Consider the following 72,089-nt stretch of genomic DNA (forward strand, 5'->3'; position numbering starts at 1 on the left):
AATGGCGTGAACCCGGGAGGTGGAGCTTGCAGTGAGCCGAGATGGCGCCACTGCACTCCAGCCTGGGCGACAGAACCAGACTCTGTCTCAAAAAACAAAACAAAACAAAACAAAACTTATATTTTGTGACTTGCTAACTTCAGTTTGTGGTTCTAGTAGCTCTTTTATAGATTCCTTAGGATTTCCTACATCAACTATCGTATCTTCTATGAGTAAAGAGAATTTTACTTCTTTTCAATCTTTTTGCCTTTTATTTCTTCTTATTGGTGTATTAAAATGTCTAGGACCTTCAGTATAATGTTGAATAGAAGCGGTGAGAGCAGACAGCCTTGCTTTGTTCCTGATCTTAAAGGGAAAATGTTCATTCTTTGACCATTATCATATTAGCTGTAGTTTTTCACAGATGTTCTTTAACAGATTGAAAAAGTCCCTTCTATTCATAGCTTGCTGAGAGTTTTAATCATGAGTGTGTGTTGAATTTTGTTTTTTTTCTGAATCTATTGAAATAATCATATTGTTTTCCTCCTTTATTCTGTTAGTATAGTGAGTTGCATTCTTTGATTTTTGTTATTGTTGTTGTTAAATCTATTCTGGATTACTGGGATAAACTCCACTTAATCACAGTGTATCATCCTTTTATATATTACTGGATTTAATTTGCCAATTAAAAAAATCATTCTTGTGTCTAGAGTTATGAGGGATATTGACCAGCAGGGTTTTTTTTTTCTTGTAATTTCTGCCTAATTTTCATTTTAGGGTAATGCTGGCATCATAAAATCAGTTGCAGCCAGGCATGGTGGCTCACACCTGTAACCCCAGCACTTTGGGAGGCCAGGGTTGGAGGAACCCTGGAGCCCAACTGTTTGAGACCAGCCTGGGCAACATAGGGAGATCCCATCTCAACAAAAAAATAGAGAAAATTTGCTGGGTGTGGTGGCGAATGCCTGTAGTCCCAGCTACTTGGGAAGCTGAAGTGAGAGGAAAACAAGCCCAGGAGGTCAAGACTACAGTGAGATGCGATCATGCTACTGCACTGCAGCCTGGGTGACAGAGTGAGACTCTGACTCAAAAACATAAAAAATAAAAATACATAACATAAAATGAATTGAAAATGTTCCCTTGTCCTTAATCCTCTGAAAAACTTTGTGTAGGATTGGTATTATTTCTTCCATTAAATATTTGGTAAAATTCACCAGTGAAGTCATCTGGCTCTGAAACTTTCTTTGCTTAAAATTTATAAATCATAAATTCATTTTATTTAATAGCTATAGTGCTATTCAAATTTTCTATTTTTTTGAGTCAGTTAAAGGAATTTTAAAATTCCTGTCTTTACAGGAATTTTTCCACTTCATGTAGGCATTAATTCACATGAGATTTTCTTTCATGGATTTTTATATCCATAAGATCTGTCATGATATCCCCTCTTTTATTTCTCATATTAATAATTTGAGTTTCCTTTCTTTTTATTCTTGCCAGGTTTATCAGTTGTTTTAATATTTTCAAAGAGGCAACTTTTAGCATTGTGAGTTTTCTCTACTTGTCTGTTTTGCTACAAATAATTATCTTTTAAAGAGATTAAAATATGAGGAATAAATTTAATGTTTCTTTCTCAAAGATTTCCCATTCCAGGTACTCTTCATTCCTTTGCACAGATCCACATTTTCATAATTTTTCTTCTGCCTAGAGAGCTTTCTTATAGTGCACATTTACTTGCAATGAATTTTGTCAGCTTTCATTGATCTGAAAAGTTACTTTAACTTCATTTTTAAATTTTTAAATTTATTTTTTAATAAACCTACATCACTCAACAGTACTCTTATCCAAGTACTAACTAGGCCCAACCATGCTTAGCTTCCAGGATTGGACATGACTTCATTTTTGAAAGACATTTTCACTGGTAGATAATTACTGGTTGAATATTTTTTCTTTTAGCACTTTAAAGATACCATTTGATTGTTTTCTGGTCTGCATAACTTCTCATGAGAAAATTGTTACTTTTTAAAAAATCTTTGTTCCTTTGGCTGCTTTTCTCTTCCACTGGTTTTCAACAATTTGAAACTGATTTCCTTTTATGGAGCTTTCTGTATACTGCTTCTACTTTGGGGTCTGTTGACTTTTTTGGATCTCTGGATTGACAGTTTTTATCAAATTTAGAAAGTACTTGACCATCTTTCAAATATTTTTGCTCACCTATCTTTTGCTAGGATTTCATTTGCATATACATTAGACCACTTGATATTGCCCCTTGGCTCAATTCACTTATATTTGGTCTTTTTTCTGTATACTTCATTTTGTATAGTTTCTATTGTTCTTACCCAAGTTCACTGATTGTTTCCTCTGCAATGTTTAATGGGCTTTTAATCCCATCCGGTTATTTTTCATTTAATAAATTATATTTTTATCTCTAAAAATTTTATTAACATATTTTATGTCTTCCATTTCTCTCCTCCTTATGTTCACATTTTCCTTTAATTCATTAGTGTATTTTTTAAATTTATAGTAGCTGTTTTAATGTTTTTGCTCTCCAATTCCATCACTTCTGTCATTTCTTGTCCCATTTCTATTGACTAATTTTTATCCTAGTTATGGATCATATTTTCTGCTTCTTTGCAGGCAGCGCCATTTTTTGTTAGATGCTGGACATTGTGAACTTTACATTGTGAAGTACTGAATTTTATTTTATTTTATTTTATTTATTTTTTTATTTTATTTTTATTTTTTTTTTTTTTGAGACGGAGTCTCGCTCTGTCCCCCAGGCTGGAGTGCAGTGGCGCGATCTCCGCTCACTGCAAGCTCCGCCTCCCGGGTTCACGCCATTCTCCTGCCTCAGCCTCCCGCGTAGCTGGGACTACAGGCGCCCGCCACCATGCCCGGCTAATTTTTTGTATTTTTTAGTAGAGACGGGGTTTCACTGTGTTAGCCAGGATGGTCTCGATCTCCTGACCTCGTGATCCGCCCGCCTCGGCCTCCCAAAGTGCTGGGATTACAGGCGTGAGCCACCGCGCCCGGCCGAAGTACTGAATTTTTGTATCCTTTTAAAGAGTTTTGATTTTTGTTCTGATGTTCACTTTAATCCACCTGAGGATCAGTTTGAACCATTTGAGGCTTTGTATTAAGCTTGTTATGGTGGGTCCAGAGAAGACTTTACTTGGCTGTTTGTCCACACTCCTAAGGCCTGACTCTTCTGAGGGCTGTACCTAATGCCCTGTCTATGATAAGACCTCTCCAATCCAACTGGTGGGAACACAAATTATTCTTTGTATGAATGCTGGTAATTATTTTGCTCATTCCTTTCCGGTGTCTATTTCCAAAATTCCTTTCAGTCGCGTGCAAATCAGTACTTAGTCAAATATTTTACGAAACCCCTCTACAGTTCTCCAGAAGTCTGTCTCTACTCAATGCCCTACCCTCTAGTTCTCTGTCTCACAATTCTAGCAGCCTAATCTCCCTGAACTGTGATTTCTGTCTTCATGAGTTTTTTGTAATATTCCTTTAAAGTTATTATAGTATTCCTATGGAGTGTGGAACTTTATTCTGGAAGGTAATTAAGTGACTTTTGGATCAACTTCATCTTTTCAAGGTTTGATTTTACGTGTTTTAAGGTAAGTAGAGGTAGCCTTTACTATAGAACTAGTTTAGTTCTACTATTAAGCTGAAACCCTCTGGGATCTCTACTCAATGGCCCATTTATTCAATGAGGTCTCTCTACTTTCTCTGATGGGCACTAAAATGATCCCCAGGCTTTTGGGAGTTCTAAAAATTTTCTACATTACAGCACCTCTGTAAATGTTCATTCCACAGCATCTGTTCTTTGCCCAGCCTCATGGAGTTTCACCCTTCAGGCACACAGATTTGAATTTAGTCTCAAAGACTCAAGGGAGGAAACCCTATGCAAATTTCTGGAGCTCTTTTTCTAGCTCCTTTCTCTCCTATTTACTGTCCCACAAATTTTAGCTGCTTCGGAACCCCTGAACTTCAATTACTATCATCCCATCTTAATGAGACCTTCCTACACTGTGGTTAGAAATTGTCCCCAGACAGAAAGCCAGTGCAGTTAACATGCTCATCTAGATTATTTCCCTTCACTCAAAGATCACAGTCCTGTGCTGCCTGTTGTCCATTTGTTTAATTCCACCCTCTCCACCCTGTTTCTTGTTGTCTACAGTAGCAGGGAGGGGAGTCCCAGAGTAGTTACTTCTTTAAGCATGAAAGCAAAAGTCTAGCTTTGACTTAATAATCAAACTGATTCTTTGTAGCAGTCCCTGAAATTCTTGAACTTACAGAGTCAGTGATTGAAAATGGTTGATTGAAAGTTCCTTTGCTTTTGAACATGAAAGAAAGCTCATGAGGATGGAGGCAGAAAGATGCTATATTAATGCTGTCAAGCCCATAGTTCATGGCAATAGTCTTTCTAATGAAAATCATGCCAGGGGGTATTATTATAAGGCCATAATATCAATTTATTTATCTATTTGTTAACTGACAAATTAACATATTTAATTTCCCTTTTTCCACAGTGCATCATAAGGGGTCCTATTGGGGAAGAGAAGAATCATTGAGTTTCAGCCAAGCTTTATCTCCTTATTGAATCATAAAAAATAATACAGCTGGCCTGGCGCAGTGGCTTATGCCTATAATCCCAGCACTTTGGGAGGCCGAAGCAGGTGGATCACTCGAGGTCAGGAGTTTGAGACCAGCCTGGCCCACATGGTGAAATGTTGTTTCTACTAAAAATACAAAAATTACCCAGGTGTGATGGCGGGCACCTGTAATCCCAGCTACTTGAGGGGCTGAAGCAGGAGAATTGCTTGAACCCAGGAGGTGGAGGTTGCAGTGAGCCGAGATCGTGCCACTGCACTCCAGCCAGAGCAACAGAACGAGACTCCGTCTCAAATAATAATAATAATAATATAGCTCATAAAATCAATGCCTGGAGAGATTTTCTTGTTTGCTGCTGTGAAAGTGACAACAAATAATATACCCATTATTAATAAATGGTTTTCAATTATTTATTGATTTAACAAACTATTTTTTAATGCCTACAATGTGCCAGGCACTATAGTAGGCACTGGACATACAAATATAAAGAAGAAACAGCATCTGATGTCAGGGAGCTTATGACACAGTGAACAGTCCGGCTCCTTGTCTTAGTCCACCTGTGCTGCTATCACAATATAACACAGACTGGGTAATTTATAAAGAGCTGAACTTATTGCCCACAGTTCTGGTGGCTGGGAAGTCCAAGATCAAGGTTCTGTGTCTGGTGAGGGCATTTTCCTCATAGATGGCACCATCTAGGTGTCATCACATGTCAGAAAGGTTGGAAGGGCAAAAGGGGGATGAACACTATGTCCTTTCACATGGTGGAAAAAGTGAGAAGAGTGAATCCATTTTCTCAAGTCTTCTTCTAAAGGCCCTATCCCATCCATTAGGGTTCTGCCCTCATGACTTAATCACTTCTTACAGGACTCCATCTTTTAGTATCACATTGCTGATTAAGTTTCAACATAAGAATTTTAAGGGGCCCATTTAGACCATAATACTTCTGAACATTTCATTATGATACATTATATAACTGCAAAAATAAGAATGTAGATAGGGCATTATGGGAACACAGAGAAGAAATATCTAATGCAGTTTAGAGGAGAGAAATTTATAAAGTCAAACACAGCAGAAAATGCCAGAGGAATAACTAAGAAATGTCTATTAGATTTGACAATATGAAGATTATTGTTAATTATATCAGAGTAGTACTATGGGAGCAGATGGCATAGTTAAGAAGTGAAAAAAGTAGAGACAATGCATGAAGACATCCTTCTTGAAATGTGGATTAGAAATGGAAGAAGAGGCCGGGCGCGGTGGCTCAAGCCTGTAATCCTAGCACTTTGGGAGGCCGAGGCAGGCAGATCACTTGAGGTCAGGAGTTCGAGACCAGCCTGGCCAACATGGTGAATCTTGTCTCTACTAAAAATATAAAAATTAGCCAGGCGTGGTGATGTGTGCCTGTTATCCCAGCTACTCAGAGGCTGAGGCAGGAGAATCACTTGAACCTAGGAGGCGGAGGTTGCAGTGAGCCGAGATTGTGCCACTGCACTTCACTCCAGCCTGGGCGACAAAGACTCCATCTAAAAAATAAATAAATAAATAAAAGAAGAAGAAGAAGAAATGGAAGAAACCCCGTTAAAGGTGGTGAAGAAATATAGTGTGGGATTAATATCTGAAGCCCTAGTGCTTGCATTTGGAAACTGCTCTAATGTTTCTTAGTGTGATCTTGATCCAGTTACTTAAACCTCTCTGTCACTTGGTTTTCTTTTCTTTTTCTTTTTAGATGGAGTCTCGGTTTGTTGCCAGGCTGGAGTGCCATGGCGTGATCTCAGCTCACTGCAACCTCCACATCCCAGGTTCAAGCGATTCTCCTGCCTCAGCCTCCCTCTGAGTAGCTGGGACTAAGGTGCGCACCACCACGCCCAGCTAATTTTTGTATTTTTAGTAGAGACAGGGTTTCACTAGGTTGGCCAGGATGGTCTCGATCTCTTGACCTCATGATCCACCTGCCTCCGCCTCCCAAAGTGCTGGGATTACAGGTGTGAGCCACCGTGCCTGGCTGTCACTTGGTTTTCTTAATCTGTAAATTGGGATGATACTAATAATGCTCATAAAATTTTATTAGGATTAAATTAGTTAATACATGTAAAAAGAAGTCTAGTACATAGAAAATTCTGAATAATTGCAACCATTGCCATTATTATTAAGTAGGAGAATTGAAAGTTGAGGGAGAACATATCTATCAATCTAGTTTTTAGTAATCAAGAAAGCAAAGTCATCTACTGACAGTACCTGTTAATGGGCTTAATTTGGACTGGGAATACCAATTAAAAGACAGAGATTGTCAGACCAGATTAAAAAGCAAGTCTCAACTATATGCTTTCTATAAGAAACCCATAGACATAGATTAAAAGTAGAAGGATAGCTAGGCATGGTGGCTCACGCCTGTAATACCAGCACTTTGGGAGGCCGAGGTGGGCAGATCACGAGGTCAAGAGATTGAGACCATCCTGGCCAACATGGTGAAACCTCGTCTCTGCTAAAAATACAAAAATTAGCTGGGTGTGGTGGTGCATGCTGTAGTCCCAGCTACTTGGGAGGCTGAGGCAGGAGAATCCCTTGAACCCGGGAGGCAGAGGTTGCAGTGAGCCAAGATCGTGCAATTGCACTCCAGCCTGGCGACAGAGCGAGGCTCCATCTCAAACAAACAAACAAAAAAAAGTAGAAGGATAGAAAAAAATATACCCTGCAAACAACAATGAAAAGAATGCTATAATATCAATATTAATATCAAACACAGTAGACTTCGAAACAAGGAATAGTATCAAGAATAAATAGGTACATTACATAATAATAGAGGGATTAATTTTCCAAGAAGACAGAAATCCAAAATGTGGATGCATCTAAAAATAGAGTTTCAAATACGTGAAACAAAAACTAATAGAACTGTTGGCCAGGCATGGTGGCTCACACCTGAAATACCAGCACTTTGGGAAGCCAAGGCAGGCGGATCACTTGAGCTCAGGAGTTCAAGACCAGTCTGGGCAACAAAGAGAGACCCCCATCTCTATAAAAAATACAAAAATTAGCTGGGCATGGTGGTGCATACCTACGATCCCAGCTACTTGGGAGGCTGAGGTGGGAGGATAGCTTGAGCTTGGGAGGCAGAGGTTGTTGCAGTGAGCTGAGATCCTACCACTGCACGCTAGTCTGGGTGACAGAGCCAGATCCTGTCTTCAAAGAAACAAACAAACAGATAAACAAAACAAACAAAAACAAACCTAACAGAACTGGAAGGAGAAATGGACAAATCCACAATTGAAGTTGGAGACTTGAGGAGACAGAAAATCAATAAAAATAGAAAAGATCTGAACAACTTTATCAATCAATTTGACCTAGTTGACATTTATAAAAAACTTCACTCAACAACAGCATAATGCACATTCCTTTCAAATACACATAAAACGTTCACGAAGATAGATCAAAATCTTAGCAATGAGACACTTAAACTACAGTCATCTGTCAGCATCCAAAGGAGATTGGTTCCAGGAACCTGAGAGGAAACCAAAATCTGAGTAGTGTTTGTGTCTAACCTATGCCCATCCTCCTATATACTTCAAATGAGAGTTCATAATACCTACTACAATGTGAATGCTATGTAAATAGTTGTTATACTGCATTGGTTTTTATTTGTATTACTTTTTATTGTTGTATTGTAATTTGTAATTTTAATTTTTTTGAGACGATGTATGGCTCTGTTGCCCAGGCTAGAGTACAGGGGCACAATCTCAGCTCATTGCAGCCTCAACCTCCCAGGCTCAAGCAATCCTCCCACCCCAGCCTCCTGAGTAGCTGGGATTACGGGTGCATGCCACCATCCTTGGCTAGTTGTTTTTCTGGTTGTTGTTGGTTTTTTTTTTTTGCTTTTTTTAGAGATGAGGTCTCACTACATTGCCCAGGCTGGTCTTGAACTCCTGGGCTCAAGTAATCCTCCTGCCTTGGCCTGCTAAAGTCCTGGGATAACAGGCATGAGCCACCATACCTGCCCTTTTTATTTCTTAAAATATTTTTTGTCTGTGGTTGGTTGAATCCTCAAATATGGAACCAGTGGATGCAGAGGTCAGACTGCAAATCAAAGAATAAAAATCATATGAAGTATGTTCTCAAGCCATAACAATCTCAATAACAGAAAGAGATGTTATGGCAAATCTCCAAATATTTGGAAATTAAATGACACATTTTAACATCACTGTATCACTTTCTATTGCTGCTGTAATGGAATTATCATGATTTTAGTGGCTTAAAAAAACACAAATTTATTATCTTACAGTTCTGTAGGTAAGAAGTCTAACATGGGTGTCACTAGGTTAAAATGAAGGTACAGGGGCTGGGCACGGTGGCTCACCCCTGTAATCCTAGCCCTTTGGGAGGCCGAGGTAGGCAAATCACTTAAGATTAGGAGTTTGAGACCAGCCTGGCCAACATGGAAAAACCCTGTCTCTACTAAAAATACAAAAATTAGTGGGGCACGTTGGCACACACCTGTAATCCCAGCTACTCGGGAAGCTGAGGCATGAGAATTGCTTGAACCCCAGAGATGGAGGTTGCAGTGAGCCGAGATCGCGCCACTGCACTCCAGCCTGGGCGACAGACTGAGATACTGTATCAAAATAAATAAATTAAATTAAATTAAATTAAAGTATAGGAAGGGCTGCATTCCTGTCTGGAGGATATAGGGGAGAGTCATTTTCTTTGCCTTTTTCAGCTCCCAGAGGCCACCCACATTCCTTAGTTCGTAGGTTCTTTTCCTACATCTTCAAAGCTCACAATGGTGGATCCCATAACTCTGATTTTGCTTTTGTAATCACATCTCTAACTCTCACTTCCACTTTAAAGAATCGTGTAATTACTGGAAACACCTGGGTAATCCAAGATACTCTTACTATTTTAGGGTCAGATGATGAGCAACTTTAATTCTATCTGCAACCTTAATTCCCCTCTTTGCCACATAACATATTCACAGGTTCCAGGAATTGGGGTGTAGATATCTTGTGGCCAGGGCAGGGGGAGGGCATTAATCTGCTTTCTAGAATAACCCAACCATCAGAGTGAAAGTCTCAAGAGAAATTAAATTATATATAGTATATTTAATATATTAAATTATATATTTATTAATAAATATATCAGCAAATACATCTATTAATAAATATATCAATAAATACATCTATTAATAAATATATCAATAAATACATCTATTAATAAATATATCAATAGATATCTAGTAATAAATATTATATCACTATACCTATTAATAAATATTTTATTAATAAATATATTCATTGACAGATATATTAATAAATATGTCTTTTAAATGTTGAATTATATTTATAATATATAAATATGTATTTATATTTCTATATAATTTAATATATGTATGTATATATTAAATTATATATAATATATGTATGTATATATTAAATTATATATATAATATATGTATGTATATATTAAATTATATATATAACATATGTATGTATATATTAAATTATATATATAATATATGTATGTATATATTAAATTTAATATATGTATGTATATATTAAATTATATATATTTTGTCACCCAGGCTGGAGTTCAGTGGCACACTCTCAGCTCACTGCAACCTCTGTTTCCTGGGTTCAAGCAATTCTCCTGCCTCAGCCTCCCGAGTATCTGGGGCTACAGGCCTGTGCCACTATGCCTGGCTAATTTTTGTATTTTTAGTAGAGATGGGGTTTGACCATGTTGGCTAGGCTGGTCTTGAACTCCGGAACTCAGGTGATCTGCCCACCTCAGCCTCCCAAAGTGCTGGGATTACAGGCGTGAGCCACCACACCTGACTAAATATATATATATTTTTAACTGAATGAAAATGAAAATATGCCATGTTGAAATTTATGGATGCACCTAAAACAGTGCTTAGAAATATATAGCATTAAGTACTTATAATAGGAAAGAATAAAGATCTCAAGTCAGTCATCTAATTTTCCATGTTAAGAAACTGGAGAAAGAAGAGCAAATTAAACCCAAAGCAAGCAGGAAGTAAGAAATAATAAACAGCAGAAATCCATGAAATTGAGAATTAAAAAATAGTGGAGAAAATCAACAAAACCAAAGTGGACTCTTAGAAAAATAATTAAAATTGATAAATCTCTAACTTGACTGACCAAGAAACTGAGAATTCTTGATAAATCTCTAACTTGACTGACCAAGAAACTGAGAATACTTAATAACCAATATCAAGAATAAAAGAGGGAAGATCTCTACAGACCCACAGACACTAAAGGATAATAAGGGTATGCTATGAACAACTCTAATTAGGACCAGAAGTAGACTGAGGAAAGTTTGTAATAGTGATAAAGGAGAATAAGAGAGGAAGCTGAAGGCAGAGGGTTATAGGGACTGATAGTCCTGAGAATGAAGTTAGTAACTATGAATTTGTATTGATGCACAAAATTCAGGTGGCTTAGAAAATTGTTCCAGAAGTTCACTTTAAGGTTGGTGTTTTGTGATGATGCAGTGGAAATATAAGGATATATGAAAATGAAATGTGCTGGTAAGAGTTTAGATACTCAATGCGGAGTCTGAACCTGGTTGTGAGCAGCGTGGGAGTATGAGGCAGCTAGAAGTCAGGGAGAGGGAGAGACACCAAGAGAGGATTGGTGGATGGACTGGGGAGGGAGGCTGCGCTTGGAAGTTCAAGGAAATGGAAGTTTGTACAAAAGCCAAAAAAAAAAAAAAAAAGTGAAAATGAAGTCATAAGAATAATACCTTTAGCCATTTATTTTGCACCTACTATGTTTCAGTCATTATTCTATACATGGGATATAATGGTAAGCAAAACAGGCAGATCTCGACTAGTTCAGGAACTTACATCTTTAGTACTGATAATTAAGTAATTATAATACTCAATAATACATGATAGGAAGTACTTAGAAAGGGGTATAGGAGAATCGTAAGGTTTTGTTTTAGAGATAAGGTCTTGCTCTGTCACCCAGGCTGGAATGCAATGGTCATGATCGTAGCTCACTGTGGCCTCAAACTCCTAAGCTCAAGTGATCCTTCCATCTAAGCCTTGCAGGTAGTTGGGACTACAGATGCGCGCCACCATGCCTAGCTGATTTTATTTTTTTAAAAATTTTTGGTAGAGATTTGGGGTGGGGGGTCTCACCATGTTGCCCAGGCTGGTCTTAAACTCCTGGCCTCAAGTGATCCTCTTGCCTTGGCCTCCCAAAGTGCTGGGATTACAGTGTAAGCTACTGTGCCTGGCCTAACAACAGCTGGATTTTAATTAAAATCTTTTCCAAGTAGGAATGAGTAACCAATAGGAAAAAACACTCAAATAAGTGGTACCGAATGCTGTAATTCTCAGTATACACTAGTATTAATACTTACAAACTTCCCATCCGACTACAGCTCTCCAATCTCAACATCACAAATCTGTAAGAATCCTCAGCCAAATTATTTCACCAGGGCAAAGCAATTTCTTTATTAAAGAGGCTTTTAAAATTCTCTACACTGACTGATTTCTCAAGAAGATGCGAAAGTATAGTCATTCAGGCCCATCTCAAATAGACAAATATCTCTAGAATTTCCAGTTTCATATGACTAGTGGCATCTAGTTTTTAAAAATCAACATACTGCAGACTGACTCATTGAGACTGTTACCATTCTGAACTGAAACTTTTTAGTAATTAAAAAATTGCTATTCACTTTGGGAGGCCGAGGTGGGCAGATCACCTGAGGTTAGGGGTTCGAGACCAGCCTGACCAACATGGAGAAACCCCGTCTCTACTAAAAATACAAAGTTAGCTGGGCTTGGTGGTACATGCCTGTAATCCCAGCTACTTGGGAGGCTGAGGCAGGAGAATCGCTTGAACTTGGGAGGCGGAGGTTGAGGTGAGCTGAGATTGCACCATTGCACTCCAGCCTAGGCAACAAGAGTGAAAATCCATCTCAAAAAAAAAAAAAATTGCTGTTATACATCCTATTACCAATCATCTCAAACATACACTTCCATCTGATATAATTAGGTAAGCTTCGTGCCATGGTTATTTCAAAATACAATTTCTAAAGGCAAAATAAAATACAGTTGGCCCACCATTTGTGGGTTCTGCACCTGTGGATTCAACCAACTGAGGATAGAAAATATTCAAGAAAGAAAATGTCTGTACTCCACATGTACAGACTTTTTTCCTTGTCATTATTCCCTAAACGATGTAGTATAACAACTATTTACATAGCATTTACAATGTATTAGGTATTATAAGTAATCTACAGAAGATTTAAAGTATACAGAAGGTTGGGAGGCTGAGGTGGGTGGATCACCTGAAGTCAGGAGTTTGAGACCAGCCTGGCCAATGTGGTGAAACACCATCTCTACTAAAAACACAAAAATTAGCCAGGCATGGTGGTGAGCACCTGTAATCCCAGCTACTCGGGAGGCTGAGGCAGAAGAATCACTTGAACCCAGGAGGCGGAGGTTACAGTGAGGCAAGATCACGCCACTGCACTCCAGCCTGGGCAACAAGAGTGAAACTCGGATGTGCATAGGGTATATGCAAATACTACACCATTTTATATAACAGACTTGAGCATTCATGGATTTTGGTATCCATGAGGAACCCTGGAACAAATCCCCCATGAATACTGAGGAACGACTTTACGTATTTATGACTAAACAACATTTTCGGTTTCTTTACTTGCCTTCCCTTTTTAACTCTTGAGAGTGTAAATTTTTAGTAGAAACTGGTGGAAAGATCTGAGAAGCTGAACATTGGACTTAAATTTCTTCTTTGACAAACATATGTAAAATTTCTTGGGACACTTTTAGTTAACAACTTAGGGAAAAATGGCCTGTGAACTGTATCTTCTCCCCTTTTCCACCCAAGAGTCATAGGATTTTGAAATATTCTTGTTTTCTACAACTCAGAAGAAAATCTCCCATGGTTTCCTTCTTTTTAATGTTGAAGGACACCTAAATTTTGAATTACGCTGGCAGCTTTAAATGTATGCTGGCCAACCTGGTAAATTTTATTGAGCTGCTAGTGCCTCTCTGTGGCCAGTGACTACAATTACAGCTCAGTTTATTGCCAGTGAGAAGCATTTGAAAGATTGCTTCAGATGTACAAATAGTGGCTTTGGAAGCTGCAGAGGCCAGGCGTGGTGGCATTCACCTGTAATCCCAGCTACTCAAGAGGCCGAAGCAGGAGGATCACTTGAGCCCAGGAGTTCTAGACAGCCTGGACAACATAGTGAGACCTCCATCTCTATTAAGAAAAAAAAAAAAAAAAGCTGCAAAGAACCTAGGGGAATGAGATTAGAACTGACCCAAAGCTGTGGGGACCTGGGCTACACCGGGGAGGGTAGATAGCTAAGCAGGGACTGGATTCTGATTGAAAGGAGAAAGGGGTGTGCATGCTGGGTAGATATCAAACATGATAACTACACATATTGTAATTGTTTCTGTGTTGCCTCCCACACTGGAATATGAGCTCCATGATGGCAAAGACATCTTGCCAGGCACTCAACAACAAAGGTTGTTGAATGATTGAGCAATAAAGGAATAAACGGGATTCATTCATAGAAATTACACATTAGTTGATAGCTGCTATTCTATTACCCTTATTAGAGGCTTAAAATGGAAAATGCTTTGAGTAAATTTTCTTTTTTTTTTGAGATGGAGTCTTGCTCTGTCGCCCAAACTGGAGTGCAGTAGTGCGACCTCGGCTCACTGCAACCTCTACCGCCTGGCTCAAGCGATTCTCCTGCCTCAGCCTTCCGAGTAGCTGGGATTACAGACACGCACAACCACACCTGGCTATTTTTTGTATTTTTAGTAGAGATGGGGTTTCACCATGTTGGCCAGGCTGGTCTCAAACTTCTGACCTCGTGTGATCCACTTGCCTGGGCCTCCCAAAGTGCTGGGATTACAGACATGAGCCACACCACACCCGGCTGCTTTGAGTAAATTTTATTTAACAATGCTCCATATGCCCAGGAGTATTTCTCAAACCTCATTTTCAATACACAGTATTTTATAGGCTTAGCTCCATTCATTCCTTTGTTTCAGTTAACACATATTAATTGAGCACTACATTCCAGGAACTGGAGATACAAAAATGTGACAGACACAGTTCTAGCCCATATCAGACAAAATCCCTGCTTTGCTGGCAAACCCCCAATTTCAGCTCCCTCCACTGTGGCAGCTGCAGGAATCGTGTTTTGTTTTGTTTTTCTTCAGGTTCGTTTATCTCTCCTGTTGTACTCCTGTTTTTCTACACTTTAGCTCCTAATACTCAACTTATTCTTTTTTGAAAGGATGCATATTATAGTATATTAACAAAAGTTCCTTGAAATTTCTTGTACTTGTAGAAAAGTGATATAGAAACAGTGCATCTGTAAGTACTAGAATTTCTCTAAGTAGTTATAAAAGTGTTTTTGAATTCTCCTTTTGTCTCTGAGGAAAAATCTAATTAGAATAAGAATGTATTTTCTGTAACAGTTGCTAAAAGGAACCAATGTTCAATGGAGGATTAAAAATGCCTTGGGGATACAAGATAATTCTACGTGGAGAAATGAAGCTGAGAAAATACTTAAATGACTACGTGAAAGACATGCATAGATAATACTGGCAAAACTGGAAATAGTTTCTTCGAGCTTTTGAGTTCCTTATTCTTTTACTACTTGTTCAGCCCTACTCTCTGTTTGCCTCCATAACTTAATATAACCAGTGGATTTATAATTATGACGGGCTGTAAAAATACACACACTTCATTAGGCTAAAGTAGGGTTTCTTGACCTTGGCAACATTGACATTTTGGGCTGGGGCACTTCTTGTGGGGCACTGTCTTGTGCATTTTCAAATGTTTAAATGCATCTCTAGCCTCTTCCCACTAAATGCCAGTAGGCAAAATATCACCAGATATTACCAAATGTTCCCTGAGGAGCATAATTACCCCTGGTTAAGAACTAGTAAACTAAATCAACCATCTTTAGTTAAGTTCCTGAGCAAGTTTATTTCAACTCCTACCACTCAGTTGAAACCGTTCAAATCAAAATTTCCAATTACTGTCTTGTAGCTAAACCAGTAGATACTTAAGACACATAAAGACCAGTCCATACTTAACTTCACCTCTCCAAAACATTTCATGATTCCCTTTTTCTTAAAATGTTCTCTTCTCTCCTTGACATTAACTTCCCCAATTTTCCTCTAATTTTTTTGTGTATCTCTTTGCAGCTCCTGTTCCTCTACCCATCTCTTAACAGTCATTGTTCTCAAGTGCTCTGTCCTAGGCCCTCTGACCCTCTCACTTTATACACTCTCCCTGGGTGATCTCCTCTACCCCTATGGAAGCCATTTCTCTCTGTGCATTGATGATGTCTTTGTCCTTTTCTCAAGCCCAGATCTCTCTCCTAAGCTGCTTGTTCATAAAACCAATTGCCTACTAGATATTTATACTTGAGAATACCTCAGGCACTTCAAAATCAAAATGTACAAAACCAAGAAAGTACAATCAAAAAATGTTTTCTTCCTCCTGTGTTTTCTATTCCAGTGCAAGTCATCACCATTTACCAGTTGACTAAACCAAAACTGCAGGATTCATTTTTTATTCCTCCCCATCTCTAACTTTCTGACTTTTCGTAACCATTGTTCCCCAAGTCTTGTTAACTCTACCTTCCAAGTCAGTGCTTTACAAACTTTACCATGAATACGAATCACAAGGAGGGCTTGTGAAAGAAAAGGTTCTTCTTGGATTCAGTCCCAGAAATTCTGATTTAATGGGGGTGGGGGATGGCAGAATTGTATTTCTAACAAGCTTCTAACTGCTGCTGTTGCCCTGAAGACTGCATTTTATGTCACACTGTCCTAAAAGACTTCTCATTGTTCCTATAGTAAAGTCCCAAGCATGACTTTCAAGGTTGTATAGAATCTTATTTACCTCTTTACATTCATCTCTCACCACTCCTCTGTCTTGCAATTTATATTCCAGCCTCACTTACTTTTAGTTCTTTCATCTCACCCCTGGTACTTGTCTGCCCTGAAATCTGAAAACCTATCACTTTGCTTGTCTGATTCCTCTTCCTCCTTCAATGTTTAGGTCATTTTTTAATTCTAATAGTCTAGAAATTCAGGTAGATGAGTTTTTTTTTAGAAAAAAATTTTACTTTTCTAAAATTAAACTTAATTGTTTGGTTACTATTCTACTGGGTAATATAAACCACATCTCAATGTGAGTAATCTTAATAAATTCCATCTCCCCCACATCTTGCCTTGAGATGATCTATGAAGTTTCAAGATGCTAGGCAGTGGGATCTCAGTTATCACCATCCAAATATGCTGGCATCCACCATCTATCCATAGTCTCTTACTCACTTGGCCTTCAAGTGTTGCTGCATCCTTTTTGTTCCACCAGCGAAGTCCTTTAACGTAGGGTGACCAACCATCCTAGTTTGTCTATGAATGAAGGGCTTCCCAGGATGCAGGAAATTCAATGTTTAAATCAGGAAAGTCTTGTTCAGCTTGTAAGAAACATTTGAAGACTCTGTGTAGTGCTGGCATTGAGGAAACTGTATAAGCCTATTTCAGGCTTTCTGTCTAGATACTCCGTGAAGCCCTCTCTACTCTATGCCTCCTGGTCCATATTAGACATAAGTGAGCTTCACAAAGCTTGTTACCTTCTTGGGTTTCACTGAGGAAGGGAGAAATATGTTTCCTTTGGTCTTGGATTCCTCAAAACTACTTGAGATGCTATCATTATGAATATATTGGGCTGCAAATAATAGACTACCCTGCTATAGTAAATTATTATATAAGTTAGGTGTTTGTTTTCTCCAATACAAAATCTAGAGACAGGCAATGCAGGATTAAGAAGCCAACCCAAGACTATCTTTCTGCTCTGCTGTCCTTAGTGTGTGATTTTTATTTCATAGTTGCAATACAACTGCTGTAATTCCAAGGTTATGAATGCAAGTATTTCTTTTTTTATTTCTATAGTAGAGAAAGGTAAGGCAGAAGAGTTTGGAATGTTTGAGCAACATACAGTACCTCCCACAAGAACATTAGTGATGTCTAACTCTATTGCTTTTCCTATAATTCTCTTTCACTAATACTTATCAGTCAAGTGATGACTCTGATGGCTTATGTATTTATGTTTTACGTTTTTTTGTTAAAAAAACAAAGAACAGGTGGTTTGGGATTTGGAAAATCAAAATCCAAAAACTAACAGCTAATATCCTATCAGAATCTTCCCCTCTCCTTTTTATTTAGAGACAAGGTCTCACTCTGTTTCCCAGGCTGGAGTGTAGTTGGTGCAATCGTGGCTCACTGTAACCTCAAACTCCTGGGCTCGAGCAATCCTCCTACCCCAGCCTCCTGAATCACTAGGATTACAGATTTGAGCCATCATGCCTGGCCACAATCTCCCTTGATATATAGGATGCCTCATGGTACATAGAAATATTAAGGGCAAATACCCACAGGTTAAAATATCAAAATATTGTCCCACCACAATTCATGCAACAAAGTTTTTAAAAAAGTTTTTTGCAGGGACAAGTTTTCACTATGTTGCCCAGGCTTGTCTCAAACTCCTGGGCTCAAGCAATCCTCCTGCCTCAGCCTCCCAAAGTGCTGTGATTATATGTGTTAGCCACCATGCCTGGCCAACAACAAATGTTTATTGAGTGACCACAGTATGTTGGGCACAGTGCTAGGCCCTGAAGACACAATAGCATACCGGATATCAAAGCATCTAATAGAGCTCAAAAACATGGAAACAAATAAATATTAGGAGTATGATAAAAAGTATGAAGAAATCTAGATCACTTTAGAAAGTATGCTGAGGGCAATCTCTTTGAGGAAGTGATATTCAAGGTAATGTCCGAAGAATATTGAGATTGAACTAGCTACATAAGAGGAGGCCCATAAGAGCAACAGAATGGAGGCCTGTAAGCCTGGAGCATAGTGATGAAAGGGAAGAGTGGTATGAGATGAAGGAGGAGAGCAGGCAACATCTTGATTACGTGGGGAATTCCTAGGTCATGGTAAGGAAACTGAGTTTTGTTTTCACTTGTTTTTTCTAATCTCTCTGGTTACTGTTTGGAGAATAGATTGCAGTAGGTGGTGGGGCCAACTGGAGGCAGGGAGATAAGTTGGAAGGCTATTGCAGTAGCCCAGGAAAAACCTGAGAGTGGATTGGACTAGAGTGGTGGTGGAAATGGAGAGTTGATGGATTCAAGGTCTATTTTGAAAGTAGAATTGACTGCATGTGGGGACATGGTAATAGGATCAGATGTAAGGAATAAGAGAAAATAAAAGATGTTGACTGGGTCTTAACTTCAGCAAATAGATGAATGATGTGACTGTTTACTTAGATGGGAAAAACCAGGGGAGAAGCAGCTTTTGGAGGAAATTTGAAGGATCCATTTTAAGCATATTGTATTTGAGATGTCTACTTGACACCTAAGTGAAAATGGTAAGTGAGCAATTGCTTATACACATGTGGTACTCAGGAGACAGATTAGAGGTGAAAGATAATAAATTTAAAAGTTGTTAATACACAGAGGATATTTCAAGTCATGGGACTGGATGAGATCACCCAGGAAGATAATTTTACTGGAGAGACCTAAGTCTGGCATCCAACTAACCTTTAAAAGTTAAGAATGGGTAAAAGACCCAGAAAAGAAATGGAAAAGAATTACCCAATGAAGGAGGAGAAAAGAAGAAGACTGCAATGAGCTGGAAGCGAATAGAGGAGCATGTGCCATGAAAGAGAGAGTGGTCAGGCTGAGTCAAACCTGCTGAAATGTTAAGAAAATGAAAGATAAAGAAGTATGTCTTGATCCGACTTATCTTCTCCTGGAATGGCTGGGTTAGTTGCTACTCCTATGTGGTTCCATAGTTCCATGTACATGTTCTATAGTATCACCCACCATACTTTATTGTAACTGTTTTAATTACCTGTGGCACTCATTAGATTGGAAGCTCCATGAAGACAGAAGCCATGTCTGATTGAATTACATTTGTAGTACAGTGTCTGGCATATAGTAGAACCTGAATATATATTTTTTCAATGGTAAATGAATGAGTGAAGGATGAATGAACCAGAGATATACAAAGGCCATTGACAATCCTCCATTCCAAATGAAAAATAAGAATTATCTGACTCCTTGATTCTAGCTATTTCATCAAAATTCAACAATTGAGGTCTCTACATGGTTATATGATCATACTGGGATTCATGATATTGGTCTTTTTTTTGTTTTTCCTTGCAGATGGGGTCTTGCTTTATCATCCAGGCTGGAGTACAGTGGCATGAACATAGCTCACTGTAGTTTTGAACTTCTAGGCTCAAGTGATCCTCCCACATAGCTGGGACTATAGGTGCATGCCACTATGCCTACTTAATTTATTTTCTAAAATGTATTGCAGGGCCAGGCACAGCGGCTCACTCCTGTAATTCCAGCACTTTGGGAGGCTGAGGCAGGCGGATCACTTGAGCCCAGGAGTTCAAGACCAGTCTGGGCAACACAGTGAAACCCCATCTCTACAAATACAAACAAATTAGCCAGGCATGTTGGTGTGTATCTGTAGTGCTAGCTACTCAGGAGGATGAGGGGGGAGGATCACTTGAGCACAGGAGGTCGAGGCTGCAGTGAGCCAAGATTGTGCCACTGCACTCCAGCCTGGGCAACAGAGTGAGACTCTGTCTCAAAACAAAAAATATTGTAGAGACAGGATCTTGCTATGTTGCCCAGGATGGTCTTGAACTCCTGGCTTCAAGCGATCCTCCTGCCTCAGCCTCTCAAAGTGCTGAGATTACAAGTATGAGCCACCATGCCCAGCCTAGGACATTGGTCTTAATTCACAAACATAGTGCAAGAACAGGGGGAGAAAGGAAGAGTCATTCCAAAAAACTAGGTCTCATATACATTATAAGTAGTCCATAAACTCAACTTTATAACCACTACAAAATGGGTGAGGTTGTTCTTTCCCTCCTACAGAATTAAAGCTGCATTTTACCTCTGTGCAACAATTTTTCCCCATTCGATATTGTGCTGTGTGTTCATTGTTAGCTTGATTTCACCTGTATAATTATTCCTGTTTTTTACTGGGGGAAGAGGAGCTACATGAATTTGCACCCTATCATGCCTCAGTCCTCACCATTCAGGAATATGTTTTGAGTTATGCACTCACTGAAGTGTCCCCATATTTTTGCAGCTCTTCTCTATGGAGGAACTGGAGTTCTAGTTTTTTTTTTTTTTTTTTGTGGCAGTCCCTGTCAAGTTTATACAGACCAATCATAGTTGACTCTAAGACTGACCTAAATTCTTAAGGGCGTAGAATCTATCCCAGAATTGGCCTGAATCTCTTTCAATGCTTCGACTGTTATGGGCTACTTGTTTTCTCACAACATACTTAAGTATGTTTCTTATGGCTGCTGTAACAAACGATCACAAACTTGGTAGCTTAATACAACACACATTTATTCTCTTTTAGTTCTGGAGGTCAGGAATCAAAATTAGTTTCACTAGGCTAAAATCAGCATATCTGCAGGGCTGAACCCTGTCCAGAGGCTCTAGGGGCTTCTTGTCTTTTCCAGCTCTGGTGGCTGTAAGCATTCCTTGGCTTATGGCTACATTGCTTCATAATCTGTCTCTATGGTCACACTGCCTTCTCCTCTTCTGGGTGTGAAGCATCTCTTTCTGCCTCTCTCTTATAAGGATACTTGTGATTGCAGTTAGGGCCCACCCAGATAATCTCCCCATCTCAAGATCCTTAACTTAAATCAAAAAGACCTGTTTCCCAAATAAGGTAACATCTACAGGCTCCGGAATCTAGGAGCTGATATCTTTAGGGGCCGTTATCAGCCTATCACAATTTACATCTATATTTACCCACTCTGTGCTCAAAAGTATGCCAACCTACTTATTGTAACCCATGAAAACTTGCACTACCTTCTTAAATGTCAACGTAAGCTAAATGTAAAAACTTATTTTAACTTCGAAAATTATTTTGGCTGAGTGTGGTGGCTTACACCTGTAATCCCAGCACTTTGGGAAGCTGAGGCTGGAGGATTGCTTGAGCCCAGGAGTTCAAGACCAGCCTGGGCAACACAGCAAGACACGCAAGATATCGTCTCTACAAAAAAAATTAAAAAATTAACCAGGTGTGGTGGCACACACCTGCAGTCCCAGCTACTCGGGAGGCTGAGGTGGGAGGATTGCTGGAGCCCAGGAGGTTGAGGTTGCAGTGAGCTGTGATTGTGGCACTGCACTCCAGCCTGGGCAGCAGAGTGAGATCCTGTCTCACAAAAAAATTATTTTGTTTTACAATAAAAAAATTTTTAATTGCTTTGATTTAGTGATAAATGCAAAGTAATGCATTTAGTTTCTAAGATGACCAAGCTGTTAAATAATCAAACACACACAATTTGAAAAGTTGTTGAAAGGATTGGCTGTATCGAAAAGAAGAAAGGAGAAGGGTTAAAGGAAGAACACACAGCTTTCTTCATATGTTTATAGGGAATAGGGGTTCGATATATAATGTATAAATATAAACAGAAATAATTAATTGCAGGTGAAGAGAGGCAGATTTCAATCCAATATGAGGAAGTGCTCAGAAAGAACACTGGAAGGTGCTCTCTCAAAATGAAGTTCTTTCCTAGTTCTGGAAGTGTCTATAAATGTGCAAAGACCCTAAGGGGAGGAATGTGGAGGAGGGAGTTAGAAAATATATCTTTAGATACAATCATGAGGATATTTTATAAAACATACAGTCTCTTTAATGGTTGGTTCTAAACAAATCTAAAATATTATCCTTCTCCAATTCACTTTTCAAATGATAGCCAGAGTGGTCAAATCTGATTATGTCAGTCATCTTACGGAAATCCTTCATTTGCTTAAAGACCCTTTCAGTATTGATCCCCAACTTCCTCATGGTCTCTTCTGGAGTTTTTTTTCCTCCCTAAATTCTAGTCACATTTACAGTTGCTCAACTTTAGATGCTCCTTCCTATCTGAGGCCATTGAACATGCTGTTGTCTCTGTTTGCAGAGCTCTCCTGTCCTTCCTGACTAGGTTACTCTTACCCAAAGATAACTTTCTCCAGGGAAAGCTTCTCTAGCATGCTAAATCAGTTGGGTTCCCATATATGCTTGCAAGATACTCTGAACTGTTTCATCAAGATGAAAGCATTTATTGTATAATTGACTATGTCTGTCTTCCCTGATAAAATGTAAGCTCTGTGAGGACAGAGACATTTTATCTTGTTGATCACAGTGCCTGGCATATGGTGGGCACATTTAAATATTTGTTGAATGAATTAACTGACTCTTTTTTTTTTTTTTTTTTTTGAGACGGAGTCTTCCTCTGTCGCCAGGCTAGAGTGCAGTGGCGCGATCTCGGCTCACTGCCACCTCTGCATCCCGGGTTCAAGCGCTTCCCCTGCCTCAGTCTCCCGAGTAGCTGGGATTACAGGCTTGCGCCACCATGCCCAGCTAATTTTTTGTATTTTAGTAGAGATGGGGTTTCACCATGTTGGCCAGGATGGTCTCGATCTCCTGACCTTGTGATCCGCCCGCCTTGGCCTCCCAAAGTGCTGGGATTACAGGCATGAGCCACCACGCCCGGCCTCTTTTTTTTTAACCTGGTTTGAAGTGTGAAAGAAGTTTGATTTTTAAAAAAATGTTTACCTGACACCAGGTTTCCAGCAAATTTTCAGAAATATTAGTATGATTTCTTGGAGGAGTATGATTTCTTGGAGGCAGGCCGGGCGTGGTGGCTCACACCTGTAATCCCAGCACTTTGGGAGGCCGAGGCAGATGGATCACTTGAGGTCAGAGTTCAAGACCAGCCTGGCCAACATGGTGAAACCCCGTCTCCACTAAAAATACAAAAAGTAGCGGGGCGCGGTGGTGGGCGCCTATGGTCCCAGCTTCTCGGGAGGCTGAGGCAGGAGAATCACTTGAACCAGGAGGCAGAGACTGCAGTGAGCTGAGATCACGCCACTGCACTCCAGTCTGGGCGACAGAGCGATACTCCATCTCAAAACTAACAATACAAACAAACAAAAAAGAATGGGGATGCAGATGAGAAAAAACAAGCAATCATCGAACAAGCCACCTCAAGGTGGAGTACCATGGAATGTCAGAGGCTTCATGAAAGACAGAAAAACTGAAGAGCACTTGGGGTTAGGAATTCAAAGGTGGGCAGGTCTTATACAGACCTTGCCCTCAACAAACCTATAGTCTAATGAGAGTCGATAAACACTTAGCAAAGTATTAATAATATCCATGGAGTGTGTAAAGCCCTAGTAAAGGAGGTATACTGGTGGTAAGAAATACCTAATTTTGTGGGGTGGGGGAATGGAAGGATGGGGGAAGGATTGGGTGGTCAGGGAGGCGGTTTAAGCTGAGACTTGAAAGATGATGGAGTAGTTGACCAGGCGGTCAGAGGAACTGGGAAGCGCTATGATTCGGGATCCCACAGAGAGAGATTCAAGGGCACCTTGGCAGATATGGTTTACAGTGACCTCTGGTGTGAGAGATCATTAGCATTGTGAACATGCAAAAACGATGAAGTTCTGCCCTTCATTTCACCAGAGCTGGGCTCGCCTCAAATTCCTGGTTCCTTATTCCCGCTGGCTCCCACCAACTGAAGAGCAGAGGTGGCTCGCAAGCGGCGGGGCTCTGCCCTAGATTGCCAGTAGGGGCTCAACTCACATCCAGCTCCACCGCGGGAGATGCCCCAGAAGCCCCGCCCACGTCCAGGCACGTTCTTCTGGGGCTAGTCGCAGGGGCCGCCCCGGCACCGGCGCTCACGTGACCCGAGGTGTGACGTAGGAGGAAGGAGACGCCATTAGAGGGAGGCAGAGAGGGATCGTTCTTCGCTTTTCCTCGGGTGCCTGAAGTGGTGGGCTGGGGCCCTTCATTCTCGGACTTTCCCTTAGCCCTTCCAGGCCTCGCCCGAGGAGGGCGTGGGGACAGTGCCCGGGTCGGCGGGGCCGGGGCGGTGGGGGCTGAGCCGGCCGTGGCTGTGAAGGCGCTGCCGCGGCTGTCGGGAGGGCGGCGCGACACTCGGGCTTGGGCGGCCGGGAAGCGACGGGATGGCTGCGGCCGGCGGCGGCGGCGGGGCGGCGGCGGCGGGCCGAGCCTACTCGTTCAAGGTGGTGCTGCTGGGGGAAGGCTGCGTGGGGAAGACGTCGCTGGTGCTGCGCTACTGCGAGAACAAGTTTAACGACAAGCACATCACCACTCTGCAGGTGCGGACCTCGGGGAGCGGGAGGGGGCGCCTCAGGGCCCCTACCCCTCCGGGGCTGGGGAAACTTTGCCGCCCTGGTCCCCTGGATGTAGGCTGGCAAATCTCAGGCCTGTCATCTCCGCCTTCGGTTTACCTTTCCGAATTCGCCCTGGGGAATCACCAGGTCGGGGCAGCCTGTAGACGCGAGGACAGGCTGTTGGGAGGGAAGTGGAAGGGCCCTGAAAAGTCCCCAGCGTCCCCCGTGGTGGCTGCGCACGTTGTGGTCTCCGTCCGTGGGCTGTTTTTTCCCATTTACTGCACTTCCTGGGTCCCAGGTGTCAGCGTTGCAGTCTCCAAATGTTAGCTCCTTTTCTTTCTTTCAGAATTAGGAACTTAGCTGCGCATTTGATTTTGCGAATTAGGTGATTTGTAACTTCAGCGCTTACTGATGACTAAGTGTTTATGCAAGTTCCATTTTGTCCTGAGTAACAGGAATGGCAAAAGAGCCATCTCTGGAGGTTTTTTGAAATGACCGCTTGCCCAGGCGTGTTACGCAGTTTCATTGCAGCCTGCGTGGGTCTGACTTGCGGGTCACTCATATTCTGCGAGGTCGATTGACCCACGCTGAAACATCAAGTGAATACTGGCCAACAATTGGTCCCCAGACTAAAAGCCGCTGCTGTTACTCAGTTTCTTTACCTGTAAAATAAAAGACCGGCTTTCTTCCACAGGTACATTGGAAAGGTGTTAAAATGTTATCATTGATTGAGAGTGAAGCCAGGCCTTTGAGGGAGTTGTACTCACCCCACCTCTCCCAGAGAAATCAGTTTTGATGTATTAGGAGAAATTTATCCTACTAATTTGACTTACCAATTTGGTCAAAGGCAGTAAAGTCTAGTGGACTTTTGAGCCTGATTGTCCAGGTTCATGTCTCACCTCCATCCATTTAACTAGCTGTGTCATACTGGGTAAGTTACTTAACCTGTCTGTGCCTGTTTCTTCTGTTAAAATGGCCATAATAGTAGTATCTAGCTCATAGGGTTGTCAGGATAAATATACAGAAAAAGCACTGATGACCTGGTCCAGTGTAAGTTGTCTGTCTTTAATTACCGCCCCAACTTGCACAATAGGTCTTAATTAGTAAATGTGTAGTATGTGAGAACATCGACACTACTTAATAGAATGCGTAATCTCCTAATTGTTGTGACATTGGATGTTTGATGCTATTATTAAACTACTGAGTCTAGAATTTACAAGACGCTCTGGCTCTGATTCCATCTTCTATTTTTACTCCTCTGATTTTGCTCGTATGTAAAGCATATCTGAAAAAGTGAGTGCCAGGAAACTGCATTTTTAAAAAATCCTTGTACCAGAACACTGACAAAATTTTAATAATGAATTGTTATTGTTCAGTGTCATTAGTGAGAGCCTGGTGTTTTAGATCAAGAAAATTCACTGGACAAATACCTAGGATCGTTTGGAAGTTTAGAGATTTATTTAGGTAAAGTAGTAACAACAGCTAACATTTAGTGAGTTCTTACTGTTCTGATTATTGTGCTTGCTTTCTGTCATTTAATTCTTATAACACCCTATGAAGTGGGTAGTTTAGTGGATAGCCCTACAGCTGAGGAAAAACGTTTAGTTGAGTAATTTTGCTGGCAGTAATATTACCACAAGTCAATGGTGCAGGAGTGTCCAAGCTCAAATTTGAACCCCTGTCTGACTTCAGATTTTGAGCAATTAAATCACATTACCTCGGTATATTGATAAATAACCCATCTAGTGTTTTCCTTTATGCAAAGATCTAAGATAAAAGAAAACTATTGTAATTGAGGTCTCCACGTTTTTTTTTCAAAAGATAACTTGAATCTTGCCCTGTCGCCCAGGCTGAAGTGCAGCAATTTCCACTCACTGCAACCTCCACCTCCTGGGTCAAGTGATTCTCCTGCGTCAACCTCTCAAGTAGCTGGGATTACAGGCACGCGCCACCACATCTGGCTAATTTTTTTGTATTTTTAGTAGAAACGGGGTTTCACCATGTTGCCCAGGCAGGTCTCGAACTCCTGACCTCAGGTGATTTGCCCGCCTTGGCCTCCCAAAGTGCTGGGATTACAGGGGTGAGCCACTGCACCTGGCCATACCCTTTCAACTTAAAAATTACACTTCCATTTTAAATTTCTAAAACATTCTTGAAACTAAAAGCAGAGTAAAGGTTTTTAAATATATGAAAAGCCACTGTACTCCTACAGAGGGGAGGATGAAGTTATAGTAGATATCCAGTATTAATATCTGAATTATATTATAGAATTTAGGATTTTGTTGTACACCAATGTATGTAAACAGCAATGTGTCTAATCTCTTTCAGAGATACCAGTTCACCTCATCTTTCTTAACAATTTTTCAGAGGAATTTGATTTATGTGACTTGTAAGACACAACTTTGTATTCTTTTAATTTCCAAATGGAGAGGAAATCATGTCAGAAGATATGAGAGGAAGAGTTCACGTTTTTTCTTGTCAACAGAGTACCTATCTCTGTAAACTACTTTGTATTTTATAAAGTACATTCTCATACATTTCAAAGAATTGCAGGATTGACAGGAATTTAAGACAGTTTATGTATGGATCACTATTTTGGTCTTCTAATCTTTAGTCAAGTGATTGTCCCCTTTTTTTTTTTTAACATCTTGGAGGTGAAATGAACTGGTATTATGGAAAGTGGAAAGCTCACTTTGTCCTAAGGTGTCCCATTTCATTTAAAAAAATTTTTTTTTTTTTTTTTTTTTTGAGACGGAGTCTCGCTGTCGCCCAGGTTGGAGTGCAGTGGCGCGATCTCGGCTTACTGCAGGCTCCGCCCCTCGGGGTTCACGCCATTCTCCTGCCTCAGCCTCCCGAGTAGCTGGGACTACAGGCGCCCGCCACCTCGCCCGGCTAATTTTTTTTTTGTATTTTTATTAGAGACGGGGTTTCACCGTGTTAGCCAGGATGGTCTCGATCTCCTGACCTCGTGATCCGCCCGCCTCGGCCTCCCAAAGTGCTGGGATTACAGGCGTGAGCCACCGCGCCCGGCCTTTTTTTTTCTTTTTGAGATGGAGTCTCACTCTATCACCCAGGCTGGAGTGGAGGGGTGCGATCTCGGCTCATTGCAACCTCTGCCTCCTGGATTCAAGTGGTTCTCCTGCCTCAGCCTCCCGAGTAGCTGGGACTACAGGCATGTGCCACCATGCCCGGCTAATTTTTGTATGTTTAGTAGAGATGGGGTTTTGCCATGTTGGCCAGGCTGGTCTTGAACTCCTGACCTCAGGTGATCCACCTGCCTCGGCCTCCCAAAGTGCTGGGATTACAGGTGTGAGCCACCACTTCCGGTCCTATTTTATTTTTAGACAGGTCTAATTTCTAATAAGTTTTTCTGTATAGAAAGCCAAAATCTGTTTCCCTGTAGTTTTCAGTCCTAATTCTCCCCACTGAGTCTTGGTGTCTCATATGACATTCCTTCTGATAGTTGAAGACAGCTATCTTGTCTTCTCTTGGGTAAACAACTCTAGCTCCCTTAACTGGATCTCCAGTGACAGTGACATCGTTTTAAATCCTTTCACTTTTTTTTTTTTTTGGAGGCAGAGTCTTGCTCTAGTGGTGATATCATAGCTGCCTGCAGCCTCCAACTCCTGGGTTCAAGTAATCCTTCCACCTCAGCCTCCAAGTAGCTGGGACCACAGGCGTGTGCCACCATGCCCGGCTAATTTTTTTTTTTTTTTTTTTTTTTTGGTAGAGTTGAGGTTTTGCTATGTTGCCCAGGCTGTTCTAGAACTCTGAGCTCAAGCAATCCTTCTGCTTTGGCCTCCTGAAATGCTGAAATTACAGGTATGAGCCACTGTGCCTGGCCCTTTCACTATTTTGATATCTCTTCTAGGCACTATTTAATCATTGTCCTTCTTAAAGTGTGATTCCTTGAGCTGTAGAAATAATTCCAGGTGTGGTGGTTTGAACTGAACAGAGAAGTGCAGGCTGTCACCTCTCCTGTTGAGAATCCTTTTCCAACACTGAAGTAGAAAAGAGTCTGAGCTTTTAGGGAAGCTCTCAGAATTTCTCTTTGATAAATACTGAATTTGCTGTCAACTGAAACATCTTAGTCTTAATTGCTTCAAAAAAAGGGCATTATTTGTATCTCTCAAATTCTCTTTTCTTTGGTATTGTAGTTAAGCTTTTTCTTTTGTTTCTAATATACTTGACCCATTAAGGTTGGCTTTGGTAGATTTGCTCCGGTAGTTAAGCCTGTTAATGTCCTTTTTAATTTGGATTCTGTAATTCACAAAACACTGACTGGGCTCCTTTGGGCCAGGCACTGGGTTGGGTCCTGGACATGCAAAGAATAAGGTGTGGAATCTACTGTCTGGATTAGCTACTTTTTAACTTTGTCATCTGAAAGTTAGGTAAGAATGCCTTTAATGTTCTCAACAGGTCATTATTAAAGACTTTGAAAGAAAGCAGAGAGAGAGGGCCAAGTACAAAGCTCTGCAGCAAGTTTTCCTGTAGTCCAGTGATACACGACCAGAAGTGCAATTTTCTGTAGACATATAGAATCTTAGGGGCTTTTTTGGGCCATGCATGGGCCACAGGCCATCCCCTCCTCCTTCCCTTGAGTAAGAAACAGTTGTTAATGGAGTGCTATACATATTAATGATAATGGAAGACTGACTGCTATGGGCTACTACCTAGTGGACACAAATCCCTTAATAAAATGTAAACATTTACTCCAGCATTACAGTTCTCCTTTTTGCCCAAGCCACATCTGTCTTGCCCACAAGGTTATCATGAGATGCTTTGTCAAATTCTTGCAGAAGACAAGATAGGCTGTGTTTCTGCAGTACTCAGATCTATTAGGAGGCCATATAATGTGGTGAAAAGAGAAAGGACTTTGAAGTTACACTGGGGTTTGAATTCTTACTCCCACTTCATAGCCATAATGATCCTGACAGGATATTCTAATGCCTGTAAGCAAGCTCCTTTTCTGTAAAATGGGAGTACCTTACTCATAGGACTTTATGTGGATTATTACATAGACAGCCGTCATGTAAAGCTACTAGCACAGAGCCTGGCACATGTTTGTTTAATAAATGTTTGCTGTTTGCTGTTAAATGAATAAATGATGCTGGATTTATGTTTTTCTTTCATGGCAATTCAGTCAAAAAGGGTAATGGGATTATTTTCACATGAATAATTTTGAGAACTCATGCTGTCTCTGAGGGGTCATTATATTTAAAATTGCTTACAGATTAAATATTTTTAAAATAAAGCAAATCCATTCTAGTGTTTTCACTGAGATCTACATTTCCGGAATTCACTTTCTTTTTTTTGTTTTTTAATTGTGACATTTGCCATACTTTGGTGTTTTAGTGTGGCTCTCTTTTTCCAGAGCTGCTCCAAGGTTACTGATAGTCACGGAGTAATCCTGTACGTAAGCTCTCTTAACTTATATAGAGTCCCCAAGCTCTCGTGTGATTTCCTCGCTGATTTGAGGCTTTGATAAACTTGGGAAAAATAAGAAAGACAATGGGAGTGAGGGAGTTACTACTGTTTCTCTGGAATTTACGAAGGCAATACTGTTGAATCTATGCAGTTAAATTCAAGAAACATTTATTTTATACTTGGTATATGTCAAACATTGTATTAGCTGGGGAATATAAAGATGAGCAAGGTACTTTAACTATCAGTTACTTTTCTTGACTTTATTCTTAAAGGATTGTGCCATTTTGGTTTTAACCACTTCCTCAGTTTGGTGTGCCTTCTTTATATCTGTGCTCCTGGGTTATGTGCCCCTTTTTTTTCCCTTATTGAAGGTGCTTATTGAAGATTAATCAAGATCAACAGTCCCCTTTCTTTTTAGAGTCCCAACTATAGAATTCTGCCTGCCTCCTGAAGTCTAGGATAGGTGCCTGGGTGATTAACAAAGTAGTGCTGTAAGGTTGGCTAGGCAGGTAGTATCCTAACAGTTTGGCAGATGAGGAAACTAAGACTTGGATTCGGCTGGGTGCAGTAGCTCTCATCTGTAATCCCATGCTTTGGGAGGGTGAGGTGGGAGGATTGCTTGAGGACACAAGTTCAAGACCAGCATGGGTAATGTAGCAAGAGTCCATCTCTAGTTAAAAAAAAAAAAAAATAGCTGGGCTTATTCCTGGGTACTCAGGAGGCTGAGGCTGGTGGATCACTTGAGCCTAAGAGATTGAGGCTGCAGTGAGCTATGATTGTGCCACTGTACTCCAGCTGGGTGACAGAGTGAGAACCTGTCTCTTAAAAAATGAAAAAGACTTGAATTAAATTTCCAAGGTCCCACAAATAGAAATGGTGTGCCAGCTGGGCATAGTGGCTCAGTAATCCCAACACTTTGAGAAGTGCAGGCAGGAGGATAGCTTGAGCCCAGGAGTTTAAGACCAACCTGGGCAACATAGTAAGACCCTGTTTTTAAAAAATAGAAATAAAAGGGCCGGGCATGGTGGCTCACACCTGTAAGCCCAGCACTTTGGGAGGCTGAGGTGGGTGGATCACCTGAGGTCAGGGGTTCAAGACCAGCCTGGCTAACATGGTGAAACCTCATCTCTACAAAAATACAAAAATGAGCCAGGCATGATGGTGGGTACCTGTAATCCCAGCTACTCAGGAGGCTAAGGAAGGAGAATTACTTGAACCAGGGAGGCAGAGGTTGCAGTGAGCCAAGATTGCACCATTGTGCTCCAGCCTGGGCAACAGAGCAGGACTCCATCTCAAAAAAATAAAAATAAAAAACAAATAAATTTAAAAAATAGAAATGGTATGCTTTTTTGGCCTAGTCTACTACTTCTTAAAAGAAAATTTATTTTATTTTATTTTTGAGACACTCAGCTTTTATTTATTTTTTAAACACACCTTAACCTGAGCAACACTTGGCATTCAGGTTGTAGCAGTGGTTTTACATTTTGCATCATAGTCTTGGTCTAGGAATCTTGGTTTCTTTGTTTGCATAAAGAATATTTTGAGTGTTCAAAGTATCTTGTAAGTATCCTTGAAAGCCATATTACTGTTAATTTAAGTGATCTATTATAATATCTTCATACAGTATAATAATTGAAGTTCTTTTAAAATCTTTTTCTGCTTAGTATTTTATTAGTATTTTATAGAAGTTTGGGTGATTTTACTTAAGAAATGAGTTTTTGTGAATGTGGCCACAAATTTCTATATCTGACTGCCATTTTCTGCTTTGTGCTTTGAGTTACTCTTTAAACATGATTCTTTGACTTTCCTTTTGAAAGTCTTTATTTGGACTCCTAAACTAATTATAATCCTTGTTTTTAGAAACTAAGAAGAAATGTGGAAATATTCAAGCACCTAGCTTAGGTTTTGTTTTGTTTTTTTCCTGAGATGGTGTATCGCCCTTTCGCCCAAGCTGGAGAGGAATGGCATGATCTCAGTTCACTGCAACCTCTGCCCCCTGGATTCAAGCAATTCTCCTGCCTCAGCCTCCTGAGTAGCTGGGATTACAGGCGCCCACCATCACGCCTGGCTAATTTTATATTTTTAGTAGAGATGGGGTTTCACCTTGTTGGTCAGGCTGGTCTTGAACTCCTGACCTCAGGTGATCACCCACCTCAGCCTCCCAAAGTGTTGGGATTACAGGTGTGAGCCACCGTGCCCAGCCTAGCTTAGTTTTTTGATAGCTAATTTTTATTGCCTTGCTAGAGAGGGCTAATTTTATAAATTAACCTGCCTGAATTCTGTCATCTCTTAAGTCTGGAAGTGGTAATGCTTTATTCATTTATTTTTTTTATTTTATTTTAAAAATTAACAAATAGTTGTACATTATTTAAATACTTAAGTCTGCACCAGTGTTAGCAACTAGCAAGAATATTTATTTTGCACACACACACACACACACACACACACACACTATCTTACTCATACACTGCCCAACGGCAGGCCCCCAATTAATGAAGTCTGTTGAATTTAGTTGATACTAGATAAAGCCAGGAAAGTATTTGTTCACAATGTAGTTACTGTGTTGCTTTCAACAGATACCTTATAATTATCAAATACTACTTTAGGTGGTTCGCTTTGACAGAACGGTAGTTAGCAAGCACAGCAAATGGTCCGCCTAACAGAGAACCAAAAAATTGATTAAACAAGTTATGAAAAGACTTTAATTTGGCAGATATATTTTTTCCCTGTTATTTCTCTCTTATAATCCTTTTTTTAAGTTTTTAAATTTTTAATTTTTTTCCTCCTCCCTGTGATTACCTGTCGATTTTTTTTTAAATAGCATTTTCTTTTTTTGTCTTCCACTATGATAGCCAGTGAGCTGTTGGTTAAACAAGAATCAGGTATTAATACAAGTTACAGATGACAACATGAGCTAATAAGATTGTTAATTTTGTAATATCACTAAAGCATAGAAGATGAAATAATTGAGATTAGAAGATGTACTGGTGAAATAACTCAGGATTTGAAGGAGGTAGGGTGGAGAATGTGCCATTACTTACATGGATCCTTGCTAGTAATACTTTGTGCCTACCCTGAGAATATTTAGGGAGGTTAGGGTCCAAGAACACTTACTGTCCAAGTGGAGGAGTGCCAGATTAAGAAATGTGTGTATGTCCTAGAATAGTTAGCTTTGTGCAATGGAAAAACCATTGTGGAGTCAGACAGGCTTCCACCCACTGCAGCACCCAGCTGAGCTGTCTGACCTTCCGTGAATCACTGTATTTTAAAAAAAAAAAATCAGGTTCACAGCTGTAAAGTAAGGATAAATATCTACTTCACAGAGTTGTTGAAAATTAAATGAAAAAGCCCAAGCACAGTGCTTGGCACATAGTATGATTTTTCTCCCCTTCCTATAGTCCTAGAACCTTTTGAATTGGCTATTGTTTAATGTCACTCTCCTTCCGTTTGTGGACTGGGAGTTCTTTACTGAGATGTTGCCAGGCATTCATAAATCTCTTGGAAGTACGTGGGAATTGTTTTTAGTATGTGCGTATGAGTGGTGTTTTGGGGAGTGAGTAGGTTCATGGATTTCTTCATATTCTTAAAGAAGTTTATAATTACTTCTCCCACCCTCACTACCATGTAAGAATTAAGAACCACTGCTCCAGAGTAATTATTATAACTACAGTGGTATCTCAGTAGTCTGGCCAAATTAACTGTGCCTAGTAGAGGTGGTTAAAAAAGAAAAGACAAATTTCAGCCTTTTGATTGTTTGCTGCTATCTTTTTTTATAAATTTTTATTTTTATTTCAATAGTTTTTGGGGTATAGGTGTTTTTTTGTTACATGGATAAGTTCTTTAGTGGTGATTTCTGAGATTTTGGTGCACCTGAGCAGTGTACACCATATTCAATATGTAGTCTTTTATCTCATACCCTCCTCCAAACCTTCCTCCTTGAGTACCCAAAGTCCATTATATCATTTCTTACACCTTTGCATCCTCATAGCTTAGCTCTCACTTATAAGTGAGAACGTACAATATTTGGTTTTCCATTCTTGAGCTACTTCACTTAGAATAATGGCCTCCAGCTCCATCCAAGTTGCTGTAAAAGACATTATTTCGTTCCTTTTTATGGCTGAGTAGTATTCTATGGTGTATATATACCGATATTCTTTATTCACTTGTTGGTTGATGGACACTTAGATTGGTTCCATATCTTTGCAGTTGTGAATTGTGCTGCAGTAAACGTGTGTGCATGTGTCTTTTTCATATGACAACTTCTTTTCCTTTGGGCAAATACTCAGTAGTGGGATTGCTGGATCAAATGATAGTTCTATAATGCTTTTAGTTCTTTAAGTAATCTCCATACTGTTTTCTTTAGTGGTTGTTCTAGTTTACGTTCCCACCAGCAGTGTAAAAGTGTTCCCGTTTCATCACATCCACACCAACATCTATTGTTATTTTGACTAATTATGGTCATTCTTGCAGGAGTAAGGGGTGTCTCGTTGTGATTTTAATTTGCATTTCCCTGATAATTAGTCATGTTGAGCATTTTTTCATACGTTTGTTGGCTGTTTGTATATCTTCTTTTGAGAATTGTCTTTTCATGTCCTTTGCCCACTTTTTGATGGGATTATTTGTTTTTTTCTTGCTGATATGTTTGAGTTCCTTGTAGATTCTGGATATTAGTCTTTTGTTGGATGCTTAGTTTACAAACATTTTCTTCCACTCTGGGTTGTCTGTTTACTCTGCTGAGTATTTATTTTGCTGTGCAGAAGCATTTCAGTTTAATTAGGTACCATTCATTTTTGTTTTTGTTGCATTTGCTTTTGGGGTGTTAGTCATGAATTCTTTCTCTAAGCCAATGTCTAGAAGAGTTTTTCCAATGTTATCCTCTAGAATTTTTATGGTTTCAGGTCTTAGATTTAAGTCTTTGATCCATCTTGAGTTGATTTTTGTATAAGGTGAGAGATGAGGATCCAATTTCATTCTTCTATATGTGGCTTGCCAGTTTTCCCAGCACCTTTTGTTAAATAGGCTGTCTTTTCCCAAATTTCTGTTTTTATATGCTTTGTCGAAGATCAGGTAAGTGTAAGTATTTGGCTTTATTTCTGCGTTCTGTATTGTTCCATTGGTCTACGTGCCTATTTTTGTACCTGTTTGTTGCTATCTTGATGTTTCAGCTTTCTTCTTAAATATATTCATAATTTTATTTTTTAAAAAACAGTTTTCTAAAGTTTTTTAAAAAGAGTTCTCTTTTGAAGAAAATGTCTATAAAATATTAAAAACTTAGGATTTATATCAAATGAGATGATTTATGAAACAGAATCTTTCCATAGAGCAGGGCTTAAGTTTTTCATTATGAAGGAAAAAAATATTTACTAGGGATCCTTTGATAATATGCTTTACTAGTGCATCATATATATGAGTTAAAATAATTTGATTAAGAAGGAAACTTAGGAGCATATCTCCTACTAAATTGAGTTATACCTGCATTGATTTACCTGGGCATATTGTAGATGTGCTTATCTATAATAACAGTATTTGATTGTCAATTATGGGCAGGGTACTATGACTTCCCCCCACTTGTTCCACAAGAGAGGAAGTGTTAGAGAGCTCAGATCTCAGTCTGAGAAGTATTGTAGCATAGTAGTTATAATTAATATCTGGAGCCAAACTGCCTGGGATTTCAAGTGGCACTGTGTCACTTACTGTGTGACCTTGGGCAAGATATTTACCCTCCTTATGCCTCATTTTCCACATCTGTAATACATGGATAACAATTATCTCTGACTCACAGGGTGTTATTGGCACCTGAGAATTAAGTGAATTAATATTTGAGAAGCTCTTAGAACACTGCCCATTTCATTGTAAGTGCTGTAGAAACGTTAAATAAAAATATGTAGTCTAGTTAACAGAATACTTATACCCATGAAAAGATAATTTATAGTATAAGACAGTATAAGCTGCAGTAAATGCAGAGTTGATTCCCTAAAATTCTTCAGGATAGAAAAATTTGTGTGCATTGCGTGCATGAGTATAAGAGAACATGAAATTTCAAGAAAAAAGAGCCATATTTGGATAGGTGGAATTCAGATAGAGAACAGAGAATAGGCTCAAATTAGAGGGGAATTTTATGGACAGAAGAATTGAAGAGGATGCAAAAAAGCCATATAAGTTGGAGAATAAGTAAAGAAATATTGGAAGCTGTCCTAAGAAGATAGATGTGGACACGTTGTGGAAGTCTTTGGATATAAAGATAAGGCTTTGAGACTTTTAATTGTAAATGTGGGCTCCCCAACTTTTATAAAGAAGCAGCTTATGAATGATTTTGTGAAAAGTGCATAGTACAGTACTTGGCACAAAATAAACATTTAATAAATGTTAGCTAGTATTAGCAGCAGTAGTAGAAATGACTGTGTAGTGTTTTTACTGCATGGATGGCTATTTTTGTGAATTTTTAAGTACTTACCTATTAATGAACACAGATAATTTCGTTGTTTTTGTTTTTCTATATAATCAATGTTGTCATGTGTACCCTTTCCGTACAAGTGTTTTTGTGTATCCATAGTTCCTTAATGGAGACTTAATACCGTCCTTTAAATTTGCCATAGGAGAGTGGTGGGAAATTTCAGAGGGGATGGTAGAAAAGAAATGAGGCAGCTTTACCAACTCTGATGCACTCCCTTCTTCTGAGAAATCTCCACAACACTCATGACCAAAAGGTTATGAGATTAGCTGTCAGCAGGGGATGTTCAAGCATACTTATTAAAAATGATAACCTGTTAGGGAACCCTTCGATGAGTTTTAAGTTGTTGTTGTGGGTTTTTTTTGGTTTGTTTTGTTTTTGTTTTTGTTTTAACCAGGGAAGCTTTGGGAAGATAATATGGCATGCAGAGCGGGGTGTAAGGTGAACCAGAGGTATTTATGTTATGATATAATAAGAGACTGGTGGTCATAGACCCCAGAGGAAATGTGAAGACAAGGCTTGGTAGATTTTGGAGGCATATAGACTGACAAGGGCTTAAGAAGATATTTCTAAGTTTCTAAACTTCAATGAGAAGGTGAATGTGATCAAAATACTAAAGTCAGAATGAAAATCCAATTTTGGGGAGAAGATCGGTTTAGTCTTTCTTACATGTGTTTGAAAAAGAGGCACTTAAATTGACCTATCCATTAAATATTCGGATAGGATTCAGATTTTGTTTTTTTTCCATGTGGCATTGATACTGAAACCATGAAAATGATTGAGTTCAAATAAATTACACAGCTAGTATGTGGCAAAGCTGAGATTCAAATCCACAGGTTCTGCTCCAAAGTTCATATTCTTAGCTCCTATGTTAGCATGAATGGGAGAAGACATTTATTGTCATAACATGTATTTGGTCTTCTCATTTTTCAGGTTACTTTGCTGTTTTGGCATTTAATTTATTTTTGTTCTTTTCTGTATAATTTTTATTTTATTTACAAAATATCTTGAGGATAGCTTGGGCCTTGAAGGCAGACATACATGGGTTTGAACCCAGCTCTGCCATTTATATTTATCTGTAGACTCCTTAGTTAATCACTACATCCAGTGGCCTTTTCTTAGTTCTAATTTTCTGTGGTGTGCCCATAGCAAAAAGACCTTCCTGAAATTGAGGTAAAAGAAATCTCAATTGTTTCTTTGCTTCAGTAATTCACCATCCTGACCTTTTATCTGTTTCACCTTCTTTGCACTTTCTTCTATATAAATAACACCTAAATGTGACTATCTCTATACAGGTCTGAACTCAGCTCTCTATTCCTTTTTTTTAAACATGTCAGCTGACTCTGGATTCTGGATATATTTCGTCTTCAGTAACTCTTGATTCTCTTCTTTCTTTCCTATCTTCATGGTCTTAGTTCAGATCTCCTTTTTTATATTTTTCTCCAATTTTGTAAGTGTTCTTTCTACCTATCTTTTCTAGTCCAACCTCCCTTCCTATCCCAGGGTCATTCTCTTAAAATATAGATCTGTTTCCCCATTGCTTGAAACCATTCAGTGATTCTCCCTTGTCAGTAGTCCTGTTTCTTCAAACAGTTGTTCTTTAGGATGAATTTGGTATTTTTCCAGGAAAAAAAGGTTCAGTGCTATACTGAAGAAAATCAGGGAAAAAGAGTTCAAATGAGTTTGGGAAATGCTTGTATAAATACAGTCAGCTAGCCTTCCTTTTGGCAGCATCCTAATGTGTTAATGTGCATTGTTGGTGTATAAAAATCAATAAATAGTATTTCCAAAGTATACTTGACGTGTGTGTGTGTGTCTAAATACATGTCTGGTGTCTTAGAACAGGTTTCATTGAGACCCACAAGGTAAAGTCCATCTGTGTAGTTTCATCTCTGGTATTGACCATACCCACTTGGAGTTCCCTGTGGGATGGAGTCATGTGTTTGAGGCTTCAGTGGCTTCACTCATCTATCAGGAACAATCCTTACTGCTCCTAAAGGGGAGATCATTACCTTCTCTCTGAAGCCTTCTTTGACTCATTCAGACAACTGTTATACTTCCTTTCTCAGTACTATCTTTACAGTGTATTTGGCAAGACCCTCCATTTTAGCAATTATCACATGGAATCGTAATTCTCTTTATTTTTATTTCTCTAGTAGAGTATAAAGGGTAGAACCATGTCCTTTCATTTCTCTGACATTAATACTTAGGATAATTATTGAATATATGTTAAACAATTGAGGTATGAAGTAACTGTGGAACCATTTTGAATAATATTGATATTTGTACATTAAACCACCAGTAAACATTTATTTTACCAGAAATCTCTTAGACTCTTTCTTTCTGTGAGTAGATAAGGTAGCATCAAATTAAATGCTCTAGGGAAAATTTTGTTCCACATAGATAGGGAAAATTTTGTTCCACATATATAAGGAAAAATATTAAGAAAAAAATACTTATTTTCTGTGTGTTTTGTATAACCTATTTTCAGAAAGCAAGATTTTTTTAGATAAAAATGTAAATAATGTCTTTAATGAAACAATTTCGATCATTAATTTAAAACTCGGTGATTACTTTTTCTCCCAGATAACTTTTATATTGAGATGATTCATTCATCTATAGTTGTTAGGATAAAGAACCTTATTTTATAAGAAACATTGTTTAATGTATATTTCTCTTTTTAGGCATCATTCTTAACAAAGAAGTTAAATATTGGTGGGAAAAGAGTAAACCTTGCCATATGGGTAAGTGAACTTTTTCAACTATTATGCGTGGAGGCTTCTTCCTTTTTTCTTTTTTTTTTAAAGTTAATTGGAGCTTAGCCAACACTTTTTTTTTTAATTAAAAAGAATCTTAAAATCTGGTTGAGAATTATATCTGGAATATAATTGTATATTTGAATATTGCTGTCATAACTTTTCAGTTGGAGAAGGGTCAACTCAGAAGGGTTCCACTTCAGAGAGAGGACAGGGTGGGTGGACAGCTTGCCTGGCCTTTTTTTCCCCACCCTTTGTCTCCATATTCCAGCCTTCTAAGGGAATGGCTGGTGGGTGAGGATAATGCAGCAGATACTTCTTGACTGGTGATCTTGATGCATGTGCCATTTCCCTGTCTCTCCCAGTATGGGAACTTAAACTTAGGGCAGAGCCTATTCCTGGCGTATAATACTGTGTTGGTTGTTTTGACCCTCTGGCAACTGAAACTGGTATTTTAATGGGGGTGGGGAAGTTGCTGAGGAGGAGGAAGGTTGGGAGGGAAAAAGTAACTTTTGTATATCACTAAAACATTACATGTTGGTCATAACTTAAAAATTTTGTGTGTGGCCTGTTTTGCTGTTTTGTTTCTGTTAGTAGGGTTTTGTGGTTGTCTTTGACTTTATGCCATATTTTCCAATTAATCAAAAAGTTCACCGTAGTTGCAATCGCAGATTTGTATTTTTCTTCTGATCTAATAAGCATTTGTTGCTTTCTTTAGGATACGGCAGGTCAAGAGAGATTCCATGCATTGGGTCCAATTTACTACAGAGATTCAAATGGAGCTATTTTAGTTTATGACATAACAGATGAAGATTCTTTTCAGAAGGTATTCTATTCATGGGTAGATGTCTTAGAAGAACAATAGTAATTTTTCAAGTTTCCATTAATATACCTTTATTCACTAATGTGCATAACTGGTGACCGCTTACATTTTATTTTTATTTTCACCTACAACATGGTGGTATACTCATATGTTTAATGAAATATTTGATTCATATGAATTAATTTACGTTAGAATAATTAATGGCTTATTACATGGCTTTCTCAAATATTAGGGAAGGGAAATATTTGAAGTTGAGCTTCAGAAAAATATGGGGGCTTTTGTTTTTCCCTCTTAAGGAAGAATCACACATATTTCCTTAATTCCATACGCATTGGGCTCTTAGACTTGGTGTGGCTGGACGGGTTCCTTTATTGTGAAGAGGAAAAAGGAGGAACAAAATCACATTTAAGCTTTCTCCTTGCCAAATATAATAAAAGTTTTAAAAGGACAGTCTTAAAGTTATCTCATTAGTTTACTTCCCTTCAAATACACACCACATAGGTATGACTCTTAAAGTTGTTTGGGACCAAAAATGAGTTACCATTTAATTACCTCTGAATTTTCATCACAATCAGATGGGTTACTTATTTGACCTTTTCTCCTAAAGCTGTTCTTGGAATATGTCAACAATGTGTAACTACAGGGAGCAATGCCAAAGAAGAAGCTTTTCTTCCCTTGAGTTACAGGCTTGTTCTTGGTAAAATTACTTACCTTGTTTGTTTTGTTTTTTCTCTTTATTTTTTTTTCTCAGTTAAATCTGATAGAGCAGATATACAAGTTAGCCCTTGGGTTATTAATGATAAATGGAAAAACTTAATCCAAGAAGTAGAAAATGAAACGATAGGTACCTTGTAGATTTAATGATTTTTAAAAGTTATTTTGGTGCTGCTGTTTGTTATCTCCCTCTCGCGTTTTGCATGAAAAGACATAGTTTAAGTATTTTATTAAGAGAAGATTGAGGCTAGGCACAGTGGCTCACGCCTGTAATCCCAGCACTTTGGGAGGTCGAGGACAGCGGGTCACTTGAGGTTGGGAGTTAGAGACCAGCCCAGCCAACATGGTGAAATCCCATCTCTACTAAAAATACAAAAAAATTAGCTGGGTTTGGTGGCACATGCCTATAATCTTAGCTACTTGGGAAGCTGAGGCAGGAGAATTGCTTAAACTGGGGAGGCAGAGGTTGCAGTGAGTCTAGATCACGCCACTGGACTCCAGCCTGGGTGACAGAGTGAGACTCCATCGCAAAAAAAAAAAAAGATCAAGTCATTTAGGTTGAAAAGGGACCAGTTGTCTACTACTATGTAACAAAACCCCCAAAATTTTTGACTTAAAACAATAATTTATTATTTCTCATGATTCTGTGGGTTGACCAGGCAGGTCCACTGCTCTTTGTGATGTCACTGGAGTCACTCATAGAGCTGCACTGAACTGGGAGTTTGGCTGGAGCTGGAATATCCAAGAAGGCCTAGTTCTCCATCTGGCCTCTCACTATATCTGGTGTGTTATCGTCCAGTACTCTCTCTATGTGCTCTCTCATTATTCTGTATTCTACCTTAAGCTTTTTATATGACAACTGGATCCCAAGAGTTAAAAGTAGAAGCTACCAGGCCTTCTTAAGACTTAAGTCTGGGATTGGCACAGCATTACTTCTGCCACATTCTCTTGTCAAAGCAGGTTACAAGGCCAGCCCAAATTCAGAGGGTGGGGAATTTGACTCTACCACTTAATGGGAAGATTGGCAAAGAATTTGTGACCATCTCTAACTCAACAAAAATGTATGGGGGTAAAGAATAGATAGAGTGCTTGTGGAGGGGTATCTAATTTGAAATGACTAACAAGCTTTTTTTAAAAAAAATTGATCAGATTAGTAGGTTGTGATACTATATGCACATGGAAGAGAGGGATACGTAATCGGATTCTGCTGTGTTTCTTTTGAGGTGATGAAGATGTATATTTTATGCCAATTGTATTGGCATAAAATTTTAAGTCACATTTTTCTTATGTGAAATCAATAAAGTGGAAGTTAAATGCTTTGAAAACTTTATACATATATGTGAATGAAACAAAAAGGTGGGGCTATACTGAGAAAACTGTCATTCAGTGCTGTTATAAAGATAATGTGGTGATGATAACTACCTTTGCTTTTATAAGGATTTTGGGTTGCCAAAGATAGTTCCTCTGCATTCTGTAGAGAATAGGAATGTGGAAGTGTTACATTTTTACACCATAAGACCAGATGCACAGTAAGTGGTTACCACATAGCTAATGTAATTTTTGGAATTTACAGATATATGTGTATTTTTTCAGGAGGTTATATAAGTTCAGTGTGATTTGATTACATCCAGATTAAATTTCATTGAAAACAATGAAGGCAGGTGTCCAAGTTTGCCTTTTATTCTGTTATTATAATCAACATTTAAAATCATGAGTTCAAAAGATTAATCTACTTAATTCCAGTTTACTGCCAACTGTGTCTACTACTGTGCTTCACTCATACTGAAGAATCAGTTCATAACTGGAGTTACTGCATATCATTGGTTCTCTACCGGGGATGGCAATGCCTGGAGACATCTTTGGTTGTCACAACTGGCGGATGCTCTTGGCATCTAGTGGGTAGGAAGTCAGGGATGTTACTAAACATCATACATTGCACAGAGCAGTGCCTCACAACAAAGAATTATCTGTACTAAAATGTCGGTATTGCCAAGATTGCAAAACCCTGTCATACACTAAATGATGGAATTGTTTTAGCACTCTAATTTTTTTTGGTGCTTATATACATTTTTTTTTTTTTTTGTCTTTAAGTGTGTGACACTGAAGCTCCTTTGCCCTCTATTTAGGAATCAATTAGGGTATAAAAGACTGTTTTAAACCCATGTGTTCCTAAGTCCAAAGTGACACTGTTATCTATATTGTTAAAGCATCTGTCCTCAGAAGCTAGAGTTGATATGCTTTTGCTCTAGTGAATAGCTTTGCTTGGATCTGTGGAAGACTGATGCAAATTTATAATTAGAGTTGCTTCTGTGTATTTTTCCATTGTATGTTTATATGTATATAGTTTGCAATATAACCTGGCAATAAGTGATTCTTCAGTGAATCATTTCTAGTAATAACTAAATAATATAGACTCTTAAAATTCTGAGGTATTTTGACAGTGTTGAGTTTTTTTGGGTGTTGTGATAGTAGTAATTCCAACAGGATTTGTTTTAATATGTGATCTTTTGTATATACAGGTAAAAAACTGGGTCAAAGAATTACGGAAAATGTTGGGAAATGAAATCTGTTTATGTATAGTTGGTAAGCATCATTACTTTTTTCTAAAAAAAAAGTCCTCTGTTTCCTTAATGTTTTATTGAAGACAAGTAATTTTTGTTTTAAAGTTATATGAGAAAGGAAGAATGGCATATTAATATAAATATTTTAGAATAATTTAGGATTTAGCCTGGTGCGGTGGCTCATGCCTGTAATTCCAGCGCCTTGGGAGGCCAAAGTGGGTGGATCACTTGAGGTCAGGAGTTCAAGACCAGCCTGGTCAACATGGCGAAACCCTGTCTCTATAAAAATACAAAAAAAAAAAAAAAAAAAAAAAAAAAAAAAAGCCAGACATGGTGGCATATGCCTTATAGTCCCAGCTACTTGGGAGGCTGAAGTGGGAGAATCGCTTGAATCCGGGAGGCAGAGGGTGCAGTGAGCCAAGGTCGCACCATTGCACTCCAGCCTGGGTGATACAGTGAGATTCCATCTCAAAAAAAAAAAAAATAGGCTGGGCACAGTGGCTCACGCCTGTGATCCCAGCACTTTGGGATGCTGAGGCAGGTAGATCATCTGAGGTGAGGAGTTCAAAACCAGCCTGGCCAACATGGTGAAACCCCGCTCTAATAAAAATACAAAAATAGCTGGGTGTGGTGGCGGGCACCTATAATCCCAGCTACTTGGGAGGCAGAGGCAGGAGAATCACTTGAACCCAGGAGGTGGAGGTTGCAGTGAGCCAAGATTGTGCCATTGCACTCCAGCTTGGGCAACAGAGCGAGACTGTGTCTTAAAAAAAAAAAAAAAAAGAATAATTTAGGATTTAGAAGTGATTTTCCAGGAGATTCAAACTCTAAGGAATGCCTTGGGGAGCAAATTGGAAACTAAACAGTTGAGGCTTCAAGTTTCCCAGCCTTGCTTCAATTTGACCTTTCTTTTTCACTGTATGATTTTGCTTAGAAAAAAAGTTTAGTAACTACTTTAAAATAAAATTAAGGAAATGACTTCAGCCTGTGTTCTTATTCTGTACATTTAACTACACATTTTTGAGTAATGGTCAGATTTGGCCATAAGGATACAAGTAGATCATGATCCCAGGGTGGAGGAATATTCCTAATGGGTATAAAGGAACTCTGCAACTAACTTTTGGACTTCTGGAATTTCTCTTTGGTTCCCTTTTTCTTTAGATTATTATTTCTATGATATCACAAGTATTGAACAATAAAAGTATACTAAACACTGTGCTGTGTACTCACAGACATTATCTCATGTAATCCTCATAATCCTATGAGGGTTTTATAGAGGAAGGTGAGTCCTGGAGATAATAACTTGCCCAGTGTCAGGTAGCTTTCAGAGATCGGATTTGAAATGAAGTCATTCTGACTCTTATGTTACTAATCCTTACGATGTATAGCCTCATGCTGTTTTCTCGCTTTCTTTCTACATACCTGATAATATTAAAAGCAATACGGGAGAAGCCAGGGTAGGATCATTTCAGTGGAAGACAAGGGTAGTATCTGGGGAAATGAAAGAATGGAATGGTCAGTTTGGGTAAATTCTGCTTTTAGCCTGAAGAATTTTTTTTTCTTGAGACGGAGTCTCGCTCTGTCACCCAGGCTGGAATGCAGTGGTGTGATCTCAGCTCACTGCAACCTCCGCCTCCTGGGTTCAAGCGATTCTCCTCCCTCAGCTTCCCGAGCAGCTGGGACTACAGGCACGCACCACCACGCCCAGCTAATTTTTGTATTTTTAGTAGAGACAGGGTTTCACCATATTGGCCAGGCTGTTCTCAAACTCCTGACCTCATGACCCACCCGCCTCAGCCTCCCAAAGTGCTTGGATTACAGGTGTGAGCCACTGCACCCGGCCAAGAATTTTTTTTAACTTGAGTTTACATTTCTTATCTCTTGCCACTGTTACATTGCTAGCTTTATAGTCCCAGATCAGGGGCAAGTCTTGGGGGAAAAAAGTGAGATGATTTCCCCTGCCTTTTGGTCTAGATGCTAGATGTTAGGCTAGGCAGGAATATTTCAGACTGGAACACTGAAGTAGTAGGCTACTTGGAGATTTGGAACCAAAGCTACAGCTAATCATTACTGAGTTTTGTGTAACTTTGTGTGGTATATGGACTTACTAGGAGTGGAAGTGGCCACAGTAGATGAATGACTGAAGATTTAATATTTTGGGATTCTGATCATCTTTCTGAAGATAGAAATTACTAACATATACATAAAGTCAAGGAAACCCCAAGAGCTTGTTACTTGACCAAGGTCACAAAGTAACATTTAAAAAATCATCTAAGTTAAATAAGCTCATGAATAGTTTAAAGTGTGTTTGTTTTTTTTTAATGTTCAATGAAGTACCTTTTATGTTGCCCCTCTCTAAAAGTTGAAGGCATAACATTAAATTGAACCTCAGGGAAGATACTTTCACTGGAGCATCAGAGAGAGTGGTTGCCAGATAGTTAATTGGTTTCTTTAAAAATGTTTATATAGTGTATATTTGTAATGTTCATATTATAAGACGTTTTAGGAATATTGGATCTGGTAGCCTATTGCCTCAGGTAGGGTCAAATATCCCATTTAATATTATATAATGTTTATTAATTATTAGTGTGAAGTATAGAAAGCTCTCACTTTCTTCTGTTGACAAGTGTGACATGGAATTTTACTTGGAATTCAGAGTTGGGAGAATTCTGAGAACTTAGGGACTGATTTGAGTAATAATAAAACTCCAGTCTCCCGTTTAAAACAAAAGAAAAAGAATTCTGAGAGCTTATTTACTACTTTTCCCAAACTTATTAGGGTAACTTAAAGGATTAAAAAAAAAAAGTATTTTGGGCCTCGTTACAGATACACTAAATCAAAATCTCTATGGATGGGACTAAGAATTCCCTCTTTTAACCCCACCTTTCTTCCTTCTACAAGTATTTCTGAGTGGCTTCTTTGTACCAGGCACTGTGTGCTGTTAATTCTGATTTAGTGTACATACACGCTGGTGTTGGAGAACAACTTATTTTTTCTGACACAGCACAATAAACGAATTTTTCTTCACATTTAGCTGAAATCATACTCCCTGTATCCTTCACTTAGCTGATTTTTAAAGTGAGTTTTTCATTATATGTACAGAAAAGTGTACAAATCTTCAATAACATAATTTTCACAAAATGAAAATTGCACGGTGTAAGCAGTACCTAAGGACCCTGAGTTGTGTTGCTTTTTCATTCCAACACTCACAGTTGTTTTCCCCTCACCATTCCCCACCCCCGTCACTATCCTTTTTACTGCATGAATTAGTTTTGTTTTGAATTTTATATAAATGGAATCATATAATATTAACTCTTTTTGGGTCTGGCTTTTTTGACTTTACATTATGTGCCTACGATTCCTCTATGTTGTATATAGTTGTTCATTTTATTCTGATTGCTGTCTAATACTTTAATCTATGAATACTCCACAGTTTATCCGTTTTGCTATTGATGGACATTTGCGTTGTTTTTCCCACTTCTTGATTTTTATTCTCTGTTGTAGTAGTTCAGTGTTTATTCTCTCTTCTGTTTTATTAGTAACTTTGAAATAATAATACTACTGCTCAGGGTTATGATGAAGATTATATAATGATTTGAAAAATACTTGGCATAGAGGTAAACATTTGACAAGAATTCATTCTTTTCTCTTTACATAAGATAACCTTTCAAGCATTTGAAGACTACTTAAACAGCTCACTTTAAGTCTTAAATTCTCTAGATCAGCTGTTTTTTTATGTGGCCTACCTTCCAGACATTCTGATCATCCTGATCATTTTCTCTCCTAGGTTTATTTTATTGTGTCAGTATGTCTCCCACACTTGGAAATAAACCATATAATCCAAATGTTGTTGAGCTAGTATGTTCTTATAGACCCTGTCTCTCTCCTCACACTGGCCTTCTATCAGGATTGCCTGAGATTGCTTAAATTTTTTAGCAGACATGTCAACTAGTCTCTTTTACATAGGTTATAGTTATCTAAAATCTCAAGTCCTTTTTTATAAGTATTGCTATTCAGCCAGATGTTTCCCAGCTTGTTTTCGTGTAACTATTTAAAGCTAAGTAGAAATTTCAGTTTGTCATGTTTTTGAATCTTTATGTTTGATATACAGTCTACTAGCATTTTCATGTGTAAATTGAATACTTAACCTCCTAGATCCTTATCTAAGTCCCTGATATCCATGTGCTAACCAGTAATAGAGAACCACATGTTTCAATAGCAGAGATTTTTTCCTCTAGGTTGTCATTAATCCACTGACAGGCACCCTTGGCTGTGGTTGATAGTATTCTGCATCTAGTCTGTCCTTAATATTTGTGTGTTTCTTGAACAAATATTTATTATTAATCGTAGTCACCATTTATTGAGTGCCAGGCACTGTTTTAAGAACTACACATTTTTTACTTCATTTAAGCCTCCTGACAGTGCTGAGGGGAAGACCATTTCATTTTACAGATGAAAAAATGTGCTTAGAGACCTTGAAACTTCCCAAAGTCACATAGTTTGTTAGAAGTAGACCTGGGATTTTAACTCAGATCTGCCTGCCACTTCAAGCCCATATCCTTAATAAACACTTCATTGCTTACTATGTGCCAGGCTTTGGGAATAGTGTAGTGAATAAGTAAACAAAATAGATACGGTTCTTGTCCTCCCAGAGTCTCTTGTGTGGAAAAAGAGAGGAAAACAAGCTACTATTATATGTTATAATAAATGCTATGGAAGGGAAATGCAGAATGGAGTGCTATGAGAGCACAAAAGCAAACAAACTAGATTTGGGGTGCAAGGGGGAGATAAGGGAAAATTTCCTAGACCAAGTGTTGGATAAACTTAAGTTAGCTAGATGAAGCCAGTAGGATGATGGTAGAGTGTGTTACCTGCAAGGCGTGGTGGCTCACCCCTGTAATCCCAGCACTTTGGGAGGCTGAAGCAGGCGGATCATTTGAGGTCAGGAGTAAGTTTGTATTACCTATCATGGACTTTAATTGTCTTACAACAATATTGACTTTCCATTTGATCATTCACTGTGATGAATGTCATTAATATTAATAACTGTTCCTTATTGAGCATATAGTATATGCTAGGCCTTTTACATATATCTTATTTTCACATCAACCCTGCAAGGTTTGTTAGCGACACATGCGTACAGTGAGACTAACAGAGGTTAACTAATTTGTCCAAAATATTACATTTATGGCCAGGCGTGGTGACTCTCACCTTTAATTCGAGCATTTTGGGAGACCAAGGTGGGCAGACTGCTTGAGTCCAGGAGTTTGAGACCAGCCTAGCAACATGGCAAAACCCCATCTCTACAAAAAAATACAAAAATTAGCCAGATGCGGTGGCGTGTGCCTGTAGTCCCAGCTACTCAGGGGGCTGAGGCAGGAGAATCGCTTGAGCCCAGGAGGTGGAGGCTGCAGAGAGCCGTGTTAACGCCACTGCATTCCAACCTGAGTGACAGAGCAAGACCCTGTCTCAAAAAAAGGTAAAACAAAAAAAAAATTACAGTTATGGAGTAAGCAAGGACTTAAAAACAAGTTTTATCACATTTAAAAGCTTTCTGAAAGCTGCTTTCCACTGTGCCCCACAACCATTCAGTCTAAGCATAATATGATTCTAGTTCTATATCATTAGGCCATTTGCCCTTAGCAGTGGACATGCCCCTTCTATGTTCTTAATTCAAATATGTATTTTAAAGGAAGGTCTGCTTAACTTAGAGGGTAGCTTTTTCCCTCCCTTTCCAGTAGTCTCAGCCTATTTGTTTATGTTTTTAATTCTTTATAGTACTATACTTTTAAGTAGGTGCTTGCTTTGGTTACCATCCTTGTTTTCAGGTGTTTTAAGCCTATCAGAAAGTTCCGTATGTAGCTGCACAGTAGTATTGAAGCAGATATGAGTCTCAAAGCCTTACTCGTTAGCTGTCTTGCTTTTGAAAAAATATAGAAACTAAAAGGGTTTTTGAGCTTTGGAAAGAGGTCAGTCACTAGCCGGTCAGGTTTCTGCAATGTATTCTGTGCTGTCAATCCATTGTGAACACTGATTATTCAAAGAAATAATGTTATTTAGATTTAAAATATTTTAAGTTTAAAATAATAGGTTATTAAGATAGCTATTTATTAATGGCCTGATTTATTAAAATTAGTCATTTAAAATATTATTAAATAATAAAGCAGTGTCTGAATTATTTCTCCTAAATGTTCATTTGAGGCAGTAAGGTGATTGCCTGCTTTTCCTCTCTTCACTCTTTTTTATAGGTATTGATGATATTGATGGAATTTGGAACATGAGCCATTAAATACCTAGAAAAAAATTCCATAGGGTTTTAGGTAATTGAAGCAAAATTAATATTGCTACTTTTAGTAGGAGACTATCTTATTTTGCCTTTGTGAGGCAGAATCTTTTTCCTGTTTGTTGGAGCCACTGGCCACCAGGTGGTGCTTTTTGCATTCTTTACAGAATAACACTACGGTTTTTCCTCTGGTTACTGTCAGACATTGTCATATTTAGCTAATTAAAATTTCCAATGACAAATATAATGTAGGAAGTTAGAACTAATATGAAACTTCTTGCTGTGGTAGATAGCTGTTCAAAGAAGGAAGAGTTTGTTCTGAATTTGTTGGTATCCACTGAGCTTTAGTGTTGTCTGCTTCCCTCTCTCTGATTCTTAGGCTATGGTGGCAGATAGTTTCTTGCAGTTGCCAGCAACTAGGTTCTCAGATTATTCAAGGTCCTCAGTATATAGAACCTTTGGACTTGTCCACCTCAGTGCTAAACATTTTATCTTTTATTGGGTGCTTATTTCAATGCCTTATCTGAAATTTATCTGAAATTGTCTCCTAGAATCTATATGGTTCCAAGAAAAAAAGTAACCTTATTTATAAGATTTCTCTTTTCTCCCTAAAAGCCATAATAGAAGAATAAAAATGTTTGTTTGAAGTGTCCTTCCGTAGGGTATTTTTCCTTATCGTTATCTACTGTTTTTATTACCTTTAGCACTCTGGGTGTCCAGCCAACTCATCTTAAGTTCAAGGAATCAGTATTTTGCAGTTTCTTCATTTTTGTTCTGGTGGCTTTTTTTAAAAGTATAATCCCAGCTTGGTTCTGTTGTTTAAGGAGAGCTAACCTTATAATTTAAATCTGCATGATATACATATATTAAGTTTTAATAACTCACTAAAATTGTTTTTTAAACAAAGAATACAGTTTTTCTGGCCCGGCGCGGTGGCTCAAGCCTGTAATCCTAGCACTTTGGGAGGCCGAGGCAGGCGGATTACGAGGTCAGGAGTTCGAGACCATCCTGGCTAACACAGTGAAACCCCGTCTCTACTGAAAATACAAAAAATTAGCCGGGCGTGGTGGCGGGCACCTGTAGTCCCAGCTACTCAGGAGGCTGGGGCAGGAGAATGGCGTGAACCCGGGAGGCGGAGCTTGCAGTGAGCCGAGATGGCGCCACTGCACTCCAGCCTGGGTGACAGAGCGAGACTCCGTCAAAAAAAAAAAAAAAAGAGAATACAGTTTTCCCCCTTATGATTGTGGAGTACTTAAAAATCTGTACACTTTAATTTTTACTTTAACTGGTTTATATCATCCAGGAAACCAAAATACTTGTAGGATCCAAGAGGCTAGCTTAATGTATTTTAGTAAACACTAAGATAGCCATACTTGATTATTGACCGGCACTAAGTTAACGGGAACTGTAGAAAATATTGCTCTTACTTTTGATCATTTACACTTGCCTAAGAATCATAGGTTTATCTCTAGGTCTCTGGTATCCCCCCAAATCAAAAAAGAGTGCCTGTCTCTTTGGAAAAGTTGTTTCCTTTGTCAGAGGCTGCAGATTGAGGAAAGGTATGAATTGAGTCATTTGAAGGAGGATGAGGCATGATGAACCCTCAGATCACAAGGCTTAACTTTATAATTTCAAGACATTTAGAAGTCTGGTGGGGATTTGCATTATTTTTGCCGGTAATTAAAATGGCAATTTTATATTTAGAATTGGCTTAATTTTGTTATGAAAATAAATCAGTATAAAGATAAATATTTACTTTTTTCAAAATAGGTAATAAAATAGACTTGGAAAAGGAGAGACATGTTTCCATTCAAGAAGCAGAGTCGTAAGTACTGTGACCCTCCCATTCCCCATCACTCCCTAGTAGAAATCTTCCTCTTTATACATTTTGCTTTACCATTTAGGTATTACTCAAATCTCTTAGCATGGATTGAGGTGTTGGATTCAGTGAAGCATGTTTACATGGTAATTTCTGGGCTTGTGGCAATAAAGCCCTTACTTCCCTTTTTGACTTCAGTGAAAAATATGAGTGATATAAAACAAAACTATCATGATCAAATAGGCAGTAAGCCACAAAAACTTTTGAAGTATTTGAGTCCCAAATTAATCTATAAAAATTTCGAGGCTTGTTATATTTGTGTTATTTAAAATTTGGTTTAATGTATAGAGAATTTAAATAGCTATATAAACTTAATTTCACTAAACTTGAGTAAATTAATATGTCACTAAAACTGTTACTATAAAAAAGCAGTTAAGACAAAATCATGAATAATATTTTACATCAATCACCGATGTTACTTTTTTTTAAGGTATGCAGAATCTGTGGGAGCAAAACATTATCATACTTCAGCCAAACAGAACAAAGGAATTGAGGAACTCTTTCTTGACCTTTGTAAAAGTAGGTATATTCAGATTTAGTTTGTTTAGAAATGGTTTTTGGTTTTTATTTTTTAAAAAATAGTATGTATTTTACACCAGTGTTACTTTTCAAAGAGTTGGTTCTTTTTAAATTATTGACTATTGGTAATATTTCTGAAGTGCTGTAACTATTTTTTTTAATGCTTAAATACCTACTTTAACCCTGTTTCAAGCAGTAATTAATGGTTATGAAATCATAAGTATGGTATGGGCTAAATGTATATTATAATATATGCATAAGTATTAAAAGTGGAAGGGGAATTTACATATTAAAACAGATTTAAGACCTGTAACAACCTGTTGCAATGAATGGACCTTATTTGGACACCGATTTGTCAAATTAGTGAAAAAGAGTGTTTGTGAAACAAGATATTTGATGATATTAAGATACTATTAATTTTTTAGGTGTGATTATGGTATTGTGGTTATGCTTTATAAAAGGAGTTCTTATCTTTTAAAGACACGTTAAAATAATTTAGGAATAAAGTTATGGGTCTGAGATTTGACTCAAAATAATGGTAGGGATGCTTAGGGTTATACATGAAATTGGGTGATGGATTTTCATTATGCTGTATTTTCTACTTTATGTTTGAAATTTTCCATATTAAAAAGTTTATAGTTTTAAAGAAAAAGGAAAATAAATTTATATATACTCTGAAAATCATTTCTTATATTACCAATAAAATGCATATCTGAGTTTATGGACTTTAGACTCTTTTGAGAATTTGATGAAATCATGGTTTTTCTCTCTAGAAAAGAATATTGATATGTATGTGTGTGTGTGTGTGTACACACACACATTTTGGAATAAATTAGTTTTATAAAACCCTCAAGTCATTCATAATTCTTCTAAAATATTGATTATCTAAGTGATGTCCCCGATCAGCAGCACCAATATCACTTGAAAATATGTCAGAAATGCAAATTCTTGGGCTCTCCAAGCCTGCCGAATCAGAATTTCTAGGGATGGTGCCCAGAATCTGTGTTTTAACAAATGCTTCATATGATTCCAATGCACACTAAAATATAAGAGCCAATGCTGTACATAACAACTTGAGGATCTTATTAAATGCATATTTTGATTTAACAGGTGTGGGATAGATTGAGGTCCTTGTTTCTATAAGCACCCAAGTGGTGGTGATGCTAGTCCTCAGGATATCCTCCTTGCTTACCTCCCTCCCTCCCTCCTTCCCTTCCTTCCTTCTGATAATGCTTTTAAATAACAATGCACTAAGTCAGTGGCTTACAAATGTTATAAATATCACATCTTCAAAACAATTTTTGCATGCTCCACATGTTTATTTAGAAATTACATAACATGTACAAGTACTAATATATTATGTACATTTTAAAACCTACCTAAAAAATAGAAATTTTGAAAAGTTAAAAATAAGTAGATATAGAATTTATAATGTTTTCTTATTTCATCTTGTTGGATTGTCCCACATACCTCAAATTGTAAACCATTAATCAAGAGCAGTCTGTAATTTAAGAGCCCTTTTGTATTTTAAGGACACCCTCTTTTCCTCCTTCATCTTGTCAAATACGTGTTTTGTAAATACTTTCTCTCAGTCTGTGTTGTGTATTCCCATTTTTCTTACCTGTGTCTCTTAAAGTGCAGTTTTAAGTTTCAGTGAGGTCCAGTTTATCTATTTTTCTTTTATGATTCATGTTTTATGTCTTACATGAGAACTCTTTGTGTAAGCCAAAGTCACAAAAATTTTCTCCTATGAAGATTTTTCTGCTGTGTTTTCTTCTGGAAATTTTGTTTCATGTCTTACATTTAAGTGTATAATTCATTTTTTGTTGTTTTTTGCGTAAGATGTTAAGGTATGGGTTAAGGTTGATTTTTTTTTTTTTTGCAGTAGATGTCCAGTTCTATTAATACTACTGTTTCTTGAAAATATTCTTTCTTCATTTAATAACCTTGGCAACCATGTCAAAAATCAAGAGACCGTATCTACGGGGTCTATTTCTGGACTGTGTTTTTTTTGTTCCACTGATCTATTTCTCCTATCATTGTCTCACTGTTTTGATTAGTATAGCTTTATACTAGTTCTTGCAATCAGGTGGTGTGAGTCTTTCCGCTGTGTTCTTCGAAGTTCCCTCATCTTAAACTCCATTATTCTTCAAATATCGCTGTGGTCAGGGACAGTGGCTCACACCTATAAACCCAGTGCTTTATGAGGCCAAGGCCATAGGATCGCTTGAGCCCAGGAGTTTGAGACCAGCCTGGGCAACATAGTGAGACCCCCATCTCTAGCAAAAAAAAAAAAAAAAAACTCAGCCAGGCATGATGTTGCATACCTGTAATTCCAGCTACTCAGGAGACTGAGGCAGGAGGATCAATTGAGCCCAGGAGTTAGGGGCTGCAGTAAGTGATGATCACACCACTGCACATCCAGCCTGGGTATCAAAGCGAGACCCTGTCTCTCAAAACTAAAAATAAAAAGAATCATTTACTTAAAAGTATTACATTTCTAGTTGAAGAATAAATCCTGCCCCCTAAATATTACTTGGAATAATTTGAACTTCTTTGACATATTTCTAAGTGTGTTTGGAAAATCTTAAGGATTATACTTGTACGCAGGCAATTGTTCAGAGCAAAAAAATTTTTTTCTTTATTGATGTCACTGTGGCCATTATACCACTGGATAAATAAGCTTACTACTTGATACTAGTTTTTGACACTAGTTTTTTAAAACATGCAGGTGAAGCTGTTTTAGCGAGCTGACCCAATGTTCATTATGTTTAGTTTCTTTGTTGGTCGAAAGTCAGAAATAGCTATCATAGTGTTATACTGAAATTTTAGAAAGAGAAAACACAAAGATTGTGGTCCTAATAATGTTTGCTTTCTCTCTGTCTTAGGGATGATAGAAACAGCACAAGTGGATGAGAGAGCAAAAGGCAATGGCTCTAGTCAGCCGGGAACTGCAAGGCGAGGTGTACAGATTATTGATGATGAACCTCAAGCCCAGACCAGTGGTGGAGGGTGCTGTTCTTCTGGATAACTGTTCACGCCTAAGAAATTAAAAGACAGAACAAAACTGTGGATCATTGCCCTCAACATGAAGACTGCCATATTCCAAGTCACATTATTTTACCAATGGAATTATAGAATTAACAGTATTTTAAATTACGTTTATAACACTGCAGAGACCTTAAGTGCTAAACTTAGTGGAGTTTGTGACCAGAGAATTGGCATTTTCTACAAATCTTAACAAAGCAATTACCAATGGCCTTTTTACGTATTTTTTCTTTAATGAGGAATAATATGCATGTAGAAAAGACCTACTTAAAGGCTTCATTTATATTCTTTCAAATCAAATCTTTATTTAATAACTTATATATGTTGTTGGAATGGTTACATTTTTGCAGCCCTTTGTATTTTGTGGTAGTTTAAATTGTATCACTTCTAAACAGCAAACTGTTTTTGTTTCTGTTTTTGTTTTTAATTAGCAGATATCTGAAGTACTATTTTTGCAGGGTTTGCACAGGCCCGTAACTGTCTACTACTTTGATATAATCTGTATACATCCTGTATGCTGAGCTGGTAAAATACATTGTAAATTACATATTAAATATTTTATCTGCTTTTACAAGCGCAAGGTGCAAAAATATATACAATAGTCTCATTGATGACTGTAAAGTGAATTAACATTTGGTGATTATGCCTAAGCTTTTTTGACTAATATAAAGATCATAGCTCCCCTTCACTTCTGTCTTAACTTGAACATGGCGTGTTTAAATTTTCATACATACTTTACTTGAATTATTGCTGTTGTCACATATTTTTGCCTCTGTGAGTTCATCTGATGATTGAGCAGTAGCATTTGCCTTTTGGGTTTTTTGTTTGTTATTATAGAAGAGATGACTTCTGCTGATTTTGCTTTAGAATGGTTACCTTAGAAGAATTTGGGTGGCTCATGTTGAATTTCACTTCTGCAATAGCTTTAGTTTTCTCATAGGCTTTATAAGAGATGGGTTCAGTGGTATGAGCAGAGGAAGAGATCCCAAATAGTAGCCAGTTAACCAAGACTCATTCATATAGCACGTAGTTTATGTTCCTGAGGCAGCACTTTTAGATCCTTTGTGAGCAAGTTCTATTTGTTCATTGCTTGCCAGAGATGAACACAGAACGTTCTGTTTCATTTTACAAGAACTATCCGGAGTTTCTGTGGATGGAAACATTACATGTAATGCAGATATAGTGAACACTGGAAAGATTTATTAAAGAATTATATTTGTGTATACTTTATAAATTAGTCCCTCATTAGATTTTTTTTTCTTAAGCATAAGACTGAACTTAAATGTGTTAATTTTAGTAGAATCAGGCACTGCTCACAGAAGGAACACAGATTGTAGAGATTAACATAAATTGTTCTTGTTCTAATATATATATTTTTTCATTTCTGTCGTGCTTGGAAAACTAGTAAATATTATGTCTAAGATAAAATGGAATGGCCCCTGGATTTACTTCTTATAAGAAGCAGTAGTATGTAATAAAGCTATTAGCATGAGCAATTAAGAGGCTATAAAGAGATTATAGTTACAAAAGAAATACTGCCATATTTTTAAGTTAATAACTTAAACCTTCTCAAATGGGTTAAAAGTTGAATGAATTGACACCCTGATGTTATGATGTTGGAATTTTAACTTAAACTGGGAGGCATTCTGTGAGCCTTCACTTTACCTTCTTTAATTATTGTCCTTGCTAAACTCAACACAGACTTTTCTGTTATGTGTTTTTGAGGAAGTTGGGGTGGGAAGAGTCAGGGAGATAAGCTAAAATTGTCTTCTTTTATGGGGTAATTGCACTCTGTAGTCTCTTGGTTTCCTGTGAAGTTAGTATTTATGTGGGGGTTGGGGAAGGTAGCAAGAATCATGGGTATCACACGGTACTTTGTTTTTGACCTCCTGGCTCTTTCAGAGAGTGAAGAAAGCTTTTCCATTCTTACTGTTGTAGAAGTAGATAGGAAATAAGCTTTTCTCATTACAGTGAAATATGTTTTAAAAACTAGAGTAGCTGGGCACAGAGGCATGCATTTGTAGGGCCAGCTACTTGGGAGAGTGAGGCAGGAGGATCACTTGAGGCCAGGATTTCAAATCCAGCCTAGGTAACACTGAGACCTCCATCTCGTAAAAGACACAAAAACTAGTTAGAGATGAAATTGAGCTTTATTTTAAAAAACGTTCTAAAGCCTGATAATTGGAGAGCTACACTTCAGCTTTTCATCCTACTTTAATGAAACAGCCAGATAGGAACCTCTACTCCAGAATTGCCAGATAATTATTGGTGGGTCATAACTATTCTTCGTATTTTTTTTTTCTTTTCTCTCCTTTGGTTTCTGTGTTATCTTTCTTAACCTCACGTATTTCTTTATCCTTTTTAGTGGGGGCCTGTAATTCAGGCTAATTCAATAGCAACAATAGACAACATGATATGGCTGCTGTCACTTTAAAACCCAAAAGGTCTTTGGGTAGGAATAGAGTAATGAAAGAGGACCAGTCAACTTCAGTATATATACAAAGGAAAGACAAAGAGATGATAAACCAAGGCTGAGGAAATTTTTCTGATGCTTTCTTCATTTCTCTAATATACCTTTTGCATTCTTTTTCTGATAATTGTGCTATTAGGCGGAAGACACAAGTTACCACGTTGTGTATTAAAAGCAGTAGGTAGGTTGTGCCAGTATTTTTTCAACCAGTAAGCATATACGGTTAACTTATATAATTAAAAATTGGTTTAAGATAGTGATTAAAAATACCTAAATATTATGTTAAAAGTATACAATCATTGTTTCTGTAATGATGATGGGTATTCTGCTTCTTGTTTTTCATTGTAATTACAGGGAAAGATTGTTTTTGAAAATGTATATTGCCATGCTTTTGGGGTAAGCAGTAATGTGAAAAGAAAAAAGCATTATGTTATTGTATGAAATATAAGTGTTCGGATTTGTTTTGTCTGGGGTGTTGCCTAAGAATACCCTAAAGCTATGGCTGTTACTGCATTGAAATCTTTTTTTTTTTTTAATAGTAGCCATATGTTATTAGTGGAGTACTTTATATTTGACGTTAAAGTGAAGAAGAAGAGTAGTACTTCACTTTTAGGTTTTTAGTAGTGAAAGATAAAATTGGAAAAATAGGGAAAGAGCATAGGGAGGAATAGAATGGAAGTCAAGTAAATAAAAAACTACAACCTGACAGTTTTTTAAATCACTTTGAAAAGTACATTACTTTTATCAAAGAGTTTCTAATTAAGGCAAACTACGCATTATGCCAAATATTAAGAACATTTTAAAAATGGATTGTGATACTGTTCATTTCTTTAATTATGTAATTTGCAATTTTCTGTATTATAAGTGCTACCAGGATTCTAGATAGTTGATCTTACATATTCAGATAGTATAGTTTACTCTTATAATTACCCGTTACGTTATCTCTAAAAGTAGTTTGATCTGTGCCTTTAAATTTTAGAATTCATCTTTTGACTTGTTTGCCACTGTAGAGTTCAGTTTTCTCTGTAGATTCAGTGTGACAAAGAGGGAATACATAATTTGTGACCATTTAAGATGCTGATATTTTCTGGAAAAGGATATAGATAGTAGTAGTGACCCGCAGGAGCCTCACAGTAATGTCTAAAGATACAAACTGAGTAGATCCCTAAGTACTCTTCTCTAAATTATAAAATGCATTACCTAGGCTTTAATAGTTAAAAGCTGGGATTCATTGAACCGCATCTACTTGATTTCATAATATGCATTGATTTTAGTATGTTGCTGTTCTGTTATCTGTAATCAACTATAACAGAGTAATATATTTGGTGTTCTGGACCAAAATTCGTGCTACACATATGTCTGATGGCCTTTACCTTTTCAAGAAAACAGTTGCAATTTTGAGCAAAATTTTCCTAGTTGTAATATTTTAATAGTGTTATGTATTGGAAAAAATTTAGAAATACTCCTAAGAGTTTTCAATTTCAAGCAGAAATGCTTCTCTTCTAAATAAATACCACTTAATTGATAGACCTTTAGCAGTTCTTGTGCTATCTAGGATTTATACATTTTTGCTTTTCTGGAAAACTGCTTTGGCGTGTTAACCTTTCTACTGCAACATTTTCTCTTCAGTAGATATATGAGTAAACATGATGAGTTAATGTTACACAGCATACCCAGTTAGGTCTCTTATTCTTAAAGCATCTTTCTTTAGAAGTCTGCACATATTTTCAAATGCATCATATTAAAGGCACAAGTCAAGAGGAGGTGGAGTTGCCTACTTCAATGGCCTTTATTCCCACTATACCAGTTCTCAGTCTTGATTTTGATACTTTCTGGCAACTGTATCATCTCTTCACTATCAAGTATTTTAAGAAAAAGCTAAAGTGATTTCTTTACATTTGAACGTGTGTAGATCAATGAGAGAATGGTGAGGGATAGCAAGGATAAAGTATAATGTTGAAAAGTAGAAAGAAGTGGTATCTGCTAAACTCTAGCTTTAGTAGCAAGCTATTTTAAGGAAATCATTGTATGTAGTACTTCCTAGAAATATGAAAGTTCCTCATTTTTTATTTAATTATGTAAGAAAATGTTCTAGGAAAAGAATAAAAAACATATATTGTCAAAGTGCCCTTTGGTAGTGCTCCCAAATGGTAGTAACTATTGGTCTCTAGTATATACTCCTCAAATATCTTTTTGTTATGTATTAATATATCTATATGTTTACATATAGAAATACATAGTGTTGTGGGTTTTAAATTTTCACATAAATTGTGTCTTACCCATGTGTTTTGCCATTTGCCTTTTCTCTTGCCAACGTGTCTAGGAGCTCTTTGGTAAATACAGACTTTTTCATTTTATTTCCTCCCACATTTCTATGGATGTGTCTTGCCTTTTTCTTTTTTTTTTTTTCTTTTTTTCTTTTTTTAAATAGCCCCTGACTCCATGAAACCTGAAAAGGAATCTGTTCTGTTAGGTGGATTTCATTAGTATCCAAATTTATTTATTTATTTATTTATTTCATTTTTTTGAGACAGTCTCGCTGTGTCACCCAGGCTGGAGTGTGGTGGCTCAATGACAGTTCACTGCATCCTTGAACTCATGGACTCAAGCAATCCTCTTGCCTCAGCCTTCTGAGTAGCTGGGACTACATGTGTAAGCCACCATGCCTGGCTAATTTTTGTATTTTTCATTTTTAGTGGAGATGGGAAGTCTTGCTGTGTTGCCCAGGCTGGTCTTGAACTCCTGGCCTCAACCATTCCTCCCACTTCAGCCTCCCAAAGTACTGAGATTACAGATGTGAGCCACTATGCCCAGTCAGTATCATAGAATTTAAATGCAAGCCAGTGCTTAGACAGAATCAGGGTCTGCTTTAAGCATGTGAATCAGGAAACTAGAAGGCCTCTTATAATTTATTTGAAGTTCATTACTTTTGGCTGACGGTTGACTGCTTAGTATATAAAATCTAGGAGTTAACTTTAGCAGATTCTTTTCTCAGAATACGTTTTTATTGGAGGGAAGAAGGAAAAAGAGGAAAGGTATAACTGATGGGGAAAAGTACAAGATAAACTAAAACAAGTCTTTATACAACTCTGACAGCAACTCCCGTAACAGGACATGATGCTACCAAAAATTCAAACTTGTATTTGATCTGTGCCTTTAATATAGAGTAAAAACAAAAGTTCCTTTTTAGATCTCCCTTCCCTCATCATCCCACATCCCTTTTTAGAGGTAACCATTGTTAACAGTTTGGTTTGTGTCATTATGCAGTTTTATATTTATATTTGGCCTTTGTAAATTTTCCATTCCCTGAATGGAACTTCTACCCTATATCAAATTCCACCCTCAACTGACCAATTTACCAAGGCAAACTAGAATCATACTTCTTTTTCTGGAAGTTTTTTTTGAGACAGGGTCTTGCTTTGCTGCACAGACTAGAATGCAGTAGCATGATCATAGCTCATTGCAGCCTCAAACTCCTGGGCTTAAGCAATCCTCCCACCTCAGACTTCGAAGTAGCTGGTATTACAGGTGCATAACACCACCACCCACGCCTGGCTAATTGTTTTGTTTTTTTGTGGAGATGGCTCTCGCTTTGTTGCCCAGGCTGGTTTTTGAACTAGTTTCAAAGTGATCCTCCTGCCTTGGCCTCTCAAAGTACTAGGATAACAGTCATGAGCCACCATGCCCACCCTAGAGTCATGAGCCACCATGCCCACCCTAGAATCATACTCTTTTAAAGCAAGTTCAATCAGCAGTAATAGTTCTGGAACTAGAAGTTAACTACTTACTGGACTTTTGAGATGTAAGTTTATCATACATCAAGCTTAAAAACTTGTAGCATTCTGGGAAAGTCAAGTCAAACTCTTGAATGCTATCCTCTGTGGAAATAGGGTTGGGAAAGAGCAATGTACAAGTCCAAGCTCCTTAATACACATAAAACTCTGGGTTGGGCTCATCCTCTTGGTGTATTTTCCTACTTGGAGAGCATTACAGTGTCCAACAATTTATAGGAGCTTCTCTGCACTGTCAAGACTATAGCTTAGCATATATGTGCTATGACACAAGGTTAAACGTGTGCCCCAGAACAAATGCATTTATTCATGTTTGACTTTAAATGAAAATTCAGAAAGCAGGTTAAGCATATATGTGAGTTTAATAATTGTTTCTGTATTGTCTTTTAAAAAGTTTTAAAACATTCAGCTTTTTATGACTTTGGTTAGTTTCACTCATTTGTTGAGTGCCTTCTGTATGCCCAGTGCACAAACTGCTATGTGCCCAGTGTACATACATGGGAGAACCAGATAGCCAAAGTGCCTTTATCGTTGGAACCTAGAGATGAGGAGCTGATACCTGTTGCTCATAGTCCAAGATATAAGTAATTTATCTGGGGATATAAGGTCACCTGTGCAGACATGTTCACATTCTGTATTTGATCAGATATGTACCTGCCAAACTTTTGGAGTGAGGTAATTAGAATGACAGTAGTTGAAGCTGACAGTGAATTTGAGGTAAAGCTGGAAAGAATGTTTTTGAATTTTGCAAATAATACATTTTCAAGCCAGATTAAAATTGAATAACTTACTTTCTCGCTTCAAGGGGGTAATTAAGTGATCCTCTAACCCAAATTGCTTTTCCAAATTTTGTGGTAGCAGTGAATAAACTGATGCCTCCTGCTTATTTGGACAGCTGCCATTTTTGTTTGGTTTGGTTTTGCGGTGATTTTTTTTAACCTAGAAAAAATACAATTTAAAAAGCAATCATATTGTTTTCTTTGCCTTTGACAGATGTGGCCTTGTCACCACACAGTAAGCCAGAACACAATCCATTCCTGAGTCATAGTAGGATAGTTTGTGTAATTCTAAATGCACTCTCTAGTTTAAGAGTGTGGGTCCCTTTTTTTCTATCTGAAATTGAAGATATTGGTCAGAAAGATGGTTTAATGAATATGAATTTTCTAAACATCTTTTCAGTGTCTTTTAAGGATATTTTTGATATTACAATATAATAAAGTTAAATCATCTAGTCCTCCTGGCCCTTCTGGGGAGAAAATAGAGCAAAATCATCTGTTTAAACACACACACACACAGACACACATGAACTATCCCATTAGTTGGTTATAAACAAGTAACTACTTGCATTCTTACTAGTTCACAAAAGGTGAGTAAATTTAGTGATTTAATGAGTTCTTCAAAACATAAAAGTCCTGTAAAGGAAAAGCTAGAGGATGTGAGAGGAGTAATTCATCCCCATCAAAAGATTTTAGCCAAAAGTAGTGGCATAAGAAATTTATTTATGTGAAAGACATAATTTTGGGTGAACTTTCTTGAAGATGGTCAGAAAGGGCATTGTTAAAGGAAGGAGATGGTAGATTTTGGGTTCTAGGTTCTAGGCTAATAATTTACTACTTTGGTATGTTGCCTTGAGGCTGACATTTGCTGCTCTGCTAAGACTAAAGCTGACCCTTTCCAATCAAAAGTGTTAAAAGCTGGCCGGGAGCCATGGCTCATGCCTGTAATCCCAGCACTTTGGGAGGCTGAGGTGGGTGGATGGATCCCTTAAACCCAGGAATTCAAGACCAGCGTGGACAACATGGCGAAACCCCATCTCTATCCAAAAATATACAAAAATTAGCCAGGTGTGGTGGTGTGTGCCTGTAGTCTCAGCTACTCAGGAGGCTGAGATGGGAGGATTGCTTGAGCCTGAGAGTTAGAGGATGCGATGAGCTGAGGTCGCACCACTGCACACCAGCCTGGACGACAGAGTGAGGCCCTGTCTCAAAAAAAAAAGAAAAAAGAAGTTAAAAGTTGTGGCACGGTGGCTCACGCCTGTAATCCCAGCACTTTTGGAGGCTGAGGCAGGTGGACCACCTGAGATCAGGAGTTCGAGACCAGCCTGGCCAACATGGTGAAACCCTGTCTCTACTAAAAACAAAACAAAACAAAACCATATATATATTATATATATATATAATATATATATGTTATATATATAATATATGTTATATATATAATATATAGGTTTTATATATATAATATATATATGTTTTATATATAATATATGTTTTATATATATAATATATATATGTTTTACATATATATTATATATATGTTTTATATATATATTTTTTTATATGTGTATATATATATATATATTTTTTTTTTTTTGAGACGGAGTCTCGCTCTGTCGCCCAGACTGGAGTGCAGTGGCACGATCTCGGCTCGCTGCAAGCTCCGCCTCCCGAGTTCACACCATTCTCCTGCCTCAGCCTCCCGAGTAGCTGGGACTACAGGCGCCCGCCACCACGCTGGCTAATTTTTTGTATTTTTTTGGTAGAGATGGGGTTTCACCGTGTTAGCCAGGATGGTCTCTATCTCCTGACCTTGTTATCCGCCCGCCTTGGCCTCCCAAAGTGCTGGGATTACAAGCGTGAGCCACCGCGCCCGGCTATATTTATAAATTGATATATATTTCATATATATATTTACATATATATAAAATTAGCCTGGCATGGTGGTGAGCACCTGTAATCCCAGCTACTTGGGAGGCTGAGGCAGGAGAATTGCTTGAACCCAGGAGACGGAGGTTGCAGTGAGCTGACATGGTGCCACTGGACTCCAGCCTCGGTGACAGAGTGAGACTCCATCTCAAAAAAAAAGTTAAAAGTTCTTAACTGGATGTCGAATTATTTTCATAGTAATCACCATGTGTAAGCAATTCTCATCTGTGGAATGTTTGACAGGGATAAGATTATTAAAAATTGGGAATTTTCTTAAATATGGAACTAAGAGCTGAAGAGTTCAATGTTGATTGAGACCACTAGTCTGGCAAGTGACTTTTATTTGTCCTTTTCTATTGATAATGAATTCTAGGAATATGGATGGATTTCATTAGAGAAATAAAAATGGGCAAGATTTGTGATTCAGAATATTAAAAATTAAGAATCCATGAATAGCCCCTTAAAAATATTGTCAAAGCATCATGGTATTTGTAGTGGTGCTTAAAAAAGAAGCAGCAGCAGCTGTTCTAAGCCAAGCACTGCTTGAAAACAAAACAAAACAGAACAAAACCTTATATTTAATAAAATGGAGAAATTTGGGAATGTCCCTAGCGTAATAATGCCTTCTACTGACATTATTTAAAGTCAGCTTAAACATCATTAGGGAAGACTAAGACTGTTTCTATGACCTCTAGTCACAAATTTAACTAATTTAAGGTTAACTAATACCTCTTTCAGAGTTGGACAAAAGAAGAAAAAAAAAGCCTTTATTTGTGATCAGTAAATTATAAATTACACAGAAGCTTCCAGCTACCTGGTATTTGCATGAAGAATTCTAAATTTTTTATATGCCATAATTTTTAGTAATGCTGTCCTTGAATTCACTTACATCTCTGCTCTGGTTTTTTGAAGCTCATTAGGATGATGCCTGTCATCTCTTGGAAACACTGGAACTAGAGAACTGGAGGTGTTCATCCCCATTTTTTGCTACATTGTTGAAAACTGAGTAGAATTTCGTGTCCAAAAATCCTTAGTCTGTGATGGAATTTTTTAAAGTATATGTGAAGTTTTTTACTTCTTCAGTTTTTCAAGATAATTTTGCTGTTTTTGCTTTTTATTTATTTGCGACTAGAAATTGCATGTGCCAGTTACTTAATTTAATACATCTAATGGGAGATTCAAAGCAAACCATTAAAACTACCATATAAACTCAAATGAAATTTTATGACATTCTAATGTACATACTCGCCAAGAAATGCTACAAGGAGCCTCTCTGCAAATGCCTGATGGGGCACTCTGAGAATTAAACAGGAAATGGACAGGAAAAGAGGCAAAGCATAGAATAGCCTCTGTGGTATACACACAGACAATGTAAAATCCAAGAAATACAAGGTCCAAGGAGGAACTGGTTATTGAAGTAGAGAACCTCATCATGAGATTTGAGAATAGCTTTAGAGTTACTCTTGGGATAGTGTCTCATGGCCCTGTGAGGGAACTCTACAAATTTTATCCATTTTGCTGGGCAGTTTTAAGAGCTACTTTTTGTCTGTACTTTCCTAAATTTTCATATTATTTCTAGCTTTTACTTCATCTTATGAAAGATTAACTTAGAGGTTAGAATGCTTACATTTGCAAATAGCCTGAGGAATAAATATGTGCTTTATCAAAGTGGAACTTATGATTTTCTGTAATATTAAGATGGACATGTGTCTAGCTTATCCTTCCTATCTAGGACACTGGTGTCATTTGGAAATACGTTAACATAAGATCCCCGACTATAAAGTAAGACTTATTATCTTGTATAGTTTGTAGCATTTAATCTTCTATTTCAGTGGTTGGTTTGGATCTATTTAATTTTAAGCTTTACTGGTCATTTGTCCCCCTCATGTTGTACCTAATAAGTGTGTAGTTTTTAAGTGAAATCATACATAATTTCAAGGAAACTGCTAGAGACAATGTTGAGTATCATCAAGAACATTTAATCAAACCTGTTGACTAAGAGCTTTAGTTTGGCTTACAATTTCATATGTAAATCCAAGAAAAAAGACTTGTAAGCTAAAAGGCCTGTTTCGTTCGGAAAAAAAGTACATAACATTTTAAAGATTTGTGAGAGGAAAAAAGCATTAGATGCGATAGAATGGATTAATCTCTTTTTAGAAGTAAATTAGTTTTTATTTCATTTGTGGGTGGTATTGACAAAAGTGATGGAAATAAATAAATTGAGCAGATTCAGAATTTAATAGACACTTCGTGTTTCCATTTTCATAATGGGGGTTAGTCATAAACCATTCTATGTGGAGCATTTTACAGGGGCTCTGAAAGGTATACAAAATGTACTACTATAATTAATGTCCTCAAGGAACTTAAAAACCTATTGGAAGATTTATTTAACAGAGGTAAGAGAATTTGGACCCATTAAAAATGGAGGAAAAGGTAAAGTTAGTATTTGTAGATGATAGTGCAAAGCTTAAAAGAGTCAACTGAAAGTCTCTTAAAACGAATACAGTCACTGGGTATAAAATTCATCACAGAAATAAAAAGCTTTCATTTATAAAAACAACAGCCAGTTAGAAGATATAATAGAACAAAAGGCCCCATTTAAAGTAAGACCAAAGGAGAGAAGATACCTAGGAATAAACAAGTTATATGCGTGACCACAAAACCAAAACTTTGTATTTCACATGAAAATAAGTTCAAACACATGGAGATGCATATCATATTCTTGGATAGGAAGACAACATACACATTCCAGTTCTCTAAATTGAATGCAATCCCAATAAAAATATAAGGATTAAAAAAAAAAACTAGATCGCTGATTCCAAAGTTTCTTTGAGGAAAAAAAAAAAAAAGCAAGACTAGCCAGGAAAACTAAAAAAACAATGAGGAAAGACTGGCCTTATGAAATATTTAAACAAGAGAGCTCCAATAATTAAAACAGTCTGGAACTGGCATATGGCTAGACAGATCATTCAAGCAGAAGGAAAATGAACCCAGATATGGGAATTTAGTGGAGGAGAAAGTGACGTTTCAACTCAGTGGGGAAAATATGGTTTATTCATTAAAGGTAGTAGGACACTTGGGTAGCTATAGAGAACAAAGCTGGATTCATACCTCATAAACCAAAATGAATTCCAGTTTAAATACGAAAACTGAAATGTTTAAAGTACCCAAAAGGTTGTCAGAGAATTTTTAAAGATTTTAGTGTGGTAAAGGCTTTCCTGAATTTGATATAAAATTTGGAATAGAATTTACAATAAGAAATGATAATGTTTTCACTATAAATTTGTAACAATAAATTATCATTATTATTATTATTTTTGAGATGGAGTCTCACTCTATTGCCCAGGCTAGAGGGCAGCGGCATGATCTTGGCTCACTGCAACCTCTGCCTCCCAGGTTCAAGCAATTATTCCTACCTTAGCCTCCCAAGTAGCTGGGACTACAGGTGTGCACCACCACACCTGGCTAATTTTTGTATTTTTAGTAGAGATGGAGTTTCACAATGTTGGCCAGTCTGGCCTTGAATTCCTGACCTCAAGTGATCTGCCCACCTTGGCCTGCCAAAGTGCTGGGATTATAGGTGTGAGGCACCACGCCCAACATATAACAATAAATTATATCACTATATAAAATAAATTCCTCACAGCAAAAAACCACCATAAGCATAGTCTAAAGAAAAATGACAAATTTGGAAAAAATATTTTCAAATAATATCATGCATTGCTTAATTTATAAAGAAATGAAAAAGTCCAATGATCCAAAAAGAAAAAGGTACAAAATTGTAAACAGTTTTCACAGAAAAGAATAAAATGATTCAAGCTGGAAAAAAAGTTCAACTTTATTACTAAGAGAAGTATAAGACAAAACTATACTGAGATACCAGTTTTTTAACCTATTAATCAAGAAAGATTTTTTAGTTTTATAAAACATTGTAATATCTAGATATTATTGGTAAGAATGGAGGGAACAAGTATTTTTGCTGATAGAGGGGTAAACTGGAACAACCGCTAAGGATGACAGTGAATTCTGAATTTATTTACCCAATGTACTCTTCAAGTTGCAGAGGCTGAGAAATTATTAAACTGTTACCCAGAACTTTTTATGCAGATGGGGGGGCAGTCTGAATGCTAATTAAGTTTTCTCAACTATATGCTCTCTCATGATTTGAAAGGCAAAAGTGAAGCAGAGGCCAAGTTTTGAAGTTCTTGAACGTTACGAGGTAGTGAAAAACGTTTCCATGCAGCAGTGATCAAGTGTCTATCGTTCAGCTTCCTGAATATGGATAGGCTGTGGTGGTGGCAGCAGCTTCTTAATCTGACATTCCAACCCCCAGATTGTGGTGTTACATCTTCTTTCTCCAGCTTCCCAGGAGTGAAAGGTTGTAGTGGCTGGCCTCTGGTTCCCAGCAGGGCTCCATGGTGACCAGAGGTTGTAGTTCCCCCAGTGAATCATGTTTGTGTCACTGTGGGATTCATTCCCATAGGCTCAACCTAGATTCCTAAACCCTGCTCCTTCAACCCTTCCAGTAACTTTATAAGCACCAAATTCCATTTAAAAAGTGCCTTCCTGTTTAAAATATCTATAATGGCTTCTGTTTCCTGCATTGAAAGCTGACTGATCTGGAGGGCAATTTGGCAACAGCAATCAAAATTGTCTTTTCTTTTTACCTAGCAGTTTCACTTCTTGGAATATATCCTGTAAATATGCTTATGTATGAAGGAAATGAGTTTGTACAACATTTTTCAATGCAGTATTGTTTGTAAATTGACACCAGTAGGGGAATAGTAAAATCAATTACTATGCAAGCATATAATAAAATTTTAGGTAGCTATAAAAAAGAGAATGAGAAAGCTTTGCATATTTAAAAGAAACCATCAACAGGAATATTAAGTTTTAAAAAAAGCCAGGGCAGAACAGTCTGTATACTGTATATTTTAAAATTGAACAAGTATAGTAGACAATTGAAGTATAGTAAAGATAAAATTAATTGCACAGGCCAGGCACAGTGGTTCACACCTGTAATCCCAGCATTTTGGGAGGCCAAGATGGGCGGATCATATGAGGTCAGGAGTTCAGGACCAGCCTGGCAAATACGGTGAAATCCCATCTCTACTAAAAATACAAAAATTAGCCGGGTGTGGTGGCAAGCGACTATAATCCTAACTACTTGGGAGGCTGAGGCAGGAGAATTTCTTGAACCCGGGAGGCGGAGGTAGCAGTGAGCCAAGATCATGCCCCTGTACTCCAGCCTGAGCAACAGAGTGAGACTCCATCTCAAAAAAAAAAAAAAATTAATTGCACATGAAATATACAAGTTTGATCTGTGAAACCACCATCACAGTGAAGATAATTAACACATCCATCATTCCACAAAATTTCCTTACACTTTCTTGTAATCCCTTCTCCCTCCCATTCCTGCTTTCTTTAAACTATAGTTTAGTTTGAATTTTCTATAATTTTATATAAATAAAATCATATAATGTATACTTTTGAGTCTGGCTTCTTTCATTCTGCACGACTGTATTAAGGCTCACTCATGTTGTTGTTTGTATCAATAGTTCATTCCTTTTCGTTGCCAAGTAATATTCCTTTGTAGGGATTAACTACATTTTGTGTATTTATTCACTTGTTGATAGACATTTGTATTATTTCCCATTGGGGCTATTACAAATAAAGCTACTGTAAACTTTTATGTGCCCACATCTTTATAAAGACAGATGCTTTTACTTCTCTTTATTAATCAGGCAAATGGCTGGATTGTTTGGTAGGTATATGTTTAACTTTTTGACAAACAGCCAGACTGTTTTCCAAAGTAGTTGTACCATTTTACATTTCCACCAGCAGTATATGAGTGTTTCAGTTCCTCCACGTTCTCATCAACACTTAATATGATCAGTCTTTTCAATTACAATCATTCTAATAGATGCATTTATCATTGTGGTTTTAATTTGCATTTTCCTAATGATATATTACGTTAAGCATTTTTTAAATGTGCTTCTTTGACTTCTGTATATCTTCTCAGTGACATGTCTGTTCAAATATTTGTGCATTTATTAGGCTTTTTAAAATTTAGTTTTGAGAGTTCTTTATATATTTTAGGTATAAATCCTTTATCACATGTATGATTTGCAAATCTTTCTTTCTTGTCTGCCTTGTCTTTTTATTCTCTCAGTGTCTTTCTTTCTTTTTGCGAGACAGAGTTTTGCCCATGGAGTGCAGTGGCCACTATCTCTCCTCACTGGAATTTCCGCCTCCCGGGTTCAAGCGATTCTCCTGCCTCAGCCTCCTGAGTAGCTGGGATTACAGGCACCTGCCACTACACCTGGCTAATTTATGTATTTTTACTAGAGATGGGATTTCACCACATTGGCCAGGCTGGTCTCGAACTCTTGGGCTCAAATGATCCGCCCGCCTTGGCCTCCTGAAGTGTTGGGATTACAGGCATGAGCCACAGCAACTGGTTCTCTAGTGTCTTTTGAAGAACAAAAGTTTTTAATTCAGTTGAAGTCCAGCTAAATCTTTTTCTTTCTGAATTGTGTTTTGGTGGTGTTTCTAAGAAATTTCTGCTTAGCTCATGGTCACAAAGATTTTCTCCTATGTATTCTAAAAGTTTTATCGTTTTAGGTTTTACATTTAGGTTTATGATTCATTTGGAATTACTTTTTGTATATGGTACAAGGTAAGAATTGCAGTCCATTTTTTTTGTTCCAGCACTAGTTGTTGAAAAGGCTATCCTTTCTCCATTGCATTGCTTTGCACTTTATTTTTTATTTATTTATTTTTTTTTTGAGACAGAGTCTTGCTCTGTCGCCCAGGTTGGAATGCAGTGGTGTAATCTTGGCTCACTGCAGCCTCCATCCGCCTCCTGGGTTCAAGCGATCCTCCCTCCTCAGCCTACGGAGTAGCTGGGACTACAAGCATGCACCACCATGCCTGGATAATTTTTTAATTTTTTATAGAGACAAGGTCTCTCTATGTTGCCCAGGCTGGTCTCAAACTCCTGGGCTCAAGTGATTCACCTGCCTCAACCTCCCAAAGTAGTCGCATTATGGGTGTGAACCACTGTGCCAAGCCTGCTTTTACACCTTTAAAAAAAATGAGTTGTTTGTCTTTGAGTGGTTATATTTTGAACACTATTCTGTTCCACTGATTTGTCTATTTTGATGCCAATACCACACTGCGCTGATTACTGTACCTTTATAGTCTCAACATCAAATTGTGCTAACCCTCCACCTTTGTTCTTTTCCAAATTGTTTTTTATTATTATTGTAGGTTCTTTGCATTTTCATATGAATTTTAGAATCAGCTTGTTAATTTTTATAAAATAATAAAAAAGCCAGGCATGGTGGCTCATATCTGAGCCATGGTGGTGAGAAATTGAGTGTGATAGGGGAAAGGGTGGGAAGCAAACTTCTATTAATAACTGGATACCTGTTTGTATTTTTTTTTTGGGGGGATGGAGTCTAACTCTGTCGCCCAGGCTGGAATGCAGGGTGCAATCTCGGTTCATTGCAACTCACTTGAACTCCCAGATTCAAATGATAGTCTTGCCTCAGTCTCCTGAGTAGCTGGGATTACAGGCACCTGCCACCATGCCTGGCTAATTTTTGTATTTTTAGTAGATATGGGGTTTCACCATGTTGGTCAGGCTGGTCTCGAACTCCTGACCTCGTGATCCGCCCACCTTGGCCTCCCAAAGTGCTGGGATTACAGGCATGAGCCACCGTGCCTGGCCCTGTTTGTATTTTTTTTTAAGTAGAAGCCATGCAATATATTGTCTATTCCACAAAAATAAATAAATAAA

At 37.9% G+C, this 72,089-nt stretch overlaps 1 protein-coding gene across 1 annotated transcript; it reads left to right on the forward strand.

Annotated features, from left to right (window-relative positions):
* The first annotated feature begins 24,406 nt into the window (after nucleotides 1-24,406).
* On the forward strand, nucleotides 24,407-59,324 carry RAB21 (RAB21, member RAS oncogene family). The gene is made up of 7 exons (XM_031000960.3): nucleotides 24,407-24,843; nucleotides 39,421-39,480; nucleotides 40,211-40,318; nucleotides 43,549-43,612; nucleotides 51,644-51,698; nucleotides 52,183-52,271; nucleotides 55,160-59,324. The coding sequence occupies exons 1-7, from the start codon at nucleotides 24,688-24,690 to the stop codon at nucleotides 55,300-55,302; spliced, it is 675 nt and encodes a 224-aa protein (XP_030856820.1). The 5' UTR covers nucleotides 24,407-24,687; the 3' UTR covers nucleotides 55,303-59,324.
* Nucleotides 59,325-72,089: the final 12,765 nt, after the last annotated feature.

Source organism: Gorilla gorilla, chromosome 10 (assembly GCF_029281585.2).
Source record: "Gorilla gorilla gorilla isolate KB3781 chromosome 10, NHGRI_mGorGor1-v2.1_pri, whole genome shotgun sequence".
Taxonomy (NCBI): Eukaryota; Metazoa; Chordata; class Mammalia; order Primates; family Hominidae; genus Gorilla; species Gorilla gorilla.

Excerpts from the sequence above, each read along its gene's own strand:
- RAB21 (XM_031000960.3), top strand. The coding sequence starts at position 24,688 with ATGGCTGCGGCCGGCGGCGGCGGCGGGGCGGCGGCGGCGGGCCGAGCC. Across the intron at positions 24,844-39,420 it reads AGCACATCACCACTCTGCAG|GCATCATTCTTAACAAAGAA; the intron begins GTGCGGACCTCG and ends TTCTCTTTTTAG. Across the intron at positions 52,272-55,159 it reads CTTTCTTGACCTTTGTAAAA|GGATGATAGAAACAGCACAA; the intron begins GTAGGTATATTC and ends TCTCTGTCTTAG.